The sequence below is a fragment of the Lytechinus pictus genome, chromosome 6, assembly GCF_037042905.1.
Source record: "Lytechinus pictus isolate F3 Inbred chromosome 6, Lp3.0, whole genome shotgun sequence".
NCBI lineage: Eukaryota > Metazoa > Echinodermata > Echinoidea > Temnopleuroida > Toxopneustidae > Lytechinus > Lytechinus pictus.
In genome coordinates, this window is record NC_087250.1 from 17,415,135 (window position 1) to 17,482,721 (window position 67,587).

Here is a 67,587-nt window from a genome sequence, read left to right on the forward strand (position 1 = left end):
TGTTTTGTTTATAGTGCCCACTGGTGTATAGTCAAACGAAAAAGAAACACAAATTGCTTGAAATTGATTTTGTGTATTTATTTTTTAACATTCTAAGAGACGAGTAGGTGGTTTACTTTTCACCAAGTAACCTCCATTAGACTTAATTAAATTAATCACTAAACAAATAACATGGAATAACCCCTCTTAAGGAGTATCAGAAAGGGAATAATGGTTCTGTATAGAAGCTTTAAAGTGCCATCTATAACTTGATGAAATGTGAGATATTGTATCAGGCCAAGTCGACTTAAAGCGACCTTCCATAAAAAAATCATGGGGAAATCAAGGCTAATCTCAGAACAGAGAAGGGATTCAAGTCTTTCACTCGGCTGCATGCCTAGGGGTATCATGTCTGGGAGGTCTAATATAGGGAAGCAATAGTTTGTAGACTAACCAACCAGAAGTAAACTGCGTATTTTCACTTTGAAACATGGAACTTCACAAAGGGTATTTATTTTGGTTTAGCAATCAAGAGACCTGCAAAGAGTCTAGGAACTGGGATTGTTGGAAACTAGAACTGCGACGACCCGTAGTAAATACGATCACAAGTTCGGTCTAATTTGTGCTGTCTGAACTTTTATCGCATTAGTCCGACGGGCTCTCATGACGGACGGATTATATTATAAATTCAAGTCAATTGGCGTTTTGCAAACTTCGTATTGATTCAATTTTCCCACGATTTGTCGATGGCTGGTCGCTTTAATATATCATGTTGACTTATTTACTTTGTAAGTTGACTTGATTATGTTGCCATTTTGACTTATACAAAGTTATGCCATTACAGTGAAATGAAATGTGTTGTCATGGAGACATAAGTAATCTTGCAACTTGGTCAACTTCTAAAAGTTAAATCTTGACATTACAGCATACCAAGATGACTTAACAAGGAACTACATCACCAAGTCGACTTGTATTTAGTTTAAAGTCAACTTGGCCAGAGGACCGTTTCATAGAACTGTTCGTAAGTTAAAAGCGACTTTAAGAACGACTGGTGAACATTTCCTACGTACTTATGGGTTTGCCATTGAGATAATATTGCACCTACTTGCCATAGAGAGAAAATAAATTTAAAAACTTGTGAATCCCTACTCACGACTCGACGGATTTTTTTATCAATGCAAGTGGAATATTTATGTGTAACTGTATGCTTTATATGATGTCGTGTAATAGAAACTGTGGTTTAAGAAAGATAATGTTTACGTCTTTCGAGACGTACAGCACGTCGAAATAGCCAGATCGCCCTGGCCTGCTCTAACCCAAGATTGAATCATATGTTTTTGAGATAAATAATAATAATAATAGCTGGACTTTTAACATGTTTAAAGCGCTTTGGGGGTGAGGATACAAAGAGCTGATGTTATTACCCCAGCTATAGTCGTTTGCTTACAGGCGCTCTGGCATTCGAGGAATTTCTTCCCATTCACCTCACCTGGGTTGAGTGCAGCACAATGTGGGTAAATTTCTTGCTGAAGAAAAACACACCATAGCTTGGAATCGAACCAATATCCCTCAGATTATTATTATTATTATTGACTTATTGAGATTAAAACACGCGAGTCATAATCACTATAGACCACGACGCGTCGTGGTCTAGTGATTATGACTCGCGACGCCCCCACAAAATCCTGTATGGAGTACCCGAGGGCAATACTTTCGCACGATACGTTTTTAATATCCCATCTTGTTATGGACTAACACATATCTCCTCTGGGGAATAAAATAGTTTTGGATGCTAAATAAGTCCGGACACGATGTATCTGTGAAAATAACCCTACAACTTCGAAAAGACAAGAGTTCGTATATATTTCAAAATCCACCGCCATACCAGATCCAGGATCTTGAAATATATGGGGCGCAAATTACAAATTATAGAGAAATGTGTACCCCGACTGGAATAGCAAACCAAGAAGATTGACGGTTGAATTTTAGGACTTGACCTTTTTTCCAAACTCCGTCTGAATCATTCGTGAAGTATAAGCAACATGTCATATAAGCACGACCAGTGGCGTACAGATGGGGTGCTTGCACCCCCCCCCCCCCCCCCGCCCTAATTTCTCACGACGATGAAAAAAAGAGCAAAGGAAAGAGAGAAGGGTAAATATGACATTAATTTCTGATTAATATATCAAAATCTATCACAAAATATTGTTTAAATAAAAATGTCGAAACTTTTGCCGATACGCCTTTCTCTGCTCCCCCCCCCCTCGATTTTTTTTGCTAATTATGCTCCTGAGCACAAGTGGATCTCCGACGCACTGGATAATTGGCTTCTGATTATAACTGAAAGCATTCGTGTTAAACTGTATTATGGTTTCAAATGAGTCGAGTGACCGCAATTGAGTACACTAATAAAAGGGTGAGGAGCGCAAGATGATGAGAGATATGGGGGAGAACGAGAAAGGGGGAGAAGGGAGATGCATGTCGTTAACCTGACCTACACAACGATATAGAGAGGGGTGTTCAGTTTGAACGAGGAGTTTGAAGTTATCTTAAAGGAAAACCGAAGGATAAGCGCGAAAATAAGTAACTCCCGTCCAATCAGTGCTTTCTTGGACACCAATAGTAAAAAATCTGATTAATTTTTGTCATCCGTTGCGCCCCTTTGAAAAAAAAAATTGTTTCGGCTACCTAACTAGAAATAAAAACCTAAATAGAACGATAATATTGGATATTATGCTGTCAATGATACAGAATGATTTAGCCAAATTTGACAATTTTAGAAAATCTGTGGGCTCAATGTCCCACCCCATACACACATAAATACTTTCTTTTTTGCTTTCTCGCTCTCTGCCTTATATTTTAGAAGACATGGGGTCAATAGCCCACAAAACACACAAAAACCACGGGCCACGGAACAGTTTTGAAAGGGCTGGGGCTGAACCGAAAGTGGGGGCTGACCATGCAAAAAAATCACAAACAGATTGGTCATTTTTACGTTTTTGTACATGGTTTTGGATAAATGGGAAGGCTGAGCCCCCCCTCCCCCCCCCCCCCTCGGTTTTACGGCCCCTGCGCGACACACACACACACACACACACTCTCTCTCTCTCTCTCCTCCCCCACTCTCTCTCTCTGTAACATGTATTTGCGAGCGAGTGTTCCCTTTTGTTGATTGGCTTGTTGTATGATATGCACTTAAATATGTCAATCTCCTTGACTCGCATTTGGTAGCCGTTTATTTATCGGAGTCCCCTTTACACCAGATGAAGTTCCCGCTACGTTGTAGTAATTTAAAAACAAACCTCAGACGTGGCGGCAACTTCGCTTGATATTCTAGAAAGATTTGAAATTTTCACGTGCGAGCTACGTCCGCACCACGTCGTAGTGAAGTTTATGTTGCGTACGTGTACGTTCTGACTACATCAAGCAGATATCGCGACTTGTTTTACCTTGTCTATTTGGACGTAGCACCAACTGATACCCTCTTTACAACAACGCTACATACATGCAGTTCTCGCTGCGTCAAAGAAATGGCATTGACGCAGAGAGAACTGCTACAGCGTACTGAGAGCGTATAGCGAGAACTGTTATTGACGTGACATAGTCTGCATGATCTCTGTAGACCCATTTTCTGTCACGTGGACTTTGAAACAATTGTCCGAAGTCCAACTAGCAAAAGCACCGTCTGAACAGTGCCTTAATTACTGCGATGATGCCCCTGCTCTTCATACATGCTCAAGGTTCCGCACTGACATACGTTTCCTCCTACTTTCTAAAATGCTAATCAACGATCAATCAGATTTGAAAAAATGTACCACTAGATATGTTTTCATCCACAACCTCGATCCATATTAAGGTGACAATGGTTCGGAGAACTAATGACAATGCTGGAGGATTTTTATGCTGGTTGACATCAATAATTTAGCGTTTGATCCAGTTTTTCCATTGCGGTTGCAGCATCATTAAGCGAGTGTTCATCATGTTTACTCTAAATTTTCTTTCACTTCTAGCGAGTAAATGACTGATGACACTTCTAATAAGCAATGGGGTGTCTTGATAAATCCTTCGTTGAATGCAGGCCACATCCATTTACAAGTGCGTTGATAGGAGAAAGAAGAAGCGTTATATCTGATTGACAAATTTCAGTCCAAAACGAACAATGGGTTATGCTGATTTGGTTGACACCAACCAAGCGTTTCACCCACTTTTCCTTTACAGTTGTAGCATGATGTGAGCGTCCGTCGTACCTGTTTCCTCTATTTCTACACTTCCCACCTGCAAAGCCGTCAATGAAACTTTTCAAAAGCCATTGAAATTTTGATCGTTCTAGAATTCAGACGGCATTGGTCATGTTGATACACAAGTGCGTTTGAGAGGGGAAATACGAATGTTATATTTCACTGTTCAAATTTTAGTCCACAAAGAACATAACGCATCGAATCCGATTCCTCACACCGAACTCGAGCAATGATGACCGCAATATCATCTACAGTTCTACCTTCTAACCAGTCATGGACATTGGAAGATATCAACTGGAGATCTTGGGACACCATTCTCCAATCAATATCATCATCCTTAGGCGCTCTAGGTAATCTAGCTGTCCTTCTAGTACTGTTTCCCCAACGCTCCTTCAGTCGTTCTACTGATACCTTGATAGGCAGTCTTGCCGTGGCTGATTTTCTTACTTCCTTGCTTCTTCTTCCGTTTCCAAGACCTAGAACAGTGTCGCTAAACTGGCTCGGTCTACTCTACTGTTGGACGTTGTATTCTAACGCGCTCATTTGGATTTGTATCACCGCTTCGATTTATATTCTCCTATTCATCTGCTTCGATAGATACATCGCTATTGCGTATCCATTAAAATACAACATCTATATCACCAAACGGCGCGTCCAGCTTGGGGTTGGTGTAATATGGTTGTGGTCTTTGATTAATCTATGGAATAACTATCACTTCAAGATTGACCCAACAAACCAGGAATGCATCGCACAATATCCTTCAGAGTTCACAAGGATATTCACCGGTTCCCTCAACTTCATCTTCTTGTATGCAATCCCGGTAATGACTATGCTGATAACGCAGATTCTGAGTGCCCGTGCGCTGCTTCGTCAGTCTCTCCGTTTCGCTGCTACCTCGCATTCGAAACCAACCTATCACCTGGCCGCTCGGCGTAGGGTACTGCGAATGATGACCATTGTCGTTGCCACATTCATCATCACCATTGGCCCAAATCAATTCGCCTACTTTTGCTACAACCTTGGAGTCATGCCAGAGTGGTTCTATATGGGTACACTCCATCGCTTTACGGTTGTTCTGGCATCTTTCAACTCGTGCCTCAACCCTTTCATCTATGCATGCCAAAATAAACGATTCCGCCAAGGTTTCAGGGATATATGGACCAAGTCTGATACGGCTAGTGCTCCTATTTTCGGTCTTATATGAGTGGACCTTACAAAAGGGACATTTTACTGAACGGTGACATATCATCCTGGTTCGTGATTAAGCCTAAAGGATCAGGGTTATTTTAACCCCTTCCCCCTTGAGACTAGTCTGGTTGAGCATCAATAGTTGCCTTCGGATTCTTTGACATTTTCTACCGCGACCTTAACGCAATCATTTGCTCCTATGCCATTTGCTCCTCTGCCAATTTCTCAAAAAATATAAAGTGATCGAGGGTATAAGGGCTATGAAAAGGTTTTTCGGTTCAAAATGACCGGAGTATGAGGTTTGGGTTAAGGGTCGCTTCGAATTTCGGGTTTATGTTCGGCTAAGTATGTGGAATTTCTGTAGGAACAATTGTCGCAGGAGAAAATGACGTGGAACCCTTGAATTGCTGTTCCACTAATTTCCCTGATATAAGGCGAGGGCTAGGGTTGTGATCAGGTTTTTTTTTGGTTCAGAATTAGGATTATGATGGAGGAAATCAAAGGGTAAGCTAGCAAGGTTTGAAAAAGTTTTTTCGTTCGGCTATATGTTTCCATTTTCGTAAGAGCAAATGCCGCGTTACTGGCCTGCACTGTTAGAAAATTTCTGCAGCAGAGTCTCGAGAACACCTGTAATCTTACTGCACTATGTAATCATTCGTGTAAAATCACAGAAAATTGGTATTTGGTGTATGTAACTTTACAAATTTATTGTGATAAAATTGTTTTCCCCTCTTTTTAAAACAGACCTGTTCTGTAAAATTGTTTTTAAAAATGTAGAAAATCGTTCCTGTTATAACAATTTACAAAATGATTTGGCAATTTGTTTCTGTAAAATATGTTTTTTTCTCGCCTGCATAGCAGAGCGAGACTATATAGGCGCCGCCTTTCCAACGGCGGCATTTGAAATGTCATCATATAACCCTAGTTCATGAAACTTGGACATAAGAGTGATCAATTATTACTGAACATCCTGCCCGAGTAACGAGTCACATGACCACGGTCAAAGGTCATTTAGGGTCAGTGAACTTAGATCATGTTTGGGAAATCAATATCGAAATCTTAACCGTTAAGTATTTGAAATGATGTCATAACTTTAAAGTATATAGACCTAGTTCGTAAAACTTAAACATAAGTGATGAGTGAGGTAATAGTGTATCACTGAAGACCCTGCCCAGGCTTAAAGTCAAATGACCAAGGTCAAAGGTCAATTAGGGTCAATGAACTTTGACCATGTTGGGGGTATTGGTGGAATTTTTATCATAACTTTGAAATTTTATGGATCTAGTTCATGAAACTTTGACATAAGAGTAACCATGTATCCCTGAATATCCTGTGTGCATTTCAGGTCACATGACCAAGATCAAAGATTAAGGTCAATGAACTTTGGCCGTATGGGGGTATTTGTTGAATTATTGGCATCATTACTTTGAAAGTTTATGCATCTACACATGAAACATAGACATAAGGGTTATCAAGTATGTTATGCACACGTCTTAGGTCACATGATTATAGTCAAAGGTCATGTTGGGTCAATGGACATAGTATTTTATTATCATGCGAGTGTTTCCTTCTGTAAATAATTATTAATAGCTGTTTTCAAAGTCAGCACTGTTGCTAAATTGAATCACGTAATGCAGGCGAGACAGCCACAGGCGTTCCACTTTTTTAATTTCTGTAAGATCTTCTGTTTTTTTTTCTAACAATGTGGTTGAAGTTGGCTGGCCTCAGAGCTTGCCACACTCCAACAATCTTGATTAGAATAGACAAGGGCACAGTTGGATTAAGTTTGGCAGGACTTGACTGACAGGTTCCATTACCTGAATTAGTTACCATGGAAACAGTCAACAGTAGTGCTGTTGTCGGGAACAAAAATCTGTGTCGACATGTCGCTTAAAATTAATCCCAACATCGACAATGTCGACACGAAAAAGGGACCATAATTTAGCCTAGGGTGTTGCTATATTGAATCGCGTAATGCAGGTGAGACAGCCAGAGGCACTCCACTTTTTTAATTTCTGTAAGATCTTCTGGGTTTTGTTTTCTAACAGTGTAGTTGAGGTTGGCTGACCTCAGACCTTGCCACACTCCATCTTGGTCAAATGATTAGAATAGACAAGGGCAGCTTGATAAAGTTTGGCAGTACTTGACTGACAGGTTTCATTACCTGATTTAGTTACCATACTAGACACAGTCAACAGAAAATATCAATTAATCGTACAGCCATCATCTTTAATTAAAGGATGCCTATTTGACATCGTCACTCCATCAAAGCAGCATTAGCAAGCAATTAAGTGATAACTTAGTAATGGTGTCTCTTGACTTGCATTTCTTTAATCCACTAGGTTCAATAAAACTTAAAGCCAACGCTACAGTTTAAGAAAGGATGTGATGACTGATGTAACTTAGGGGTAGATCAAGGAGTCATAGTTTTGTTTATAATGCGCACTATCAGTTGATTGATGTGTTTGGCAGAATGTCGTTGAATAACAAAACCGGGAGTTGTCACTGCTTGTTAGACATTATAGGACTCTCGTCCTCGGCAGGAAAATTGTAACAGACAAAAATAAAAAGTTATCACTCCCTATTAATTCATCAGAAGGGAGCAATATAGACACAAAATTTGACAAAAGGGGAGGGATACATGCCTCGTACCCCATCAACATTCGCTCATGATGGCTATTAATACAAATAAATTATCTTGTTTCTGGTAAGTAATATCTGCAAGGTCAAACAAAAAAGAGACACAAACTGCTTGAAATTGATTGTGCATTTATTTTTTAACATTCTTAGTAATTGCTGGTTTACTTTTCACCAAGTAACCTCCATTAGACTTAATTAAATTAATCATTAAACAAATAACATGGAATAGCCCCTCTTAACCCTAAGAAGACTGGGGGCTGATTCAGCCCCCCCCCCCTCGACATTTTTCGCGATAAATCCGCCACGCGAAAATTTTTTACCGCATCACTCGCTGACTTTTTACTTTCAAGTCTCGCGCAACTTTTGAGACCAAAATTGTGACCCCGGGTACGCGGTTCCGTAATTATACAACATTTCGTAAGTGCATGCAGACCCAAAATTGCTAAAAAACATGAATTTGTGTACAAATCCAATGCAAATAGTTTTTTTAGCCAAAATTCATAAAATGTATATTTTTCCTTTTACTGCTTAAAATCAATTAATTTTATCTTGTTTATGGTCAAAATAAAGTCTCGAACAATTTCCATTGAAAAAACAAAAAGTTGAAAAACAAAGAAATACATAAGAAATTTAGAAAACAATAAAATACATAAAAAAATAAATGTGATGTTGACATTCTTTTTAAATAAATTTAATCAGATGCCTATAAAGAGTATGTGAAACAAAAATTAGCATTTTGGGGGCATTATTTTGTTAATTAAAGCAAACTTATGATTTTACACATAAATTAACATAATTATTGAGCAATGAGATTTTTCGCTGAATTTGATATTATAGTTTTGTAGATAATGCCATGGGTAACGCGTGTGTCAATTTTCGTCGCGATCGCGCGATCGACGGCCGAGATCATAAGGGGGGGGCTGATCCAGTCTTCTTAGGCGTCGAAATAGCCCAGTCTATTTAGGGTTAAGGAGTATCAGAAAGGGAATAATGGTTCTGTATAGAAGCTTTAAAGTGCCATCTATATCTTGATGAGATGGGGAGATATTGTATCAGGCCAAGTCGACTTTAAATACATCATGTTGACTTATTTACTTTGTAAGTTGACTTGATTATGTTGCCATTTTGACTTATACAAAGTTATGCCATTACAGTGAAATGAAATGTGTTGTTATGGAGACATAAGTAATCTTGCAACTTGGTCAACTTCTAAAAGTTAAATCTTGACATTACAGCATACCAAGATGACTTAACAAGGAACTACATCACCAAGTCGACTTGTAATTAGTTTAAAGTCAACTTGGCCAGGGGGCGTTTCATAAAGCTTTTTATAATTTAATAGCGACTTTAAGAACGACTGGTGAACAATCCTTACGTACTAAATAATCACCAATGAACATTTAATGGTGAATATCATTTACCACTAGTTGATCACCGGTTGATCTTAAAGTCACTCTTAACTTTAATAGCTTTATGAAACAGCCCCAGATATTACTGCCATGTGAACTTATAAAGTTAATAAGACAATGTGATAAGGATAATAATTTGACCTGGTGGGTGTTTCATAAAGCTGTTCGTAAGTTAAGAGCGACTTTAAGAACGACTAGTGATCCCTTTTTTGTGGTAAATGGTTTATTCATTGGCGATGGTTTAGTGCGTAAGAAAGGTTCACCAGTCGTTTTTAAAGGGATGGTCCGGGCTGAAAATATTTATATCTTAATACATAGAGTAGAATTCACTGAGCAAAATGCCAAAAATTTCATCAAAATCGGATAACAAATAATAAAGTTATTGAAGTTTAAAGTATAGCAATATTTTGTGAAAACAGTCGTCATGAATATTCATTAGTTGGGCTGATGATGTCAAATCCCCACTTTCCGTTTTCTTATGTTATTACACAAAATAATAATTTTTTCAATATTTAATACTTGTGTGAATAATATGTCTCCCTTCTAATGAAATAAGTTGCAGCAATGAATATCTAATGCACGAAATCAGTTGTCGATCCAATTTTTTAGTTCTTGGAGGAAAAAATTTGAATAAACCTAATTTCATATAATAAAATACAAAAGAACAAGTGGAGATGTGACATCATCAGTCCACCTAATGAATATTCATGACGACTGTTATCACAAAATATTGCTAAACTTTGTTATTTGTTATCCGATTTTGATGACATTTTTGGTATTTTGCTCAGTGAATTCTACTCTATTTATTAAGCTATAAACACTTTCAGCCCGGACCTTCCCTTTAAAGTCGCTCTTAACTTACGAACAGCTGTATGAAACGGCCCCCTGGCAAGATGTAATATCTTGTCAAGTGGATGTCACTCCAGGCGCTCGTGATTGTCTATTAAGGATTTGGCCAAATGCTAACCTAGCATGCACTATATTCATAGAAGCAATTATTTGAAGAAAAATATGGGAAAATTGCAGTTTAGCTCAAGCGACATGACTATATTCAGTTGGCACAGTCTATAGAGACAGCTGAATGAAGTAACTGAGAGTGGTCCAATAAAACCCATTATCAATGTCAGATTCTGAAATTCTGTGACAGACTTTGCCTCAGCCTATCAGGCAGAGGTGGCGGAACATCAGGCTCGGACAAAGAAAGCGGAGGGGAACCTTTTGTCTGCCAAACAATAGGTGCCCCTCCACTTTCATTGTATGAGCCTGACGTTCCGCCGCCTCTGCTGTCAGAGTTCATGCAATTAGGAGCAGGGATTGAATCATGGTCCGCCTTGTCCTAGGCCTCTCAGCTTGACACGATATTTTGGGGAGAGCGTAACAATGCCTAACTTGAAAATAAACTAGGGTTTATCCTAGACTACAGCTTTTGAAAATTCAAAATCATGAATAACACAGGGTTTATCTATTAAGACGACACCTTACATGTATGAACATTCATAAACATGAATAGCAAGTTTATATAAAGTTCAGAATAACATACCAGTAGGATTTATCCATCAAGTGTCCACCTTATAAATATTCATAGACATGAATAGCAAGGTTATATAATGTTCAGAAAAACATCGGGTTTATCTATCAAGACGAAGCCTTATGAACATTCATAAACATGAATAACAAGGCTATAAATGGTTGAGAATAACGGTTTATCTATCACGACGACACCTTATGAATATTCATAGGCATGAATAGTAAGGTTATATAAAGTTCAGAACATAGTGTTTATCTACCAAGACGAAACCTTATGAACATTCATAACGTGAACAAGGCTATAAATGGACGAGAATAACATACCAGTAGGGTTTATCCATCAAGACTCTACCTTATGAATATTCATAGGCATGAATACCAAGGTTATATAAAGTTCAGAATAACATAGGGTTTATCCATCAAGACCACCTTTATATCAATATTCATAAACATTTATGGCAAGGCTATAATCTATTATTACCGAATACAAGACATTTTAGCAACTTAATAAAAGTCATATTTTGCATGTTCGTTTCAATCCGAGACCAAAGCAGTAAACATTTGCCATGATGCCCTCTTCCTGGTTTTGCCAATTGGAATACTGTACAAAAATTGAGGGCAACATTTGGCATATTTCTGACAGAGCACTTGCGCAGTAGTAGCCGATTTTGATCGCTAATTTCAGTATTTGCAAAATCTGGTTGGAACTAAGTTGTGAACCAACACATTGTAGATAATGCACGGCGCAACCAGTGCATACACATTCCCAGCTGATCAAATCAAAGCGCAAGATTTTTACTCGTCAAGTTTAGTGCGTGCCATGCATGATGCGCGACTGCACGGCAATGATTTACGTCATACTTGCTTAGCAAGGATTACTTCGCCAAGTTCATGAATAACAAGACATCAAAAGTTGTGATAAGCAAACAGGCATATAAATTGTTCCAAATAATAGCTTGAATTACACATTATACAGCCGTAGGTAATAACAATATTGACTTGCTCTTCTTTCGGGAAACATCAAATATATCGCCCTTAAAGTACCATACTGCCCTTGTCTAAAGACTCGAGCCAATATGATTCTGTTGCAGGCAACATATTTGATGTTCCCCTTATTGCCAGTCAATATTATATAAACCTCAAGAGCATCTTGTCAATTGTGAAAGAAGTGCCTGAAATGATGAAAGACTGACCAAAATCCTCATTGGACAAAGATAAAAATCATTTTGTATTTCTTGATTTACTTGATTTACTATCATGGACTTGAGTGATTTTATATACATACGTTTAGGTTATACCGAGGTTTGTTTACCTGACTGCTAAGAAAGCATAACTGCCTGTGAGCAAGCAACCAGGGGACCAACGGCTTAAGGTCCTCTCTGAGGGACCTGGCAATGAGGATACATGCCTTACCAAAGGGCACTAGCGCACGCCACCACTTGGGAATCGAACCCGGATCACCGGAATCCGAAACCCCCGCTCTACCGACTGAGCTATCGCGCCTCCCCTTTTTACACTCATATCAGGGGAGAATTACATGAAAAGTTTAGTCAGTGATTTTCACAGACGACTTTGCTCTCAGCCAATCAAAAGAAAGGATTTCCAGTAGCTTATAACAATCGTCAGTAGAAATGACTTGACCATTTGTTCCATGGAATTTTCCTCAGATCTTGGCCTTGAGAAAGATGATCATTGGCATGGGCCTATATTCTGAAGTTGGGTTTAACTTAAACTCAGGTTTAAAGTTGTGGTTCAAGTATGGATAGCCAATTGTTACATAAATCACTAATGGTAGACATATCATTTTTCAGCTCATTTAGCTCTCAAATCATTCATAATTGTCTAGGAAGTATAAATAGATGGTTGTCTTCACCATCGATGTATCAGGAAAGAGCACAGTAAACATAAGAAACATACAACTTAATAAAAAATTTGACACTTTTGGCTCCACAGAGCACAGAGTTAGACCATGGTCTAAGTTAAACCTGACTTCAGGAAATTGGCCAAAGAGTCTGAAATGTGGTACGTTTTTTGCTCGAAAGGTTCAGGCAAAGTGTGAAACAAATTTATTCACCACTAGAATATACAGCCGTGGAGCTCTTTTTTTAGGCTACAATAATAAAAAAAAAATGAATTATTTCCAGATAAACTCTAACAATTCGCTGGGCAGTTATATCATCTCCAGACAGACTTACTGTGCAATTTCATGAAGTATGCACCTCCTATGCCCTAAATGTGGGACTATCCTGCCAAGATCGGTTTTCTAGTTGTCCTTTGTCTCTGTTCTGTAACGTATATGGAGAGTTGTAAATTTCTCAAATTTTATTAAATTATCATGGCTTGAGATGAGAAGTTCATGAACTTATGTTGCAAAGAAGCAAAATGAGGGTTAGACATACACAATATTTTTTAATGAATTTCATGGAATTGCTCTACTTTTAAAGATTTGCTGGCTACAGGTGGCTAATCCACATATTAAGATTACAGGTAAACCGGAATTCAAAAAAGGGCCATTGTCTTTAAGACCAATAACAGCACCTTCATCTCATGAACACATATTAATTCATTTCAATACCGTATGCAACAAACACATGTCAACCTATCTCTCTGGAGACATAATCTGATATAAACCACAAGTAATAAATAAACAAAAAGCTATGTCAAACGTTGAACGATGACTGCATTCATTAGTTTGGCTCCCTCTATTGTTTGGCTATTGTCAGAGAGTGTGTTGTTTGGAAATGTGGTCAGAAGAACGAAGGCTTGCCCACTGTACTGCGGTCTCGATCTGAAAATTAGACTCAAGTTAAGGATATCACAAACATGAATACTCTCATTGATAATAATAATAGCTGGATTTTTAAAGCGCTTTTTGCCTGAGGATACAAAGCGCTGCTATTATTACCCGAGCTTTAGCTCGAGCTACCATCACCAGCGCTCAGTGCATGCAAGCAATTACTCCTGCCGGGTACCCATTCACCTCACCAGGGTCGAGTGCAGTGTGGATAAATTTCTTGCTGAAGGAAAACACGCCATGGCTAGGATTTGAACCCACGACCCTCTGTTTCAAAGGCGAGAGTCAGAACCACTAGACCAGGACGACGCACCCACCCATATTAATGTTAGATTGCATATGTTTATAAGAGCACTTGGGAGGGTCCGTATACATGTAATTCTGGGCCCCGTCTTACAAAGATATGATTGATCCGATCAACCTCAGCTATATATGGAAATCCACCATTGTCATAATTTCTACTCCAGGAAATTTGCACCATGTCCTTTTGTAAATACAGAGAAGCACACTGAATTTCAAGAAAACGAACGTATACATGTACATCATATCTGAAAAATATTACTTTGAACAAACATTACAGTTTAGATGGTGATGTTGCTGGCTTTCCATAATTGTGGTTGATAGAATCGATCGCAACTCTTTGTAAGAGGGGGCCCAGGGACCTACATTGTGTTACATTTTATCACAATTTCAGATGTTTGTACATGCTCATTTGACCAACATATTGCTTTGGAAATTAATTTTTTCTTAGATTAATTCCTGGTATAATTTTGATATTTGATAAGTAACTGATACAATGCCATATTTTGTTTATAATCATTACCATGATCTGCTTTTGTATTCATGTACGCTGGATTTTCAGTATTCATACTCTTTTTAAAAATAAATAGATCCCATACTACTACAACTATTATTCAAGGGAAGTCTACCAAAAATAAACTTGCTTTGAAGATAAAAAAAAATTGACCAAACATTATGAATAAAATTTGATAATCAGATGTAAAATAAGAGTGTGGTGACATTTCGAAGCATGGCTGATTCTCACAAATTACATGTAGATGTAGTTGATGGTGAAATTATCTTTGATGTTTGTCTTCACTAGCGAAGACAAACACAACTTCAAGAATTCCTGTGGATTCGAAGATGGCTAAATAAACCAATCTTCGCCCGGTAAAGACTGTTGCAGTGCGGGCAAGCAAGAGACGGCAGAGGGGCAGGAAAAATACAAAATGAAATGCAAATTGAAATGCTATGCAAATGACAGAGATGAGAATATCACACTTTCTTTATTTCTCTTGTATTTTATCAATATGTCAATTTTTGCAGATTTCACAATATGGGTCCAGAATCGTACTACAACAATGACAATACCACATGTTTCGGGTCATATCAAACTCTGTTTCACATTTAATACAATGAGGAAACAATTTGAATATTCCATATTTCATATAATGAAATACAATATAGAGGGCTCTCTGATGTTCGATTATATCCAAATCAGTTTTTCAGGGGGACAGTTTTTCCCTTTATAGCGCATTTTCTAGTATTTTGCTCATATGCATCAACATTTGTCCTGAACATAAATAAGATCATTGTCGCTAGAGGGTATTCATTTGTCTCGCAATCTACTATGGTCAACAAGGAAATTCGTGATCACTCTCGCAAAAGTGTTCACTGGCTTTCTAGGAAATTCGTGATCACTCTCGCAAAAAGTGTTCACTAGCTTACAAGTTCACGAGCTTTCGAGTGCCGCTGCAACTCTTTATCAAGTGACGTATTCTTTTTCGTCACTTGATAAAGAGTTGCAGCGGCACTCGAAAGCTCGTGAACTTGTAAGCTAGTGAACACTTTTTGCGAGAGTGATCACGAATTTCCTAGAAAGCCAGTGAACACTTTTGCGAGAGTGATCACGAATTTCCTTGTTGACCATAGTAGATTGCGAGACAAATGAATACCCTCTAGCGATTATTTCAATCCGCAATAATGAACCTATTTAGTATTAAGATCATTGTCTCTTACATACTTTATTCATAGCATACCAATGCCATATTGTGAACCAAACCTAAAGGCCCGGTGCCACTGCACTTACGGATGCATAGAGGATGTAAACCAGAAAAGAATCTTGCCGTCCGTAAGGTTCCAAAGCGTCATGTATCCATTGTGTACTCTTTGTATGTGTTTCATATGCTCTATATCCATCGAGTATTTGTCCACTGTGATTTCATTGTTCGCCCATTTTGTCCATTGGCTGGAGCGGATGAAAACGGAAAGAGCCACCCCGAAATTTTGCTTGTCTGCTGTATCCGTTATGAATACGCTTTGTATCTGTCGGCCAGTGGGACCAGGCCTTTAGCTAGTTATACAATACATATTTAAAAGGATACCCTATGATAAAATTCCTGATGTCCTCTATTGTGTGGCTGTGGTTGAATTTTCCTGTCAACCTGAGGAAGGAAAAACAAAGAAATATTATCAGTTACATAGGGAAATAAAATAAAGAAATCAACCAATAGGGTAGAGGAAAAGCAGTTTAATTGAAATCTAAAATTAAAGTATTTTATACAAAATCAAGTTAAATTTAAAGGCAAAAATAAAAAAATTAAATTCATGACAAATATGGTTCACATAATACAATGATGACTATACTAAAAAAAAATAAGTAACAACACATAAATTGTGGATAGATGATTTCTAGTTAAATTGACCGGACCAGTTTCTCTGACACATGTTTTGAGTACTAGAACACATCTACTGTCCATTCCCACATTATGGACCATATGGAAGTGTACAGCATTCTGCTAGAGTCACCAAGGGGGGCAGATCAAATAGTTCTAATTTGGGAATATGTGTTTTCATGCAGTTCATAGCTCTTGGGAGTTTCAGGAACAGTAGATGTCTGTGATTTACACAGACTAATTTGCTGTTAGCCAATCAGATGGAAGGATTCCCGGTAGCTTGTAACATCTGTCTGTGAAAATCACTGACAAAAACTCCATGAAACATTCGCCCAATGGGTGAGTTCAAGTCCGGTGTTGGCCTTGGTGTTGAAATTTGGATTGATTCCCCTAGCTCCAAAATCTATTCTGAGTTTGTAAAACTGATCCAGATCACATTATTGACATCTCAACAACTAGTGAGTGACTTTTCAGGACCATCTTCATTTTCTGTTTGGCCTTATAATAGTGTAAAAATTGACCTAACACCAACACCAAAAGGTCAACACTTAAATTGAAATCACCCAATGTCTTACCTGGATCCATCGGCTAATCTCAGCTGCAGTGTTGTTGTAGGTTGGCTGGGATCTACATCTATTGATGCAGCTGGGGATGCTGAAGATGATTCTGATGGAGTCCCTGAGGGCTGCGTACTTGCACCTCCTGTGGTCATGGTGGGTGTTGGACTGATAGAGAAAAGCAATATTACATTACTTATATGTATAGCAGTTACTTTGAGGGTTACACTGCAAATACGTCGGTGCTAATTTAACACCAGTCCGGTATCTATATCGGTCCACACCAGAGAAGCGTTGAAACAACACCATTTAAGAATCAAACCAATATTGGTTACACTAATTGGTGTTGCTTAAATGCCAAATTGGTGTTAGCCTAATGCCAAACCGGTGTTGTTTCAACACCTCTCTAGTGTTGACCGATATAGATACCAGGCTGGTGTTAAATTAACACCGGTGCATTGCAGGTTATGGTTCAATATATATAGTTCTTGTAAGTATGTAACCTTGCAAACACACTTACCAGCCTATCCTGACACAATGTCTAGTGAAAGCTTGGTAATTTCCTTAATTTGAGAGCAACAAAGACCTAAAACTCTGTAAACCTTTGAAACACCCTAGCCAACCTAACCTGACACGATTTCTAGTGAAAAACCTATAACTCTTGTAAACCTTTGAAACACCCTTGCCAACCTTACCTAAAACAATATCTAGTAAAAGCTTCGTAATTTCCTTGATTTGAGAGCAATAAAGACCTTAAACTCTTCCAAATATGTAACCTTCAGAAGAACTCCTCATCAACCAAACCTGACACCATGTCCAGTGAAAGCTTGACCCTTTCCTTGATTTGAGAGCAAAAAAGACCTAAATCTCTTTTAAATATGTAACCTTGAAAAACACCCTCACCTGCCCAACATGACACCACGTCCAGTGAAAGCCTTGACTGTCTTCTTGGGTTGAGTGAACTCCTCGTTCCGATGATCTTCTAAATCCAAACTGACCTCTCCTCCTTTGCCAAGTTGAAGTAACTCATTTGGAATCTCTCTGAGAAAAAAGGTAAAAGATAGGCTCATATTTGTTGCAAAGGTGTGCTCTTAAGCTAAAACCATATATGTTCTCTTTGAGAGATAAAGGAGTAAGATATGATATCTGTGTACAACAAGAGTGTCACTAAGGCAAGCACATAATACACCCACCCGTAACACGGAAAATTGAGATATTGGTCAAGCAAGAAAAGTGGAAGGTGGCAACTTCACCTTTGACCTTCTGACTTCAAAATCGATAGAATTCCTGAGATCTATGCAAGTAGAATACACACCAAATAAAATGAGTCTAGGTTAAGTTAAACTAAAGTTATCACGTTTTACTGCAGAAGGGTAAGATGAAAACATGTCACTGTGACCTTGACCTTTGGCCTTTTGACATAAAAATCGATAGGCTTCCTGGGATCCATGCTAGTATCATACACACCACAAAGTTGTAATACTAGACTTCTCACTTTGAAAGAACAGGGCGAATTTGATGAGTTCAATAGAAAGTAACTACAGACTTTTGTAACTTGTGAAAATTTATCTTTCTATAACCAGAATGGTATTATTTAATGAAATGCTTCTCTCTTTCCTCTGTTCTCATAAATATTGATTTCCCACAGGGTTAAGGAATGACATAGGTTTATTACTTTTCAGTTTCTATACCAATAAGAAATGAGTACTGGACACACTGAACATATACTATCCCTAAATAAGTTACGTATTGCTATTTTGGATTTAAAAGTCACAAAAGACAAAATAAGGAAATTTCTCCAAATTACGACGACTGGAATGAGGGAAATTTTTACCCTTTCATGATAGTTTTCAGGAAGGCATCGTTCTCTGGTACTTCATATCTTCTGAGATCTCCATCATTTATGCTGAACCCCGTCTTCCACATTTTAAGTACAACGTGAGTCTAAGAAGAAACAAAATAGACAAAGGAGAACACATCTTATTATCTCCTACATAAATCAAATAATGCATGCTGATTGGTTTAAATAGCATCATGTGACCAAACATATTCTCACTATTTTGTGATGATGATGAAATGGCTACTGAAGAAACTTGCTATTCCATGACGTCAATGATGGAATAGTGCACTATTCCATCATTGACGTCACAGATCGCGCAATCTCTCGGGCGCAGGCACAAATGCGCGTTCCGCTGAGCATGTAGCTTCAGGAAAAGTAGGTCAGCGCACTGAGCACGTTATCTATATTTTGGTTCAGATTTAAAAAAGATGAACTACGTGTACAAAAACTAGATTATCAAGATCTGTTGTTCTAACTTATTAAATGTAAGATATTAAACAAATATACCAGGCCTTTGTTTCGAAAGTATAGAGGGAATTATTCATCCTCTATTGTACTGGCAAAATTACTATTTCTCGATGGGTGCTTAACCCCTCAGGAAAAATAGTAATGCCAGTCAAATAGTTCCTACTATACTCAAAGCCTGGTATATTTGTATACTATCAACCATATTAAACATCTCAGTAATATCATTTTTCTATTTCATTTACCTACTTTGAAACCAAATAAAAGAGCAGTCTATGTTTGTTACTGCCCGCTTCCAAAAGTCAATGGCATACTGGATAGAAACTATCAGGCATTCCACATCAATTGATATAGGAGTAGGACAATAGTTTTTACTATAGTCCTGCTAGAGACTATTGGTATTAATGATCTTTTCTTTGGGCAGTAGGCAGGGTTGTAATAAAAAACGTTTTTTATTAAAAAAAACAAATAAAACGTTTTTTATTGTTTTAGAACGTTTTAAATCGTTTTAAAACGTTTTTTTTTCCAACGAACGATGTAATTTTCCTGTAAATCAATTAAATTATACACTTAATACAATATGATTTAAGCTCTTGATGTTTTAATTACATTTTTGGAGTATTAAGAGATGGCTACAATTTTTGTTACTGAATTTTCAACAGAAAAGTTCATATTTTTCCCAAAATTACTAAATCAAGGAAATTGAATGCCAAAAAATTAAGTTGACATTTTATAAGTTTATTCCTCATACATGTAGTCTCGGTTTTTTTTTAGTCTTATCAATCTATAGGGGTGAGAAGAAGTTGCACTATGTAAGAAAACAACATAATCTATAGACTATAGGCTTTCAAAGCTTAATTTCATTTATTCAATATGCTTTATTTCATTTGTATCAATTATACAAATTTTAAGTAATAATAATGATAATAATAGTCCGCTTTTTAAACAGTGCTTAATACATTGGAACGACGTGTCTAAGCGCTTTACAGATATATTATTAACCCAGTCATCGGATTCAATCAGTCATTCCCGCACACAATGTATGCACATCCTCCACTCCCTGGGTAGTATTCCAGTCAGTCGCTAGTGAGGCGCACACAGTACTGGACAAGCTACAATGACTTTCACATCCTACCGGGTACCCTCAAGTGCATGAAATATAAGTTTGGGTTTAAATCTATAAATATTAGGCCCTTGAACTGCTTATTTCTTTAATTGAGGAATTTTAATCAAATTGTTTTTTTCAATGTTTGTTTTAACTGTTTTTTAAATAAATTTCTTATGTACAGTTTTGTGGTTACTTTTGGGTTTTTTTATCGTTTTTAATGGAAATTATTGGCAATTATTTTCCAATCATTAACAAAAAGTACAAATATTGATACAGATAAAATGTTGGCGAAAAATTTGCATTGGCTTTACTTGTGTAATATCATGGAGCTATCAATGTGTTGATAGCTCCATGGTAATATCATAACCGCATATCCATGCATGTATCCAAAAAATAGTCTTGAACAATATGGCGTGGCCCTGCTGTTCTTATGGATTTATCATAGAAATTTTTAAGGGGGCCATTACAGTCCCCTGGGATTGTTAGGGTTAAAGGTCAAATCCACCCCAGAAAAATGCTGATTTGAATCAGTAGAGAAAATTCAAACAAGCATAATGCTGAAAATTTCATCGAAATCGGATGTAAAATAAGAAAGTTATGACATTTTAAAGTTTCGCTTATTTTTCACAAAACATTTATAACAACTCAGTGATGTGCAAATGAGGGAGTTGATGATGTCCCTCACTCACTATTTCTTTTGTTTTTTTAATTGTTTGAACAATAAAATATTTCAATTTATACAGATTTGATAATAATGACCAACTTAACTGAACCAAAAAATGTTAAAACAATGGTAGTTCCACTCATGTTCAGGGAGGAAAAAAAATATATTTCACATGACAATGAGAAAATAACGACATACAAAATAAATAGTGAGTGATGTCATCAGTCCCCTCATTTGCATACCAACCAGGATGCGCATATAACTGTTTTGCGAAATTAAGCGAAACTTTAAAATGTCATCACTTTATTATTTTACATCCGATTTTGATGAAATTTTCAGCATAATACCCTTTTCTTGGGGTGGACTTGTCCTTTAAGGTTTGCTAGCTGATTATCTTATTCTGAATTAAACTACTTTTCTTCATCTTTACAAAGCGCAAAGTTTCACCTACTTTCGTGTGTACCTCAAGGTTACAATGTCAGTTATACTGTCTATTTGCAAAATATTATTGTGCTTGTGCAACACTTCCATTTCATTCAAGTACTACTATTACATATTTGAGCTTATTTTAAATAGTGTTTCTTTCACTGTCTAAAAGTGAGCACAACACTCAAATGCTTGTTAAAATGAGAATATATAGATTGATCTACATAATTGAACAGGAGGAAAGGAACATGACAAAGCGATGGAAAAGGGGAGAATAAGGGGGGAAAGAGAGAGGAGAAAAAGAGTGGTGGTGAGAAAGAGATTTAGTTAGAAGAAAATAATATACCACTTGAGAAAAAAAGTATAAAAAATATATTCATGTAAAATCACATCCATGCATATTTATAACACACAAGTCTATGAGGTGTTTTTTTCTTAAAATACAAGTACATGTATGTTATATCTCCTTGAAGGTGGAAACCTTTTTTAATAATCAGTCTTTTAGACGCATAATTAATCATACATTTTTTTTTAATGTTTGATTTGCCAGATGACTAGAATATGAGGTTTAACGTAATATAGTAACATTAACAAAGGATTAATAAGAAATTGCTCTTTTTCAATTTTATACAAGTTAGGATAAGATATTTATGCATATTACTTTTATCTCTTGTCCAGGCAAAAAATCAATTTTGATTTTCAGGGGTTACTTTTCACCACCTACTAAATGGATCTGCAACATTGGATAATGAGCTGAGGAATACAAATTAAAGGAGAATGAAACTCTTGGAGCAAGTTAGCTTTTGTGAAAGCAGAAAAATCAAAGAATAAGATCAACAAAAGTTTGAGTAAAATAGGACTAGCAATAAAAGAGTTATGAGCATTTGAATGTCGAGATCACTAATGCTATGGAGATCCTCCCATTGGCAATGCGACCAAGATGTATGATGTCACAGATGAACAACTCTCCCCTTTTGGACACTGAAAATATACCCCAAAACATCTCTTTTTGCTCATTCTAATCATATGACAAACGATTCATCAATGATATAATGTTGTGAAACGTCTGTACTTGTCATCTCATAAAGAGAACACCTCACCTTGTGATATACTCTATAAAAGTGAGAATATAAGTGAAATAACTAAGTACTAAAGTAATGAGGGAGTTGTACGTGTGTGATATCATAGATCTTGGTCGCATTGCCGATGGGAGGATCTACATGGCACTAGTGATCTCAATATTCAAATGCTCATAACTTTCTTATTATTCATTCAATCTTCCTCAAACTTTCAACAATATGTTTCTTTGATTTTTCTCTTTGATATGGATTCAGCTGGTTTCAAGGGTTTCATTCTCCTTTAAAAAATACATACTGACCTCTCGTGGTGTGGCACCGGGCATCGTACCGGAGGTACCAGGTACCGGTACTACCGGTTCCTCTGCGGATTCCCCTAGTCTGTAGCCGGCACCTTTGAAGGCACGTGAGGCGTTTCTTGGCTGGGACGCCGAAGGGCCTCCGCCCGCTGCCACTTCCTCAGCACCGTGACTGAAATCAAATAATTATCGTAATGAGATTATAAGGTTTGCGTGGTGGAAATAATAAATGCGGAGGAGGTTTACAGTACAACGTGTGGTGAGTCCTAGGAGAACTGCGAAAAGTGGAAAGAGGTGGAAAATGGAGAGGCAAAAAAGTGGAAGGTTGGAAGTTAGAGTATTCTTTTCTGACATGAGTGCAATCCTTAGAAGGACTGTAAACCAGAAATTTGAGAGGCTTGAGTAGTTGGAAAGATTAAAGGCTGGGTTGAGTCGGCGAGTGAAGTTGCAGAACAGGAGGAAAAACTCAACTTTTGGGGAGGTTGATTGTATTCTTTCGTTTGATTGAAGTCTCCCGAGGACGGACAGTCAACATGCCCAATACATGTATACTGATCTTTCTACTGCTCTACAATTCACTTGCCAGAGTAAAAACAACAAAAGATTTTCTGTTTTGATTTGAGGGTAATGGAAAATCACTAACCCTGATAAAGGTCAAACAGGGCCCTGTCTTACAAAGAGTTGCGATTGATCCGATCACTATGGATGGCCAGCAACGTCAACATCTACATAATGCATGTTTGTTCTCAATATTTTCTAACTACATGTATGATGTATATTGCATTCATTGCTTTCTTGAAAACTCACTGTGCTTCTCTTTGTTTACAAAGGACATCGGGCAAATTTCCTGTAGAAGAAATTATGACTCTGATGGATTTCCATAGAGTTACGGTTGATTGGATCAGTCATAACTCTTTGTAAGACGGGGCCCAGAAATACTTACTCTTTAGCATGTTTGAAGATGTTTTTGACCAGACTGTCCGCTTCCACCTTCTTCTTCTTTGGACCTACAACCTGCTGACCACTGCAGAGAATGGAATGAATTATTTAGAACAAGATGCATAGAGAAACATGATCTTGAGCTCAATGCACAAAGAGCTTTTAAAACTGCAAGTGACAAAATAATAACAATAATACTAATACTTACTATATGCATATTATACCTCAATTGGTATCAAAGCCAGGCTTTCGGTACTATGCTTTCGTAGTGGAAGGACGCATTGGAGCGGAGCTCTGACCACCCATTGCCTAATACATACTAATTGATTTCAGCACCAACTAGCTATGCTATCACATACTCAACGCCCTAACACCCGGCAGGCCTCGGCCAAGCACACGGCCAGTGGCCCATTGGAAAAAGATACCTCCCCTACAACTGCCATGCCATCGAATGCCGATCTTCAACGGGATATTTCAAATTTCTCGAACAAGACTTTAGAAAAGCTTGACAGCATTACTAGAGAAATTCAATCTATGAATCGACGTTTGAACGATGTAGAAGCTACCGTGGAATTGAACTCCGCTAAAATCATCGAGGTCGAGAATGCTATTCCTATCAAAATCGCCCCTCTACTAGATGAAATTTCGAGTTTGAAGGAAAAGCTATTGCTGGCCGAAATCTACAACCGAAAATCAAACTTATTGTTTTATGGTGTTGAAGAAGTAGACCAGGAAAACATCTACAACACTCTACATAAGATTTTTACTTTTCTTGGCATCGACGAAGAGAAGGCCAATGAGATTCAACTCGTAAACGCCCACAGACTACCCCGTCGCAACCCGAATGGAACCCCAGGTACCCGTCCATCAGGCCGACCAGCCCCCGCCCCGATCATCGCAAAGTTTGTACGGATGCCCGACCGGGACCTGATCCTCTCCACCTTCGAGAACCTGAAGCGACCTACTCCACAGCCCGCCCCGCAGCCGCAAGGATCAGCCTCAGCTATGCTGCCACGCCCCCCTCGCATAACGGTGAGGACGGACCTACCACCCACCTTGAAGGCTCGCCGCGGTTACCTCGCCGAGGTTGCCTACAAGCTACGTAAAGAGAAAAACCTGTCAACTAGAATTAAACTACTAGGAGTGAAAATCGTCCTCCAGTGGAAAGAAAAAGGCACAGCAACGTGGAAACCCTACGAAGAGTAATACTTGGTCGTTCGTTACATCATGGTTATGTGATATTATCAATCTTCAAGAGGAAATACAAAATTTCAATGTTAACGAGAAATACGTATTTTGAGATTACCTACAAGATGGAATGGAGAAAACCTGTCAACTATTTTTTATCTACAAAACATCAAAGTCGTACAGAGAAAGGACAAAGGGACATCAACATGTGATCCTGCGAAAATACAGCTACCCCGTCATCATTTTGAGGTGATGTCTACTTTTATTTTGAATTATACTTACCATGAATTAATACTGAATCACTATGCTCTCATAAAAGGATAAATTAACCATATTTTCATTTTTGCCTCCTGTTACATTTTATCCGAATGTCGTTAACATAATGCGAGAATGTAAATTTCATATGAGCTTCGACACTAAGTCTGCTTTAGTATACATTATTTTGATTCAGGCTAACTTTTGTCCAACCAATTATCGTACATTTTGCTCACGAGCCTATACTGTTGATATCGGGGCAGATCAGGCTTGTTTTCTCTCTTTCTTTATTACAATTTTTTGTTTAACCAAGTATAAATGAGGTGGTTTATATGGTAAAAGTGAAGTTATCTGTTTTCTCAGAATTGTTATTGATGCTACCTGTTAATAATAAAATCAAAATTTGCTAGCAGCCTTTATGACTTTTCCCCCATATTCATTTAAGAATGGAACCTTATACCAAATCAAGTTCGTTTGAAGCCTGGACATTTATACATTGAATAAATGGATATACTTATTGTTATTGCTGTGTTTTAAATTCTGTGATACCCTGATCCAGGGAAGCAATCCATTAATTATAATCGATCAAGGAAAATCAAAACAAACCAGAGAAACGAATGCAAATTACAGCATAGATAATTCAAAATATACTGAATGATTTTGATTTTATTTTTCTCTTTCGGAATGTACTTAACAACTACACCTTCCAGACTGTGCAATGGTGATTGCCGATCATAATTATCAATATTAAGATAAAGATTGCTTAACATCGGTTGCAATAGGTGTTGATCTTCATTTTGCTAAAACATGTTTTATGTAAATTTTACCTAAAAAGAAAAAGAAGAAACTGTCTTCATAATATGTCTTGTATTTTATATGACTAAAGTTTTCAAAACTATTATCATACACAATTCTCTTGTTTAACCAGTTGGTCTTTTCCGTAGATCAATCTTTGAATTAAAAACTTTTTTTTTTTGTATATGAAACCTGATGAAGGAATTACTCCAATCTCCTATTTTACATATTTTTCCCGCCACTTTTCCATTTAATTATACTGCAAACCCATCATTTTGTGTGTCACATCATAATCTCTTTAACCAATTAAGAAGTGTCCCAATTGGATTACGAATTCATTATTTGACTTGTCAAATATGTTAAACGGTTCGTCAGACAAGATTACTACTGAATTGACTTATTGTTACACCGAAAAGTGTTAAGCTTCTTGTACACACATTGTAGTATTTAATTCGCATGGCAGCATCCACATAAGGAGTGGCTTTTTATGCACCAATGGTCATTTCCCGCCTTCCACGCTGTCCATTGATATTATTGGTCGAGCGAGTATGAGAGTACATTCCAAACCAAACTGCATTGACCTATGTTAATTCACCCCCCCCTCTCTCTCTCCTATTCAATGGCATGTTATTATTATTTCGTATACAGCAGCGATCTGTTTACAAATATCTGCATAACTATACAAATCGACTTTTCTTAACACGCCTATTCTACATATCATAATGCTTCGACGCTATTTTGTATGTTTTGTAAAAAAAAAAATCAACATCCAATTTTATATTTCACATACAGACTGGAATTGGTCACGAACATCCTCTCTGTCGATCCAAAAAGAGAGGGAAGAAAGAGAGAGCGGGAGGGAGAGAATATGGTTCACCTAAATCATGTCATTTATAGTTGATTATGCTTATACATAATGTATAGAATGTATATTAATTCCAGTGGCGTTCTCTCAGGTACATGGAGAAACCATTATTTTTTTTGTCTCGTACTTGACATTTAATAAATTTACTTGCATATTATGCAGTTGTTTTTCCCGCCACTTTTCAGTTTCATTCCTATACGCTTACCTCTTTATGTGGCAACGGCTTAATCCAATTAAGTACAGTCCTAAATTCCGACACAATTTCATTCTTTGACTTTCCAAAATATTTATACATTTTGTTAAAAGATTATTTACTGGGCTTCTCATGTGTTCACCTTATACTTATAAAATATTTTAAACGGTTCGTCAACAAAGATTACTATTGAATTGACATATTGTTACACTGTTAAAGATTTTGCTTATTGTACACGCATTGTTGGAGTTAAATTTGCATGCCACATCCACAGGTTTCACCCAATAAGGCGTGGCCCTTTGGCGTGGCCTTTATGCACCGATGGTCATTTCCCGCCTTTCACGTTGTTCATTAATATTATTGGTCGATTGAGCATGAGAGAACATTATGCACTGACCATAATAAGCAATCTGCTTTGGCCTATGCAACCCCCCCCCCCTCCCTCTCTCTCAGCCTATTTAATGACATCTCATTACGTAATTAATACATTATTTGGTAAAGAAGCAATAATCTGCACTTAGTTCAAAATCAGTATCCCTTTATCTTTTATCAACAGACCTGAATTGATTAATGCAAATGTTGTTTAACGATCATTCTTTGAGCCAATTGTAAAGGGAGGGAGAGAGAGAGGGGGTCCACCCTCTCACACTATCATGACTATAGAGTGTATATTGATGTCAGTGACATTCTCTTCAGGTACATGAAGTAACCATTATATTTAATCTCGTCCTTGACATGTATTTAAATTACTTCTCTATAGAGATTTTTTCCCGCCAATTTTATGATTCATTCCAAAAGGCAATACCCTTTGTTTGGCAACGGCTTAATCTTATTCAAATAAGCAGAGTCCTAACTTAATAATACGATTCATTCCTTAACTTTTCCAAATATTTTAAACAACTTGTCAAGTAAGAAAGCGATTATATAGCTTCTTTTATTCACTTCATTCGTTTGCCCATATCCACAGGTCTCGCCAAACAGGGCGTGGATTTTATGCACCACTGGTCATTTCCCGCCTATAACATTGTTCATGAATTTTATTGGTCGATGAATAGCATGAGTGAACCAAACGCTCCTGCTCTGCACCAATCAGTATTACCACCCCCCTCCCCTTCTCTCTCTCTCTCTCCACAGCGGCAAGTCATGACATACAATATATATTTCTTTTTATAAAGCAGCAACAACCTGTATACAAAATTCTATCTATAGTTTTTGTACATTCACGTGTATAAGAATGCATACTTCAACGTAGATATCCGGCTGTTTTGTTCATAAAATTTACTTTTGGACGGTCATTGATCAAAACAACAGCCTTTAAATCGTTTGTAAAAAGAAGAATAGGGAAGAGAGAGAGAGGGGGGGGGACACAATTTGCCTTTAAGTAAATCATTCCTGATTGTGTTGATTATGCTTGGTTATGCTTAATACACAAGAATGTATACTAGTTTTTGGTCTTGTCTTTTCAGCCACATGATGGATCCATTATATTGTGTTGGTCTTGTATTTTGAAATCACTAGTGTTTTTTCCCGCCACTTTTTCAATCAATCACTATGCCATATACGCCCATTCTTTTGGCCCCAACTGCTTAATCTCTTTGTACAACTTAGAAAAGGCCCTAATTAGTTCCCATCTTATTCTTTGACTACTCAAATATTTTAATCGGTTTGTCAGAAAAGAGATCCATTACTATATTATTAAACTGTGAATAGTGGGCTTGTAGTGCATTCTTGAACTCTCTATATACTTCCAAATTAATTCAAAGCTCATTTCCAGTCTCCCTCTTTTATTTATTCCTCACGGCAACAGATTTCTAGGAGAAAAAAAAATACTCCCTTTGATGTAGACCATTCTCGGTATTTTCCAGACTGAAAAGTGTGTAATGCGGTTTCAATGTATTGATTCAATGTAGATTATGTAAGAATCTTTTTGTTACATGCTTAGAAATCTATAGTATTGACTCAATCTTGTTGATTCATTGTTCTTTTTTGTAAATATTGTCTTCTTCCAATCCCCTCGTAGTAAACTCTAAGTTTTTATTTGCTGAAATTGTTTTATCCATTGTATTTTTAGGGTGGTCGAGCTCTGCTCTGCTGCCCAGCCATCATTGACCAAGATGGGTCTTACTTTTTTTGCATTCATATATTATGTTTTTATTGTTGATACAGTAGCACCACTTTCACACATGAATACACCTGTACACACACACCCACGCACATGCACCACTTGCACAATTGCAGTTGACCTCTCTCCAAACCTCCGGTACTTTACATTTTTACGTCCCCCTGTTTGAGTCACATACTTTTACTCCAGATATTTTCATTGAGAACCCGCAAGATAGCAAATATTACACTCCCCAAGAATTCAACAACGAATTTAATTTTACTCCAGATAATCTATCCCTTTTACATGCAAACATAAGAAGTCTAAATAGCAACTTTGAATATTTAGTTAACCTCTTACACTCATTAAATAACTTTCAGTTTTCAGTCATCGGTTTAAGCGAAACATGGCTACATGAAAATTCTCCTGACATGTTTAATATACCTAATTATAAATTAATAAGGGCGGACCGTAAGGGAAGAAGAGGAGGAGGAGTTGCTTTTTACATTTCACAAAATCTCAAATTTAAGATTCGATCTGATGTTAAATTATTGCATGCAGAGTCATTGTTTATAGAGATTGAAAATTCTAATTCCAAAAATATCATCATAGGATTAATTTATAGACCCCCTGATACAAATATCGATCGTTTTCACGATGAACTAGAATATTTTCTTCATGAAATAGGGAATGAAAACAAACATTTTTTTTTGCTCGGTGATTTTAATATTAACTTCTTGCCCTCATCTGACATTAATAATTCATCCAATTTCATGAAATTGATATATTCGTTTGGCTTTATTTCTATCATTAATAAACCCACAAGGATTAACTTGAATTCATCAACTCAGATTGATAACATATTTTCGAATGTTCATAATAACAAAGCCACAGGAGGGATTTTATGTTCTGAAGTTTCGGACCACCTGCCTATTTTCTTAACTTGTGAATGTAAATTTTCTTTCCCCAAATCAAACAAAGAATATACTTATCGTAAAGAATCTAAACAAAATATAGAATTACTGAAGCAAGACCTAGTTTTGGAAGAATGGGATGATGTTTATAATGAAGTAAATCCCAATATTGCATACAATAACTTCAATAATACATTAAAACATTATTATGAAAAGAATATCCCTATAGGTAAAGTAAAAAACCAACGTAACAAACCCAAAAATCCTTGGATAACTAAAGGTTTACTGAAGTCCATACAGACACGTAATCGCCTATATAAATATCACTTACGCAATCCAACTGATGATTCTTTAAAAGAATATAAAATATATCGTAATAAACTAACAAAATTAATTCGAATATCCCGAAAATTGCACTTTGCTAATAAAATTAACGATGCCAATGGAAATACAAATACGACTTGGAAAATTATCAAAGAAGTGTTGGGTACAAAAACACACCCCCCACCTAATGATAAAATCACTCTCAATGGATCTGAAATACTTGATCCCACTAATTATGCAAACTCATTTAATTCTTTCTTTACCAATATTGGGCCCGAGCTTGCAAACAAAATTAATAGTCCCAACGCACATTTTACAGATTACCTCTCAGATCCAAATCAAGAATCTCTTTTTTTAGCCCCAACAAACCCCTCCGAAATAATCACTATTGTTCGTTCCCTTCATAATTCTAGATCCTCTGGTTGCGATGGCATTAACATGTCTCTTCTTAAGCAAATAATTCACCCTCTTGCCAGCCCTTTGACTCACATATTTAATAACTCCCTATCTCAAGGTGTTTTTCCAGACTTATTCAAAATAGCAAAAGTAAATCCGATTTTTAAAAAAGACAACCCTCACGAAATAAGTAATTACCGTCCCATTTCCTTACTTCCAACAATATCTAAAATTCTAGAAAAAATAGTTTACACAAGACTTTATAAATTCATAAACAAATATAACATTCTAAATTGTAATCAATATGGTTTTAGAAAAAAATATTCAACAGACTTAGCATTACTTCAAATTTATGACAAAATAACAAATGCCATAGCGAACAAAGAACACGTAATTGGCATTTTTTGCGATCTTAGTAAAGCGTTTGACACCCTCAACCATGAAATTTTACTATCCAAACTCAACCATTATGGAATACGAGGTCAATGTCTCTCATTTTTTAAAGACTACTTAAATAATCGAAGGCAATATGTCAATTTTAACAGTTACGACTCTGATTCTCTTTTAGTTCGATGTGGTGTCCCTCAAGGTTCCATTTTAGGCCCACTTTTATTTTTACTCTACATTAACGACATTATTACAACCTCCTCTATTTTATCCTTCGTTTTATTTGCCGACGACACAAATATATTTTATTCTCATAGAGACCTTAATTCATTAACCAATATCGTAAATCGTGAAATTGATAAAGTATCAAACTGGTTCAAAGCCAATAAACTATCCCTTAATACAAAAAAGACACATTTTATGTATTTCAGACACCATTCCCATAACATTAACACACCGATTGACATTAACATTGACGGCACCCCCCTAGAACAGAAAAAACAATCTAAATTTTTAGGTGTAATTATGGACGAATCTTTGACTTGGAATCAACACATACACCATGTTACGATGTCCGTTTCTAAAAGTATTGGGATAATTTCCAAGTTAAAATTCACTCTTCCTGACAAAACTTTATTCTTGTTATACAATTCATTAGTCCTCCCTTATATAACATATTGTAATATCGTCTGGGCAAATTGTGGTTCTTTCAAACTAAACTCTGTCTTTAAACTACAAAAAAGAGCAATCCGTATGTGCACACGGTCACATTACTTGGCTCATTCTGACCCATTGTTTCATAAACTTAAAACCTTAAAAATCTTTGATATCAATACGATCCAAGTAGCCATCTTTATGTTCAAATATTTTAATAATCAACTTCCTCCATCCTTTAATGATATGTTTAGGTTTAACAGGTCTGTTCATTCCTACCCAACCCGCACATCAGGAAACCTTCATCTCACCAACCCTAAATTATTAATAACTCACAAATCAATTCGACATTATGGTCCTGATATTTGGAACAATTTTTCAAACAACGTTAAGTCATGTTCAACAATATACTCACTTAAAGCCACTATTAAAAGAAAAATCATCGAATCATATGCATCCCCCTCTTCAAGTTAATTATTCAACTGCCCTTTACTTCACCCGCACCTGCACCTGCATTGCACCCACTTGATCAATGAAGAAAGACATTTATGTACCATTTACGAGGCCGCCATCATTTTCAAGCTTAACCGCTCACGATGGCGGTCTCCTGCATTCGTTTAAACTGTTATTTTCTTTTCATTGAATATTGCTTATTGTTAATATTTATTTTTCATTGCTTTACTATGACTATTGCTTAATTGTTTTGTAAAACTTGATTGTACCACCCAGATGTTATGTTGCATATTTGTAGCCTGAGTGCAGAAATAAAATTGAATCAATCAAAATCAATATTAATACCTCGGCAGTACTTGGCTAAACCGCCAAATACATGTAGGCACTAAAGCAATCAAGTAATTAGTCCTAGCAGGGTACCCATTTGCCATTTACCTCACCTGAGTCAAGTGCAGCACAATGTGGATCAATTTATTGCTGAAGGAAATTACGCCATGGAAGGGATTCAAACCTACAACCCTCTGTTTCAAAGTCCAGAGACTAATCCACTGGGCCACAATGCTCCAAGATCAAACAGACCTTTGGTTTTCGCAGTTCATATAGTGCACAATGCAGAGTGTGAGGTAAAGAGACAAGATTCACTATGTGCCGTGGCTAACTCTACCGAAGCAGACAGAGAGTTTGCCATCTAGTCTTCATTGTAGACATGGTATAATAAGCCTGTTCACGGTTGTAAACTGCGCACGAGCAAAAAAAGGTCATTTGAGATAAACCATGAAGGTGGCTTTCAAATTCACTGACATAGGCATTTGTGATTTGATGATCATTCATGTATTCCTTTCAAAATATATATTCATTTTATCACATCCAAGCTGAAGAGTAATAAATAGAGCCTTCATAATCACTGGTATTTGACAGTAGCCTAAACAATAGTAAAATGTGCCAAAGGCAGACAATAAAACAGATTTCCAAACTTTATCCCTGATGTACTATTCTCGTCACCTGGTCTATACAATGCCTTTTGTTCTTAGAATTTGAATACTCTACCGGTAAAGCTTACGCAACATCTAGATTTGAAAATGATAGTGCTTATCCTAATGAAAAATCACAAAGGTCATTTGAGAAAAGTTGATCATGAGCTAACCGTGAACTGGCTTATTGGTTTAAGTGTCAAATATGAGTCTGTAATTGCAGACTAGGTCCTTAGTCCTTACAGCTCTGATTTTTAAAATTCAATGTTAACCATTGCCTCCGACAAAAACAAGCTATTTTACCTGCCATGATCCGCTCCCCCTGCATAAAATGCTTGTCCTTCCTCATCGCTATCATTATCAGCTTTCCTAGACGTGTAATCCCCCAGGGTTGCGACCCGGCTGCTGCCTCCCCCTCTGGAGGAAAAAAAAAGTTATAATCAAGTGTGAAGCAAATAGAGCAACATTGCCATTGCGGTAACTTAACGATTGTGGTAACTTTGATGGAAGTCTTGATTTTGATGAGCTAATAAGCCAAGTTACTATGGTAGTCAAGTTAGAATCATTATGTAGTGTTAATTAAATGGGCCAATGGGCAACATTTCAAAAAGATTTGCAATAGTTCATCTTCATACTAAAACTGATTGGTTGATAGTAGATTAATCAACTAATAAGCACATGCAAAGGTTATGTTGACTGGCCATTGTGATTGGCGATCGAGCACAAAACATTTGTGTAACAGGGCTCTTGAGTGTTCCACAAAATAAAATGCTATGGGGCTTAAAGGTCAGATCATATCCTGTAACTACTCTCGGCCGTTCATTTCAGTAGCTTTCTACCAGGAGTTAGTATCTTGCTGTGCAGTCTCAAGTAATCGGTTTGTTTCAACACTGTAATATTGAAAGCCAGCATCTAAATGGATGATTTGTTCAGTAATTTGAGCATTAATTTGGAAATCTAAGGGGTTTTTAAGAACAGGAATGATAAAACCTAAAACGGAGGAATCTGTGGATTGTTAAGTACATAATTCAAAAGACCAGTTGCCCGTTTCAGTAAGAGTTACAACTGTTGTAACTTTGCCATTATGGCAACTACCATGGCAACAGGGCTCAGCAGCCAATCAAAATCAAGTTTACCATGGTAGCTGCCATAATTGCAAAGTTACAATAGTTGCAATTCTTTATGAAACGAGCCCCATACCTGGCTTTCGGGGCAGATGATCCTTTAGCTGTGCTTCCTCCCTGTGGCTGAGCAGCTGGAGGTGGTTCAACCCTTGGAGGTTCAGGCTGTCTTTCAGAGGGAGGGTCGGCACTTGGTGGATTAGTTACCATGTCATCTGAGTTATCATAAAAACTCTCTAGAGCCACCTGTAAGAGGGCCACAAGGGGGAAGGTTACATGAAGAATCTTCTAAGTGATTTTCACTGGCAAATGTGCTCTAAACCAATCAGATTAAAGTATTTCAGTAGCTTATAACAATTGTACATGTAATTCATTCTAAAAAAAGGGGCACCAAGGAAATTATGTTATTTCCTAAGGGCTCCTAGGTAATTTTCAAAAGGACATTGTTAACAATTGTTTAATACATGTATCTATGAAAAGATAGACTACACATGCTTTAAATATGCAAAAACAAAACTAAAATTTGAAGGTAAGAAGGAATTATCAATCTTAAAACTAAAAATTAAGCATGAATTATACATTCTAGTTTTTCTTTTAAAAGGCCTGAAAACCAACTAATGAAGTAGTTAGTGAATGAATAAATTTCATATCAGGCATTCATATTTTGACATTACTTTACAAATGAGGTGAATTGAGGGTTATTGAAGTCATTAGAGTCAATTCGTATTACTCTTATTACCCGTAATTGTTGTCTAAGCCCCATGGGGGAAGTGAAACAGATGCCATGAGTGCCCTCATAAGCAAGGACAATCTCAACTTATCAAGACATACTAAGTAATTTGCTTGATTTATGAGGATAGATCATTGATTTCTTGGACAATTCTCATTTTCAGACCAGCACCTCTACATCTACTGAAGATATACAATGATAACTTCACAACATTCAATGCTTGAAATGGTTTTTTTTTCTTTTTAAATAGTTTTCAGGAAATATCAAAATTGACAGTCAGAGGTTTCACCGCCATCTCGACTATTGCTTAAAAAAGGACAAGCCCACCCCAACAAAGTGTCATATCAAGTCCCTAAATCACATTTCAAGGTCAACGTCAATGAATGTGCCCACCACTTTTTTGAATATCGCCATGCCCATCGGCATCGGGAACGGCTATATTTTGGCTTCGATCTCGACGTCGTTTGAACTCTCATTCTCAATCTCAGTCAGATAACGCGAACATGCGGCATATCTTTTGATCACTAAATTCAGTCCATATCACAATTACGGCGAAGCGATTACTAAGTTAGACTAACTTAGTAAGGTCAGAATTCAAAAAAATAAAGATCAGAGCCAAAAAAAAGGCAAAACAATTCTCGATCGCAAAATTTTAAAAGCAAAGTCAAAGGCAAGCAGAGCATTAATTAATTTGACCTTATCATGATCAGTATGAGTATGACTTGACCGAGTCAGAGAGACTTTCACTTGCCATGATCTGTGAACAATTTTTTTTTCTGGTGGGGAGCCAAAATTTGCAGGAAGTCGGCCAGTGCAGTGCGGTGCGAAAGTCTGCATTAGCCTTAGGCTTAGCCTTAGCGCCGCTGCATTATCGCCCCCATGGCCCATGTCGACTGCTGCCGAGACGGCTCGCGTCGGCTGGCAGAGCTGCAGAGCGGACGTGGACTGTCAACGCAAGGCTAGGATGATATAGAAATGCTTCAAGTTAACAATTTACACTTTACCTCCAACTTCCATCCCGATGATTCGAGAAAGAACGAGGCTCTATCTCTATCTGCTCCAGTTACGCCAATAAACTGAGTCAGAACTTCATCTTTCTCTGCTGCACTGGTGGCTGCCATTTTGATGATTTATCTCTTTTTCTTGTATGCTGCCCTCACAGTCACACGAGAGAAAACAGGTACCGGTACGGTACCGAGAAAACAGCTCGAATAAAAAACTCCGAAAATTTCATCAAAAGCTTATAACAAATAACAAATTTATCGAATTTTGAAATTTAGTCATGTCCTCTGAAAAATGAGGCTGGTAATGTCATTTTTCCCTTTTTTCAATTATAAGATCTCCCTCATGAAATTAATTATTTGTCTTTCACATAAAATCAATAGCCAATCAAGTCCCTATCATTTTTGGAGGACAAAAAGTTAACAAATATAATTTCATTTCATAAGACACAAAAGAATAGGCCTAAGTGATTTCATCAGCCTGGTCATTATTCGCGAAGACTTAAATAGAACTGTTTCACCGACAAAACTTTAAATATAACATAAATTTGCTATTCATTGTGATTGTTTTTTTTTTCTAGCTCTCTTCATCTGATTTTCAAATCATATTACTCTCAGCCGGTAGAGTTCCCTTTTAACTGTAAACAAAATGAGCAAAGATATTTTTTTTTACAATTTAAACAAAGATTATGGATGGCTATGACTTTAGGTAGGATACTAAATGATGTGAACTATTTTTTTATAAATATACCCGATACTCTCAAAATATAAGTCATGTTGCAGGTAATCTTTGTTCCTACAAAGCAAAACTGAAGTTGCCAACTCATTTTAGATATCGCACTTGCACTCACATTTCTTTCTTTCTTTTTCTTTCTTTCTCTCTCTCTCTCCCCCCCCCCCTCACTTGACCCCCCTCTCTTTCATCTTTCTCTCACACCCAGGCATCCTTTTTAACCCTTTCTGACCCTTTCTGCACCCCCATGCACCCTCTCTCTCTCTCCCCCTCTCTTTCTTCTTTTTCTCTTTCTCCTCCCCTCTCCCTCTCTCCCATGCATGTTCACTTCCTCACAAATACAGATGTACATCACAATAGTGTAAACATTGTTTTTACAAAGTCAAGAGAAATAATAATCTTATTTTCATTTCACAAATCATCACTGTGTTTTCACCACAAAAAGTATGTATGCAAAACCTTACAGCAAATAGAAAAGTGTTAGTTTCTTTTTTAAACTATCATTCATCAGAGAGGACTGGGACCCTGTTTCACAAGAGTATAATTCTGTAACAAATTTTCTCTCGCCCAATCAAACTGCACTATTTGAACAGTAAAATGTATTGTGATACTGGGTTTACGAAGCAGGATCCAGCTCAATCACAAATATTCATCAATATAAAATCTTAAAAATAAATAGAAAACAAATGCATATTGATAGAATTTTTAAATTAGGGACTGAAGGGTGGTCTTAATTCCTTCTTTTAAATGGTAGTCAAGTATTCACTAATATCACAAAACCCTAAAAGCTCGACATATAAATGCTGGTAAGTGGTAATCATTTCATTTACCAATGCAATGATAGTTCACCTTGGATAAACAATGGATTAGAAGAGTTTTCTTAAGCCAGGTCTAAGTATACAGCTTCTCAATTAGCGACTTATGAATCACGTGGCACATCAGGCCTTACAAAGTGGCCCATGCAAGCCGATATTAAAACTATAAATAGATAAAATGATTCATTTTGTCATAAACATAAACTCAGTTTGGGCCAATTAATACGGCTCATGTTCAAAGCTTTGGGGGAAGGGGTGCAAAAAAATATAGTTTTCCTGTGATTTAAAACCAAGTTTCCAATTCTAACAACAGAACCTAGAATGGTGATTTTGATTTTCAATCCCGGACAAAAATACTATCTGCCTAAAATGAATATAAAATGATTTATTTCACCTGCACCTGCATTGCACCCACTTGATCAATGAAGAAAGAAATTTATGTACCATTTTTACGAGGCCGCCATCATTTTCAAGCTTAACCGCTCACGATGGCGGTCTCCTGCATTCGTTTAACCCTATCTTAACTGGGCTATTTCAGACCAGTATATACTGGGGGGGGGGGGGGTCAATTTGACCCCCCCTCAGATCTCGGTCGCTGATCGCGCGATCGCCGCGAAAATTTGCACGCGCATAGAGCCGGATGTAAACTACAAGACTGTATGGTAGAATTTTTAAAAAATTCATTCTTTATGTTTTTAATTAATTAATTATGCAAATAATCCTATGAAATTTGCCCTAAATTTTGTTTTTTGTGTATGTTTTTGCCTTTAACTCAATTTATATAGCTAGTAGAATGCTAATTTTTGGTTGGAGTACCAATTATTACATATCTAACAAATATCTACAAAACAATTGCAAAAATATAATTAATTTCTTATGTATTTAATTGTTTTTTAAATTCTTATGTAGATCTCTGTTTTTTCAAACCTTTGTTTTTTATTGTTTTTTCCAATGAACTTTGTCGGGGACCCTTCTGCGATCATAGATAGCATAAATAAATCCATTTAAACCAACAAAAGTAAAAATAATCCTACATCTATGATTTTTGGTTGAAAAACACAATTTGCATTGACTTTGTACACGGAATCACGTTTTTGAGCAATTTTGGGTCTGACATGCACTTACAAAATGTTGCATAATTTCAGAACCGCGTCAGAATTTTGGTCTCAAAAGATGCGCAAGACTTCATAGTAAAAAGGCAGTGAGCGGCGCAATCAAAAAACTTTGCGCGACGGCGTAGTGATGAAATTTGTCAAGGTGGGGGTCAAATTGACCCCCCCCCCCAGTTTAATAATGGTTAAACTGTTATTTTCTTTTAATTGAATATTGCTTCTTGTTGATATACATTTTTCATTGCTTTATTATGACAATTGCTTCATTGTTTTGTAAAACTTAAATGTATCACCTAGATGTTATGTTGCATATTTATCTTGAATGCAGAAATAAAATAAAATCAATCAATCAATAAAAATTATAACACCATATAGATATGCTCTATTAATCAACACATGACAAATTATATATATATATATATGTGTGTGTATTATGCAATTTCATATAATAATTGTGAATGTTTTGTAACAGTGTATAACAACAAATTAGGCAAAAATACCTGAGAATTGGGCATGTTTCATAAGGCTTGCTTTCATTGACAGTACTGTCAACCAATCAGAGAGTATCATTTCAGTAGCTTACAACAGAATCTAATACTTTACAATTGATGACATTTGTTATGAAACCAGGGCCCCGTCTTACAATGAGTTACAATTGATCCGATCAACTGCAACTATTGAGAGCCAGCAATGTCAACATATAAACATAGATATGTTGTATGGTAGGGAGTCCTAAAGCTACGCGGGTCCTAAAGCTATGCACCACTCCATTGCGCACACAATTTCAATGGCAAAATAAATGCGCACTCTAGCTCTGTGTGTGAAGCTGTGACTGCAGAGTGACGAACGATCCCTATTCAATTTTTCTCCAGAGGCTGCAATAAAACCTTGAATGCAGAGAAAACCAACAAATTTTTGGAATTTTGGAATAATATTCAATTTAATTTCATATATTCCTATAATACGGACAAATTTTAGAAATTGAGGCACAGGAAATACTTTTTCTTTGCACGATAAATCAAGTGCGTAGCTCTAGGACCCCTTCCAAATCAGGCGGCGAAGTCAAGAGGTGTTCGGAAAACACATCAGGATTTTCGTATCAGTGAGTTTTGTGATATTTTCTTCTTGGTTTAGGATCTTTAGAATATTTATTACAAATGAGTGAAATATAATCTGTTAAAGTTTTAAATATTGGCATAGTTTTTATGGTTTGAAAAAAAAGTGCATAGCTTTAAGTCCCCCCATCATACATTCATTGTTTTCTTGACAATTCTGTATGCTTCTCTTCTTAACATAGGACATTGTGTAAATTCCCTGAGGCTGTAGAAAAAATTATTACATTGATAGATTTCCATACAGTTGAGGTTGATCGCATCAATTGTAGCTCTTTGTAAGACGGGACCCAGGTCCTGAAGTAATGGCAGGTAGATATATGACCACTGAACTATTATTGCACCTCTCCGCAAAATTTACATCATACGTCCGTTGCAGAAAGAACTGCGTTGAAATGCTTCCAATAAAATCAAATCAGGTTCCAAAGAGATGCAATCAAGTGCAACTTCAAAATTCAATCACAACTTGATTCTCAACCAATAAGAGCGTATTTTAGACTTGCATTTGATTCTCTGACTTGCATTTAAACGCAAATCTTTCTGCAACAGGGCCCTTATCGCATAAAAATTAAGATGTATTTGCTTTCTGAAGATGTGTTTGATTGCAACTGTTCTGTTAAACTTTGCTCAATGGTTCTTGACTTTGACCTTGACCCTTGACATTGTGACACAGGTTGCCATAGAGATAACTGATAACTGATTGGTCTCCTTGGGAACTGATGACCTGTGTTGAAATCTGTATGGAGAGAGAGAGGGGGGAAGAGAAACCTTGTTACAATTAGGCTGCAAGCACAGACTCATATTTCACACTTTAACCAATTATACCATGTCTGGAGTGAAGACTAGATACCAAACTCTGTGGCCCGAATTCACGAAGGTGGTTTTTAAAACCATCAGTTGAACCCATGGTTTATGCAGATTTCCTTATAGATTACGCTTATTTACCGCGTATATTAAAAAATGTCACATGCTGATCGATGCATGCTTTTGTCACAGTACGCCAAGTTGACGCCTGTTGCCGTGGTTATCCACGCTATTTTATTCATGAGTCCACTGCTTTGAATTAATGAGTCTACTCTTCAACAGTGGACTCATGAATAAAATAGCATACTTAACCATGGCAACAGGCGTCAATTTGGCGCACTGTGACAAAACGCGCATCAGCATTGGAATTTTTTAATATACGCTGTAAATAAGCCTACCGTTAATTTATACAGGAAATCTGCATAAACCATTGGTTCAACCTATATGGTTTAACAACCACCTTTGTGAAATCGGGCCTATGTCTGTATAGACCCAGCCACAGTACTTACATAGTGAATCTAGTCTTACTACTTCAGACTCTGCATTATGTACTATGTAAATTGCGAAAACCAAGGGTCTGTCTCTGCAGACTAGTTACAGGTAGCCCGAGCATAGTCTGTAGGCACAGACCCTTATTTTTCGCAATTCGCATATTATTTGACACAGACAGAGTCTTTGGAGTCTAGTCTTTACTCTAGACCTGTTATTGGTTAAAGTGTCAAATATGAGTTTGTGTTTGCAGACTACCCAAATCCCAAACATGGCGTTTATTCTTTTGTTTCACCTCATCCATACCATAAGAAAAATTTGAGATTTGAACAGCAAAATTATTGTTTAGAGAGGAGGGGGCACATCCGCTTCACATGAATAGTATATCACCACACAGTGGGGTGCTGTGGCCGAGTGGTCTTAGGCATCTGACTGGACACATGAAGGTCCAGGGTTCAATCCCCGGTCACGGCATCTATCCCCTCAAGCAACGGAACAAGGTATTTAATAAACTGTGCTTGTTTTATCTTACATAATAAATGAGGCACATGTAGCATACCTCCTCCTTCCCCTCCCCCCTACTCTTTACTTTGGTATAATTCAAATCAGACAAATTTGATATGTGCCTATCTCCTATTTTATGTTTGTTTCTGTATATATTTCCATACTGTATTCATTTCATGTTGCCCTCTATCATGTTCATATGAACAGGTAACCTGGGCTTATTTTTTTCTCCTTATTTATCAATAAATGTTGTTTAATAAAATGATAATTGGAGATGCTATAAGCATTCTTGGTGACCATGGTTGCACTTTAAAATACCCTGTACACATGTTCATATCTATGCCCATGGTCCAGACAAAATAATTCATGTCACATAGATGACAACAGAGGAGTGTTTCATGAAGAATCCTCCCAGTAATTTTGACTGACAAATTCCAGAAGGGCCAATCAGATGCTAAGATATCAGTAGCTTATAACAGTTATCAGTAAAAATCATGTTTCATGAAACATCCCCATGGTTACCAACTGCAGTCAGCCAGACTTTCTTAATTTAACACATAAAAAAGTTACAGAGGTTTCATAAGCTCAAGTTAATATTAATTTGTTCCTCAAATTCTCACTACCCCAAATAGCGATTTCGCCGAGATCCGGGAAAATCCCTGTAACACGCATTGCATTATGGGATAGCTTTTTCGGTATTACAACTTCCTGTTCGGAAGTCCAATGCACTGTTTTGCCATTCAGATCAACAGTGCCGTCATGCACTACAACACAACGTCGCTTTCGCTCGGAAAGTTCGTGATCACAACCCTCTCTTTCACGATACAGTTTAACGGCCTTTTCTGCTAAAGTCACTAATTCTGCCCGACGCTTTCCATTGCAAGGTATTCCTCTGTCAGTTAAGATTTTTTTAAGTTCCGAAACTGATTTTTTATCCATTTTGTGGTCGACTAAAAATTGAACGGAATGAATGCTGTATATATTTAGCGTCTAGTCGAATACGATCGTGGTGTCAGGCCGGTCGCTAAATGCAAAGTTTTAAGATATTCATTTTTTGTTTAATTTTTTATAACCAAATAAAAACAGGAATAAAAATTATTTTCACGTGAAATATATTTTTTTTTTTTATTTATAATTCAAATGGAATAAAAACTGACCAAATTAAATAAAAAGTATTATAATCTGTACATATTACGCTGATTGGCATCGATTTCAGCGTGGTGGAAAACTCAGAATCGCGAACCCCGCGCGAGCATGACTCTTAACCGGAAGTGGTGATGACGACCCGACGGAGTGAAAATTATCTCGTCTCGCGCATTATGAGATTTTTGTTCCTATTTGGGGTAGCGAGAATTGGCAATAACCATTTATTTCACATTCAATTTCATACGTGTGGACAAACCAACTGTTCAAATGTATGATAATAGTAAGAATTCCAAAGAAAAGTTGCCAATTTGCATCTTTGATCAGTGATTTTTGCTGTTTCCATTATGTTGCCAACTTTGAGCATGTAATGATTTACTGTACATAATTCAACATACCTGCCCAGGAGCAGCAGAAGAGTGAATGTTTGATATTCCCTGGTGGCCAGGAGGTATGGCGGTAGCACTGGTTGTAGATGAAGGCTAAAGAAAAAATTATTAGAGTAGATCTTTGTAATTATAATAATTAAAATATTTGAATCTTTAATTGCACACTGCACATTTTAGATTGCATGTACCTAGCCTAGGTACTTATCATATTCTACAGTGCGTATAAAAAAAAAGTTTACACTTAGAAAAAACCCTGTAAAATTATACATATGTAATATCCTGAAGATTTTTCCACATTTACACATTGGTACAGATCCATTTAAGCAAATGACGATGTAACTGTCAAAAAATATTTCCGTTTGAGTGAGCACCACTAACTTTTGAAAAGTTAGTGAAAAATGATTTGCGCAGAACTTTGAAATAGTTATGCGAATAAAAGTAGACCTTAATCATGAAGAACACGTGGAATTTAGCTAGTAAAATTGATTTGAAGATATATTTACCCTTTTTTAACTTGTTTGCATACCCAAAACACTTCGAAGAGTGCATTGCACCCCACCCCACTCCCCCACACACCGAGGCCATTGTGACAATATTTGCTTTACACTGAGCTGTGATTTACATGAAATGGCTTAATTTAGGCTTGATTTTCATTTTGTTAATCATTGTCAAGCTTGGGAAAAGTGTGGAGAACAAGTATTGAATGAAAAATGAAATATAAACCCACTTTAAATGATAAAGACTTAGTAAAAAAATGCTGGAGATGTCTGATATAAACTTTTGTTCAGATTCAGTAATGTCCTCAGATCCAGCTGGCACAAAAAGGGTAGTAAAGGTTGTGCTTACTAAGTGTTGAAATTTCAATTTGGGTGGCAAAAGTGTTACAAAATGCTTGAATGAATCCGTTTTATTTCAGTTGACTAAAAATGCAAGGGAAATGTAAGAGAAATATTTCACAGGGTAAGTTTGATTTCGCCCTTTCCCTTTAACAAACCGTGAAAACGATAATTTCTGCCCAAACAGATTTCTGCGAGCTTTACAGAAATGGACAGTGCTCACTCAAGTGTAACATTCTGTCAAAACTTTTACTTTCATTGGATAGATGAGACCCAAACCCAAGATTGTATGTGAAAATATTATCCACACGTTGTATATTTTTTAATTCCCACACCTTTTTCAAAGTGTAAACTTTTTTTGATACGCACTGTATATTGTCCATACACTTATTCATGGATGCAAACTGAAATGTAAATTCATGCACAAATCGTTTCTGTTACGTCCCAATTATTATTTACTATAAGCTTTAATCGACTACCATGTGTGACCAATCCACTGTATGATCTCAAACCAAAGAAAGGAATTACACTCATTCTGTTAATGCCAAATTTGAAACCAAAATATATTTGATTATTTTGATATATCGTCGGCGTTCATCCGAACTGTCATCTCAAGTCAAATTTGGTTTTAAAAAATCGATTTTGAGATTTTTGCAGAAAATGAAAGTACAAGTCCTATTCTATTCATAACAAAATTTATAGGCAGCAATTTATTTTAGTTTCTGAGATATGAGGGGATTTTCACGGCGATGACATACAAAAAATGTGCAAATCCCATTGAAAATGTGTACTGTAGCAGAGCGATACGATGTTTTGACTGACTGCGATTTCAATGCGCGCGGTCAGCCAAACCGTTGTACGCAGCCATCGACACTGCATCGACTTTGCACGTGAAAAGCGATAAAACCTTTTGACTAACCACACGCATTGAAATCGCGGTCAGGGTTGTTGTATCCCCTATGGCGTTTTTGTACAGGGGAAATCTATACCGCTCAAACCGAAATTACAAGCATGGAGCTCTTTTTCGGTATTTTCTCTGATCCTTGGTTTTGTGTTAAATAAGGATACCAATGTCAAGCAATTGTCTTGGTCTTTTGAACCATGTATTTTTCTAGCAATGAATATTTTGTAAGGCTGGGGAACTAAGTGTGAAAATTATAGTAAACTTTGAAGTCGATTTCTCTGAAATGGGTTTGCACTGTCGTATGTGTGATACGACAATTTGGAAGACTGCCAAGGATATATTCCTGATAAAAGAGTTTCCTTTTTTTGTGGGATACTCTGTATAATTCATTCTCACATATAAACCAACATTTCCTTACCTGAGCAGGCCTCTGAGATGAATAGCTTCTAGTCACAATAATGGATGACACGGAAGGCACTTGTCCGGAAGGAGCGTGGCTGATATCAACGTAGGAAGCAACCTGAGATAAAATACATGGGTAGAAAATAAACTTAGTGGAACGATTGCTCTGGCAACAAATGCTCTGCTGTGAATTCCACATACTAAATGGAATCGCCAACTTCAACCCTGGATTTAACACTATTCCCTATCCTAAACCAACCCTGAACCTAAAATAAAAACCTATATTGCAACCCTGACCCTATGGCCTGTATTCTGAAGTCAGGTCTAACTTAAACTCAGGTTTAAAGTTGTGGTTAAAGTATGGATAGCCAATTGTTACATAAATCACTAAAAGTAGAGATATCATAATGCAGCTCATTTGGCTCTAAAATCATTCATAATTGTCTGGGAAGTATAGGTGATTGCCTTAACCATTGATGAATCAGGAAAGAGCACAGTAAACATAAGAAACATATAATTTAAAAAAAAATTGACACTTTTGGCTTCCCATAATTTTAGCACAGAGTTAGACCATGGTCTAAGTTAAACCTGACTTCAGAATACGGAACTATATCTTAAATGAAATAAAGCCCTGAGTAATTGTCGCATGAGCAATGTCATGTCACTGGTAGAACATGATGGTGCAGTGGTTTTGACTTGTGCCTTGTAAATAACAGGTCATGTGTTTGTACCCAAACACAGCCTAGCGTCCATTGGTGCCACTCCACAGATGGCACTATCCATCCAGGTGTTAAATGGGTACCAAGTAGGATGTGAAAGTCTATATGTAATAATTGATCCAAGTAATTGAGTCAAAAGGCGGTACTCCACCTGCCCGAATTTGCTTAATCTCGAGATTTTAGCCCGATCGGCCCTCTTCACGATTAATCTCGAGATTCAAGAAACTATAATCGATGTATCTGCAGATACACATTATTGCCATGATATCGCTGTAGGAATTGTATGATGTATCTGCAGATACATCATTTTGCCATAAACGTAGGACTAATGTGGACAGTTGAATATTTTGGCTATATGCTGTATCTACATAAAAACAGTTATTTTGATGAAAAACAAAAGTTAAATGTTATGAAAATTGTTAAGGAAGATGAATTCAATGACATTCTTATAAATCTAACTAAATTCAACATTGGGAAATTTTCTTTTGAAGAAAGACAAAAGCTGTAACTTCAAAGTGATTTTTTTCTAAGAATGTGCATTTTGCAGATACATCGTTTTGCCGTGTAATGGCCGAGAGGATATTTGTTTTGATCTAGCAATCAAGAGACCTGCTAAGAGTCTATAGGAATTGGGGTTGTTGAAAACTGCGACAACGCAAAGTAAATAACGATCACCAGTTCGGTCAAATCCCCAGGCTTCGTCAATGGTAGGCCCCTTTAAAGGGCTTTTCCTCTTCTTCTGGGCACCATTAATATACAAGGACATCACTATTATTTTAAATACCAATTGGAACCTTTATTTGAACTGGCGGTGGTACACTGATAGCAGAGAGAGTGAGAAGGTAACATAGGGGGAGAAAGAGTGTAGGGAGGGACAGAGAGAAAGAAAGAGGGGGGAGCAAGGGAGCAGTGAGAGAGAAAGTGAGTGAGATGAAGACAGGTGACAAAGTGGTGACACCAAGGTCAAAGTTCACATACCTCTGCAGCGCCATCAGCAGTTAAACCATCGTTAGAACTGGATACAGATGTCTTTTCATGTAAGTGTGTCCTTCGATGGATGTTGAGGGCGCCACTTCGTTTGGCAGCATACGGACAAAGATCACATGTAAATGGTCTCTCACCTGTAGATAAGGTAGTGTAACAGTAAATTTTGCTAGGTTTATTTATTTAATCTGTACTCTTACATTTGGCTTTCCATACTTTATTGTTTACATTCAACTTGTTTATTTCCATTCCAACTCATCTCATCCTTCTTTCCATCCTCACAATCCACATACATTGTCATAATCTCATCTTTCATTCCATCTCCACAATACATCTCACATAGCAACACAGGTTCATTACATTTCATTCCTTCATTCAGTTTCCCCTCAGTCATGCTTCCTGGTTTTCCATTAGCTTTCCACTCCACATGGTCCTATTGTTTAATTCTCATTAGGATTCAGTTTAACTCATGATCACCCTTCTCTATTCTCTGATTGGTTCTTATTTTTAAATAGGGTTAGTTCATTTTATAGTTCATACCATTTTCCTTGTATTTGATTGGTTGATTTCTATGATTATCCAATGTGGGTACATTGGCAGAACTTCCCAGAAGATTAGATTGGAAAGTAAAGTCAGTGCTGATCTGGACTTCATCGTGTTAAGTTCTAATTTATTCTGTGTTCACCCTATCTTCAGTTTAATAATTTTAGTTTAATTAAAGATAGGAGAGCTTGGGAGATTGAATTTACAGGAGAGCATAGGAGACTGAGTGTACAAACGGTCATGTTACAACTGGTGGCAGCGGTGGGATTTCATGATTGTAATGCAATTTTGACTGCACTGTATTTACCCTCCAGGAATGTGTTAATACTGCATTTCAAGATTTTATTTCTTTAAACCAGAAAAAAAAAAGAAAAAAAAAAGATCTTGGCAAATTTTGAATGCAAAAGGAGTTTTCTAGAGTTTTCCTTGAATGATATATGCATTAATGTCCTCTGAGATAATATCTATATGAAAGTGGCAAAACAATTGGTTAAAAAAATATCTTCAAATCAAAGGAAAGAAGATTGTTTGGCAATACTTTTGATTGTAATGTAGATTTCATGAAAATTTACTCTGTCACTCTCGGAAAAAAAAATGCAATGATATTGATATTGAAGATTGGATTGTTTCGTACCAGAAGAATTCAAATCTTGATCTAGAAACTTAGAAAGTATTCAGTTGCAGAATTTATAGTACATATTTATGTGAATATTCTTGAAAATATTATTTTTGCAACTAGCCATACTATTGATTAACTTGATTTTACACACAAAAAAAAGCAAATAACTATTTTTGTTGTATATCAAATATGGATACTTGATTTTGGAAATATAATGAAACAAAAAGAAGAAGATTTTATCTCTATTCCATCAAACACGAAACAGTATGTTTGGAAAATGGAATGGAAATCGATTTTGTTAAGACAATTTGAATCTTAAAGAAAAAAAAGCAAGGACAAAATGTTCACGACATAAAACTTAGATTGGTTGCAAAGTTGGTAATTTGTTTGTTGATGCATGATCCATTTTCGCTTACGGCAGTTTGTTGTATATTTTTTTTTCCTTTTGGACAAGCATAGCTTTTTAAGGATATTGGTTTTCAATATTAAAAAAAAAAAGAATATATGTAAAGAAAAAAATGTGATATTTTATTTAAATTCACAAATATCGCAAGAAATAAATTAAGTTTGGAAAAAAAAATGAAGAAAACTAATTGTATATTCGAAAATACTCATGCAACAACAATATGCTGTCTATACATGTATACTATTTGTGCTTTTGCAACTAACAGTCAGATGGCCATTGGTAATAGTTAATACTGATTTGAATAATTCTTATTTCTCTTCGAAAGAAATATTGAAGTCCAAATATAATTTATTTTTTTTCATTCTTTGAAATCGTCTGTTTAGGGACGACCGCTATAAAAGAAAGTATTAATTACATAGATTGGGTTTGGACATTTGGCAGTTCTGCCGATTGTTGCAAAAGTAATGGCTTATTGATATTACTGTGAAGAGTTGAAATTCAAGGTTCCTTCATTATTTTTTTATCCTCTTGATTTTTTGGCCTGTTAAAAAAAAATTCATGCTAGAAAGATAAAAGTTCAGAAAGAAAACATGAATCGAAACTTAAAAAACTTTGAGTGTATATTGAAAAATGAGGACATTTTTAATGAAGAGGGAATCTTATGTAACAGTAAATTTTGCTAGGTTTATTTAATCTGTACTCTTACATTTGGCTTTCCATACTTTATTGTTTACATTCAACTTGTTTATTTCCATTCCAACTCATCTCATCCTTCTTTCCATCCTCACAATCCACATACATTGTCATAATCTCATCTTTCATTCCATCTCCACAATACATCTCACATAGCAACACAGGTTCATTACATTTCATTCTTTCATTCAGTTTCCCCTCAGTTATGCTTCCTGGTTTTCCATTAGCTTTCCACTCCACATGGTCCTATTGTTTAATTCTCATTAGGATTCAGTTTAACTCATGATCACCCTTCTCTATTCTCTGATTGGTTCTTATTTTTAATAGGGTTAGTTCATTTTATAGTTCATACCATTTTCCTTGTATTTGATTGGTTGATTTCTATGATTATCCAATGTGGGTACATTGGCAGAACTTCCCAGAAGATTAGATTGGAAAGTAAAGTCAGTGCTGATCTGGACTTCATCGTGTTAAGTTCTAATTTATTCTGTGTTCACCCTATCTTCAGTTTAATAATTTTAGTTTAATTAAAGATAGGAGAGCTTGGGAGATTGAATTTACAGGAGAGCATAGGAGACTGTGTGTACAAACGGTCATGTTACAGTAGGATTGAGAAATCATGTTTTTAAAATATGTCACAGCTGGGGCCCGTTGCAGAAAGAGTTGCGATTAAATGGAAGCCCTGTATTCGGGACTTTCGCTTAATATTTTGACCTGCGTTTAAGCAACTCTATCTGCAACAGGCCCCTGGATATCTTTTTTTTAAAGGCAAGGACTTCAGAAAACCATGGGAAAATTATAAGAAATTACCAAAGGCTTGTGTCTTCTTGTCTTTTCCATCTGTAATACAGCTTTGGCAAATGTCTTAAACAAGGGATCAGGCATCCACCCCCCTTGTATTTTTTTTAAGTTGTGAAAAAAAAAGAAAAAATGGTTAAAGAAAATGGAAGAAAGTAGCTACATGCAGAGAGTAAAATTGAGAGGTCTGAAGTTGTATTATCGTTTATTCAACTGAGAAAAGATATGACATCACACGAGTCGCCCCCCCCCCCTCTCCCCCCCCCCCCCCCTCCCCCATCAACACATCCTGGCACTGCCCCTGCTTACAACACTATACCTGTATTATTCATATTGTTTCACATACCCTTACAGCATTTCCTATCCACACAAGAAAACACTGGGAGCAGCGAAAAGAGTTTCTTACCTGTATGTTTTCGCATGTGTATCCTGAGGCCTTTCTTGTCTACACAAGAGAACTGGCATTGGGAGCAGCGAAAAGGACGGATGGTAGAGTGGACAGCCATCACATGGCGCTTCAATGGATTTTAAAAAAAATAGAAAAAGAAACAATTAATTTGATTAATTGATTAACAACTGATGAATAATGAAATACACACTTTATAACACAAAGCTCAGTCAGTATAGAGTTCATTGCCACCAGCTAAAAACTTAAAAATAAAAAAGTATTGAATATTTTGCTATTTTCGATTCTATCAAACAATTATCATTTGTGATACCTTCTAAACTAGTTTCTATTTAATATGGATTTGTTTAATCCTTATTTTAATAACTAGGGGGGTCAATTTGATCCCCCCTCAACAAATTTTGTTACTACGCCGTTGTGCGATTTTTTTTTTTACTGTGCTGCTCGCTGACTTTTTACTTTCATGTCTCGCGCATCTTTTGAGACCAAATTTGTAATTGCGACGCCCAGATACGCAGTTCCAAAATAACCCAACAATGCATATCAGACCCAAAATTGCTCAAAAACGTGATTCCGTAAACAAAGACAAAGTCAATGCAAATCAACCAAAAATCATAAATGTATGATTATTTTTACTTTTGTTGGTTTAAATGAATTTATTTTTATGCTGCTTATGATCGCAAAAGGGTCCCCGACAAAGTTCATCTGAAAAAAACGATAAAAAACAAAGGTTCGAAAAAACAAGGAAATACATTATAAGTATTTTAAAACAAGAAAATACATAAGAAATTAATTACTTTTTTGGCATTTTTTTTTGGTATTTGTGAAAAATGTAAGAATTGATACTCTCACCAAATATTAGCATTCTACTAGCTATATAAAGTGAGTTATGATTTAAGGCAAATTTCATATTTGCATAATTAATTAATAAAGAAATATAAACAATTAATTTTTTGAAAATTTTACTAACAGTCTTGTAGTTTAAAATCTGGCTCTACGCATGTGCAAATTTTCGTGGCAAATGCACAATCAGCGGCCGAGATCTAAAGGGGGGTCAAATTGAGCCCCCCCCCCCCATATATCCTTGTCTGAAATAGCCCAGTTAAAATAGTGATGTGTTTGCAGTCAACCAAAACCTCAAACAGTGTTGTGTAGCAGCCAACTTTCATTTCATGTCACTTTGTCTATAGTAATAATTGCATAATAAGATTAAGAAAATTAATGTGGCCTGACTGAATATTAGACAAAATGGTAAATAAGCTATAATAAAGTGATAATTAGACCAAATGACTGGAGATGATCCTGGGGTCGTGTTACAAAAAGGTGCTGGGCTCCGTAACATAAAGGTTTGCAATCAATCCCTAAATACCAATGACCAATCAAGATCATCGTTGCATGCACGCTCTATTTGAAATACTGACCGGGAACCAGTCAGTGTGGTTCTTTCATATTTGCAATTCATCACAAACCTTTGTGTTACGGAGCCCTGGGCCCCGTCTTACAAAGTGTTACAATTGATCCAATCAATCAAAAGTCTATGGAAATCCATCAGTGTTGCAATTTTTTCTACAGGAAATTTGCAAAATGTCCTTTGAAACAAAGGCAAACACACCAAATTGTAAACAAATCAATGAATTTATGAAAATTCATCATATCTTGAAATATTTTTGAACAAACATGTATTTTTAGATGTGGGCGTTGCTGGCTTTCCATAGTTGAGTTTGATCAGATCAATCGCAATTCTTTGTAAGATGGGGCCCTGGAGTACAATTAATTCAAGTCTACTTTACCTTGAGTGTGCTTCCATCAGCAGAGGCGTAGTCACAATGACTACATTTATACGGCTTCTCACCAGTATGCTTCCGAAGATGAACCAGGAAGTTATCCCTCTTCTTGGTCACATACCCACAATGCTCACAGATAATAGGGTCTACAGAGTTCTTGTGCATCGGTGACTGCTCATGCTGGCGAAGCTTAGATGCAGAGACAAAACTCTTCTTGCATGGCTTACATAAGAACTCTGATGTTTCCTTGTTGTGCTTCTTGATATGAGTTTTAAGTCTTGTGGTTGATCGCGTTGTGTAGTCACAGATGTCGCACGTTTGGAACTTAATCTCTGTGTGCTTGCGTTCCATGTGGATTTTCATCCCGCCGCGAGTTGCAAGAGCATCGCCACAAATCTCACAGAGGAAGCTCTTTTGCTTCTGGTGTTTCTTGACGACATGCCGCTCCAGCTCGTTTGCCGTCTTGTACCGGGCATGGCACTCCTTGCAGGCGAATATCTTAGAACCGACATAGTTCTTGCGCAAGAAAGGAGATTCAATCCCTAGGGATTCTCCAGTGGGGATGATAGCCTCACTTTTATGGCTTTTCTTAAAGTGGATTGTCATTGGTGGACGATTGCCACCAGTGTGCTGTACTACCGTGATGGTAGTGGCTTCAGGGTTAGTCTGTGAAGCTCTTTGAGCTATCGCCTGGAAGTCTACACCAAACTGCTTAGAACCATCCAGCGTCAACAAGGGTGTCGGTTGGGCCCCTTCCTGCATCTGTCCTTGATCTTTGTCCAATGATGACGTTTCCATGTTTTCCTCTGTGGAAGTTCCAGGTAATGAATCAAAGTTAGTGTCTATACTCTCGTTGTCCTGAGGGTCCTTCGCTTCCCTTGAACAGCCCACATTTTCCATCTCGGACACTGCTGCAGCATCTGATTGATGACCTTGAGGCTGAGGCAAATCTTGCGTAGGGTCCATGCTGGATCCAGAATCCGATTCCTTGATGACATCTTCATCTAATGGCTGTGTCTTGTCAGCACTTGGCTCATCTAATACCCTACCTTGTCGTTTCTCTTTACTTTTCTCCTTTGCCTTGCTGCTTTTTACATTAGCTGCAGCAAGCATAGATAAATAGGCTCTGTTGAAATCAAATTTCAAGCTAGATTCTGAAATAGAAGAATCATTCTCCTTTCCTTTATGAGTGGTGTTTGATTCCTTCAAACACTCTTTGTCAGGTATTCCTTTGGTCAACTTTTCCTTATCACCTAAAGATTTTGTTGGTGAAGCTTGTGTGATAACCTGTTGCCTCACATCACCTGTTGTCTGATCAGCCGTCTCCATTGGAGATTGTTCCCTTCGGCATAATTTGCTTTCAGCAATCAGAAACTGGTAGAATTTACCAAGATTCACTTTAGAATCAGACCGACCAACATCTTCTGCACTTTGATCCTGATCGATGGCTGTTGGTTGCTGCACGCCACAGTCATCGCTCCTTTGCGAACCAGATAAATGCTTCAATACAAACTGGTCTTTCGGAAAAGATTTCAAACACTGCAAGTTCTGTATTTCATTCAATACAGTTTTGAACGGTGTCTCGGAGTTGCGTTGCTCGAGAGGCCCTTCAGGAATTCTGGTTTGCTCCCCTTCCTCGCCAGTCCCTCTGATGTGGATGTTCTTTACATGGTCGCCAATCTCCCCACTGTCTGCTGAGTAGAAGTTGCATATTTTGCAGCGATGTATTGCAGCCAGAAACAACGTCGTTTCAACATGACTCCCAAAGATGGACTGATTGTTTGTGCTTGCCATGCTCTTCACAAAATGTGACACACTCGACAGCTGCACACCTACAACAGAACAAACAAAAATGTATGAGGTGAGAGTGAAAACTTGAAAATTTACAGTTCTAATGTTCTATCAAGTCGTCATTCATAATCAGACCTTTCAATGAGCGTGTTTTTCTTTTCATTGGTCTTTTCATTGACTGTACCTCTTATATATTTATTTCCTTGTAAATGTGGCAGCAGATAATGCAGATTAATGAATCATAAAAAGACAAACATATTCATTATTGGGAAAAAAATAAACACTTTAATTGTGGGTATCACTATCAACAAAAATATATACCCCCAAAATATGATACAGAAGAGAGAAAAATAAATCAAAAAGAAACTTATTCATGTACAAGTATAAGAATATACAATGTATGGTAGTGGATCGTATTACCGAACACTTTTCATGAATTCAATCATATAAAACACATTATTCTCATAAAATTCACCAAACTTTTAACATATAAATACTCAATTACCTACAAAATATAAATATGTGAAAATTTTGCCGAAATCGTTTTTCCTTTTTACGATATTAGCTTCTAATCAGACCCCTCTTCGCACGTGAAATATTTTGGTCACTTGAAAAAAGGTATCGTATTACCGAACGTGTGTTTTCTATGGGAAAAGTTGAGGAAACAACAAAAACACTTATGAATATGAGCTATTTTGACCATATTTTATTATTGTTCGAATATTAAGACTTTGAAAATGTGTTCTTGACCATTTTTCATCAATTTCTATTCAAGTTCTCTTTGGAAGGATGTTGCAAAATTTTGAGCGTATGAATTTATGTTCTGATGCGTACGATGTGCACGTTCGGTAATACAAGGCCGGTCGGTAATACAATCACTCACTATACATGTATATAGTGAGTATCATATTATTAGGAGACACTGGCAGATCCGGGGGGGGGGGCAAAGCCAGCCCGTGCCCCCCCCCCTTTAGAGAGGCACAATTAAAATTTGTAATGTAAAAATGCTGTTAAAACAGAAAGTGTGCCCAACCCCCCTTTTGAAACTGAAGACCTTTTTATTTATTTTTATTTTTTTGCTTGTCAAATTTTTCTCGGGAAAATATGCCCCCCGTTTTGGAAAATCCTGGATCTGCCCCTGTTAGGAGATATATGAAATAATAGAAATGACAATGATTTTAATATGATTCATCATTGATGAGGTGACAACTTAAACAAAAATGGAAAAAGATTAGAAAACCTGCACAGATGAAAGAAAAGAAAAACATGTAAAAAGATGAATTATTCAACTGTCTAAAGATGAATGGACATGATGGATTAATAAATATGAAGAAATTATTTCCATTAAATTTACGGTATATGAAACCATTTGCATTGTTTGCTTAAAGTTGAATTAAGAAGACGATTCCAAATATTGAGATATTTACATTAATAGCAACCTTACAACCCCCCAAACACTAATAGGTGATTCGACCCCCCATTTTCTTTTTTCAAAATAGTGAATTTGAACGATTTATCCCTACCCATTTTCCCTGAGTTCGCTCCTGCAATGCCTACCGAGACGGGTGTTCTTTGAGTGTGACGTCACCGGGGGGTATTCGGTAAACAAGGCAGTGCCGTTTTGTGTACTATGCACGTACTCCTTCATATGGAATAACTGCAGTTGAAGTTGTATCTGCGAGCCATAGAACTTGCAAAGAGGAAATGATTAAAATATTTGTGGCCGTACTATTATTCCAAATATGTGAATTCCCTCAGAATGATACCATAGACCCTAAAGGAATAATTTCAAGGTGAATAATATGAAATTTGATCGAGATCTTCTCACCAGTCGATAACGTAGCAGACGTGTTATTATGACATATTTATCCGCGTGTGACGCGGCTCTTGCAAAAAAACACAGTTGGTTGCGGAATTGCTTTGTGCCGACCGGCCGCCCGCTCAGGCGCAGCTAGCTGTCGAGCTACCGTACCGTTCTTGTTGTCTTCAACCATAGAGATGTATACTAATTACTATATATCTTTCTGTCTTCAACTCACTTCCGAATTGCGTTTGTATGTGTGACGGTGACCCCTAGCGTAATTAAATATAGAAAACAACTCAGAAGGCCGAGAAAGAATACTATACGTTTGGTTCAAGATTGTTCTGTGGAATGAGCTATGAGTGGAAATGATCCAGAGGATATAAAAGTGGAGTCAAAGACAAAAGAAAAGAAGAAAAAAACGCCAGGGGATCGCTGCACGGCCATGAACTAAGTCGACATACCGTACCAGTACACTCAATGCCTGGGTGTTGTGTGTATTAGTATTATGCGTTCAGCGCGCGCTGAGCTAGCCGCCGGAATTACTTTCCAGCTACTCACTTGATTGAACATCGTGATAAAATAAATGAGAAATAGTGAAAATATCATTCAATAACTCACTGTTTGCTATCTTACATCATGATTGAAGAGTTCATGGTGGTTATTCATACTGTTTTTTATACAGGGAAAGTAAAGATTTGTACATATCAGTCCTATTTGTTTGATTTGAGTTGCTTTGAAAAAAAAAAGTAAAATATCTTTCTCTCTCTGCATAGCATTTCTGTATGACATTCAGGCACCTCTTATACTAAATTCCCCCCGGTGACGTCACACTCCGAGTGACTTTTCTGTACACTCGTCTCTCGGGCTCTGACAGGTGGCTAATTTCATAGACTTTCAAAGCAAAATATCGAGAAGGCAGAGGATTATTGTGACATGCTATGTGTTTGAACAACTTATATATACTATATATTGTATGTAGAACCTATATTTATGGAAACTCACCCCCTTCTTAATTCAACTTTAACGTAAAAAGCACTCTGGCTTTGGCTTGGCTTTAGCGTGCCCATGCCACTTCTAACATTAGAAGTTCTACTTTTAACGTAAGTTACTTTTTAGTTCTATTCTATTTACAGCGACACTAACAGTAACAGTTTTTTCTGTCTTCTGATAAAAAATTGATTCTTGAACTGCATGACGAATTAGATCCTGGGCAAATTCAAAGTGCAACACTGTTGCCAACAGCCAACACCCCTGTTATTTGTTAGTGTTACACTAATTTTTGTCGATTAGTCGACCCAATGTCATGTGCCGATATAACCCAGGGAGCTCCGGCCCGCACAGCGGGCCGGAGCCCAGGGGCTTACCGTGTATTCAACCATACTCACGGGACCAGGCGCGTAGCCAGGGGCGGGCGGTGGGGGCAGTCGCCCCCCCCAAAACGTCCCCAAAAAGAAAAAAAAAGAAGAGAAAAAGAGAGGAGAAAAGGAAAAGCGAAGGGAAGAAAGGGAAAAGGGTAGCTTTGTGGGTTTTTTCTTTTTATTTTATTTTTTTTCTCAAAAGAGAAACTCCTTCACTCTTGCTCTAAATTTCTATTTTTGCTTCCGCGCTGCGCGCGGTTAAATGACAATATTGCAGTTCTCCATTGTTTCCCCCACCCTTTCTCTAACCTTGTTTTTCCACCTCAGCTATATGTGTTTCTTGCCAGTTAAAGTTCAAATGTATACATTAGGGCATGGAATTAGAGTAAGGTTAGGCCGAAATATGAAGTTACCTTTTTTTTTATTTATCGCGCAACTTCTGGTCGGGTCGGCTCCGGGCAGGTAAAATCTTTATATCAATTTCTGCCGTCACCTCCATATAGGCAAATTCTCCCGCTTTTCATCTCATCACTAAACAACCATAATTTTGGGGCAAACAGGTTCCTAATTTAAAAAGAGGAAGGTATAAATTTCGTGTCGTATTAAATAAAAAAGTACAATATTTTTTTATCAAATTCTATTAAACTTCATGTCATTTCCCTGCACATTCATCTCCTGTTTTGCGCCCTCAGATTGAAATTTTGAATGACAATTAAGTTTCTTTATCATTCAAAATGAAGCGCTTCAGGATAAGTCAAAGAAATTAGGCATCCTTTTTTATATAATTTCAATAAATCACAGAAGTTTCAACTTTTTGCGCACTATTTTCCTTGTAATGAAGTTCAATAATCTTAGATAATCAATTGAATTAGAGCCAATGTGGTATTAGAGATATCTGCATTTGATGAAACGTCCGCCCTTTAAAATTTCAGAGTTTCATTGCTCTGCGCGGGGAGGAATATCGTCCTCCCGGCATATACACTTCTCCTCTGTTTTGCGAATTAAAGATATGCACTGTCGCTAATTGTTTGTAATCAAATCTGATCTTTCCAAGGGAAGTATTCCATATATCTTAGAGAATACCCTTTTCTTGGAACCCTTTTCTTTGAAAAAAATGATAAAACGCTTTAGCTTCCGCGCTTCGCGCGGGGTTATTATTACTTTAATTTCCTCCATTGTATTCCTTTTTTGTGCGTTCACAATCACTTTCGAAAACAAGGTTCAAAATCACAATATAGTCAACTGAATTGGAGCTGATATAGGTACTAGAGACAAGAGAGACGGCTCCTATTTTCATTTTAATTTATGAGACACCAAAAGCTTCGCGCTTCGCGCGGGAAGGGGAAACTCCCCCTCCCTGCACCCACCCCCTAGGGAGCGCGCTTCGCGCGCTCTGTAAGTGTTGGCACGCTTCGCGTGCATTTACCGCCCCCTCCAAAATGAAATCCTGGCTACGCGGTTGCACGGGACTAGCGTGATTTATGGTCTAAATATTTCTCCAAATGAATTGTGAAAACAGAAATTATGCACTTACCACGATTATATGGATGAAGGTCTAATGAGTGGCAGTTTCCTGACATCGAGGCACAGACTGGAACTTCAAAAAAACGAAAAGTTCTCTCCTTCTACCCCCGTCTCGATCGGCCATTTTTGTTATGAATCTTAATCTTATAATGTAATCTAATTTTAAAAATCAGCACGAACGTATCTATAAAATTTGATTTTAAACGCTTACCTCCAAATCTCAGCCAGTTACTCCGTCCGATCCTTAATACTGCGGTGGAAATTACGCAAACAACAATCGAAATGCGAATTTTTCCTATCGAACAGTCAAGATTCAAGTCGCCGGCGCATAATAGGAAATCGTACCAAAAAAATCAACAGGTTGCATGTCACGTATAATCGCTGATGGCGCTACATCATAAAATAACGGTGAACAGCGAAAAAAATGCGGAGCGCCTAGAACGCAACCAGCAGTACAGCTGATCTGACGTCAACGACGCAAACAAGCAAGTTTATTAAATAATTTCGCGCGCCCTCTCTGTGCGTATAGAGAGAACCAGCGAATCGGCCCCATGCCTGCTTCGACATCAAGAAAAATCATCGATATAAAGTACCAGAAAGACAGAGGAATTGAAATTGGCTTCATATCGTTTGGTAAGTTTCATATCCAAAGCTTATCTCACATTAAATAGGTATCTATTTCTAATTTTTACAATAGACGAATAAACGTATTGCAAGTGCCGTGCCAGTGGTTATCCTCACCCAAGGGTTCATTACATGCCGCCGCGCACAGAAAATTCAAGCCATAGAACTAGAACTTAGAAGTCGTGTGTTGTGGACCCAAGAAGTGAGATCCCAGCACACGCGACCCACTAGTACGGGCACTAGTTAGAAATCCACTGCCAAACGCGGTTCGTGGTGCGAGGTTAGTATACTAATACTAACCTCGCAATACGTGTGAGTGTGGTTATCCTGTGGCAGTGCACGGCGGTGGTAATGTACCCGTGGGTGGGCTCAGCTCAGCCGCGGCCTGACATCAGTGCAGTGCATGCAGTGTTGGAATTGCACGGGAGCGGAGTGGGAGGAGAATGGGGGAGGTGTCTGAGTCACAACAACAGGCAAAGCTCACCTTCACAAATTACAGACGACGAATATTTTCAGCTGCCTTTAACAGATCTTGATCTATCTCTGATCTCATTTCTTTTGGACGTCAGAAAACTGAGAAAAGAAGCAACCACCAGCTTCAGATTCGATGCGTGATATTCTGAGGACTGAGGCCTGGCTTGGTAAAAAAATAGGTGATTCCCCTTCCGATTTTTAACAGCATAAGCAGTTCGTCGCTCAGTCAACTGAAAATTCAAGATGGATGTCATATCATGACGTCATGATCATGGATAGGTCCATGTACTTGCATGATGCACAACCAAAGTATACCTAGTCTACAACTGTAGACCCACATCTGCAGTGTGTGTATCACAGCTGATTCAAGGAGTCTGCATAGCAGACTAGCCATAGGTCTACTAGAGCCTGCAGATCTGGGTCTACAACATGTTTGACCAATGTACACGAAACGTGTACACAAGGCGGAGCTTGCTGAAACCCTCCGTTGCCAGTAGATACCATGATTGACAGCAGATTTGTGGAAGTAGGGGCAAGAGAGGGATTAGGATCCAGCTGTTCTGACCATTTCTTATCTTGTGGAATTTAAACAAATAGGGTATACTCCTCTTTCACTTTTGGGGCTTGCTACATACACATAGGATCCATATACATGCATAGATACATATATGAATGTACTTGAGTAGTCAGGAGATGGAATGGTTTGGATGATAGGTCCATGATGATACCAAAGTCTGTAAAATAGCTCATGGTTATAATAGCATATAGGGCATGTTTTGAAACATTTTTTGTTACAGCAAGGAACGTGTATGGAACTAATACAGTATATGAATGTGTAGAAGATGCCCTGATCACCCCCGGGTCTTTTATAAGTGACATGGAATAAACCTTGTCTTTTTCTCTCTTTCTCTTCCTTTCTTTCCTTTTTTTCTTTTTTCCTCTTTTCATTCTCTTTTGTTTTCTTTCTTTTTTCTCTCTTCTTTTTCTCTTTATATCTTCCTTTCTTTCCTTTCCTTTCTTCCTTTTTCTTTCTTTCATTCATTCATTTTTTCCTTCCTTTTTTTTCATTTTTATCTCTTTCTCTCTCTCTCTCTTTCTTTCTTTCATTCTTTCCCTTCCTCCTCCTTTCTTATTTTTTCTAATTTTATTTTCATTTTTATTTCATTTGCTCTCTCATTCTTCTTCCTTTCCTCCAATGTCCTGTTTTTTTTAATGTTATTTATCATCCTACGTGTATCTTTATCATTTCTACAATATAATGGAACTGATTGATTAAAGGACAAGTCCACCCCAACAAAACTTGATTTGAATAAAAAGAGAAAAATTCAACAAGCATAACACTGAAAATTTCATCAAAATCGGATGTAAAATAAGAAAGTTATGACATTTAAAAGTTTCGCTTCATTTCACAAAACAGTTTGATATGCACATCTCGGTCGGTATGCAAATGAGGGAACTGATGACATCACTCACTCACTATTTCTTTTGTATTTTATTATATGAAATGTGAAATATTTTTATTTTCTTGTCATTGTCATGGTGAAATGAAGTTTCATTCCTCCCTGAACACGTTTAACATTTTATGCTTCAGGCAAAGAGGTCCTAATCATCAAATTCGTAAAAATTGAAATATTGTGTAATTCAAACAATAAAAAACAAAAGAAATATTGAGTGAGTGACATCATCGACTCTCTCATTTGGATGTAACTGGCTCGTTCATATAACTATTTTGTTAAAAATAAGCGAAACTTGGAAATGTCATAACTTTCTTATTTTACATCCGATTTTGATGAAATTTTCAGCATTGCCAGGTGCTTGTCTGATCTTTCTCTATTGATTCAAATCAACATTTTTCTGAGGTAGACTTGACCTTTAATGAACCAAACCGTTTTCTAAAGTACAAAATAAGAAATTATATGAAATTTTAGCGTGCAACATTAACCTTATGTACTACTCACATAAGATATGACTTGTTCTCCTTTCTTATACCCTCTTTATTTCTTCCCCTTCCTTTCATTCTTGTTATCTTTTCTTTCTCTTTCTCTTTGTCTCTTTTCTTCTTTTCCGTTCCTTCTTCTTACATTTTAATAAATTAAGTTTTGTTTGCCCTGCCATTAGCATTTAGTTTCACATTTTCTTTATAATTCTATTCTTTCGACTTCAATGTTTCCTTCTTCATTAAGCCTATTGTGAATGTTTTGATGTTTTGTTTTATGGCTAATATCAAATAAAGATAAATTATATATATTTCATTTACAGATGAGATTCAGACATCCCCATTGCACATGAAATACAGGGGCCGCGGAAGCGGGGGGGGGGGTGACCCCACTTTCAAAGCCGTGTACATAATCGTAAAAATGACCATATGATTGTGATTTTTTGCGTCATCAGCCCCCCCCCCCCTACTTTGAAAACCATTTCCACGGCCCCTGAAATATACACTGTTCATCATCACACCGGACACCTAACCAATATGCAACTTTCACATCTTTGGCATCGACATTGCATGTGTTGACAAAGCTAATTGTTTTCATATTCAGTTCATTCAGCAGGATTGACTGATTTAAATCACGTTGATTTTAATCGCGATTTAAATCGCGATTTAAATCACTGTGATCATTTTTTTCAAATCATTGATTTAAAGGTCATATCCACCCCAGAAAAAAAAGAGTTTAATTGAATAAACATAGAGAAAAATCAAACAAGAATAACGCTGGAAACTACATCAAAATCGGATGTAAAATAGTTTATGATAACATTTTAAAGTTTCGCTTATTTTTCACAAAACAGATGGGTGTTTTATAAAGCTGTTCGTAAGTTAAGAGCGACTTTAAGAACGATTTGAGATCCTTTCTTGTGGTAAATTGTATATACATTGGCGATGGTTTATCGCGTAAGAAGTGTTCACCAGTCGTTCTTTAAGTCGCTCTTAACTTGTGAACAGCTTTATGAAACGGCCCCGAGTTATAATGACAATTCAGTGATATGAAAATTAGAGAGTCGATGATGTCACTCACTCACTATTGCTTTTGCATTTTTACTGTTTGAATTATACAACATTTCAATTTTTACGAATTTAACAAATAGGACCCTCTTGTTTGAACTACTAAATGTTAAAACAATGTAATCCCACATGGTCAGGGAGGAATGATTTTTTTTCATAAAAATATTTCATATTTCACATAATAAAATACAACGAAAAAATGAGTGATGTCATCGCCATAATTTGCATACCGACAAGGATTTGCATATAACCACGGTTTTGTGAAATTAAGCAAAAATTTTAATCGTCATTACTTTCTTCTTTTAGATCGGATTTTGATGAAATTTTCAGCGTTATGCTTGTCTGATTTTCTCTTACTATTCAAAGCAGCTTTTTGTTGGGGTGCATGACTTTTCCTTTAAATCATTTCCATTGAAACATGTACAAATTATTTGGGATTTTTTATTGTTTGTGGCAGTTTTACTTTTTAAATTAAAAAGAGAAAGATTTTACCAACTTTATATATGAGAACAGGAATAAATCCTTCATATCTACTCAGAACAATTGAAATCAAATCAATGAAATCAAGTCAATCTTGCAAAACCAAAGAGGAACATGTAGCCTACATTATATGCGACCCCTACTCAACTTGTATGTATGAGTAGACTTTGTTAATAGTAAAACAAATTTCTTGTTTCTTTATGTCAAAATTCAAAAGTGTTTTAGAGGGCAGTTTTCAAGAAAGTAAAGGAACTCTGAACTTATTAGGCTGAATCTCAACATGATAGATTTTTGCCAGGATGGGTTATAACCATGGATCCTATACTAGAAAAAGCCTGTTCAGACATTCTGAGTAGGATTGTGCTTCATTCAGCCAGTTCACTGAAAAAGGTTCAGTAATTAAGTACATGTACATTTATTTTAAAATATGTATGAATGTTCTTGGCAAAGGGCACTAACATGACTAAATCATAACAACTATACATTTTAGTGCCCTTTGCCAAAATGATTTATGTTTGTACATTTTTAAGTGAATATTTTGAATTGAGTACAATAAAAGTAAAAATCGGCAACGTCCCTGCTTACCCAATACACCAATATTTTAACATTTCTATTCCTTTACATGTTCCTGTATTCAAATAAATAGGCCGACACAGTAGTATAAGGGAACCCGTTTTCTTATTTTAGCAAAACTGCTGCTAAAATACTAGTTTTCCAGTTTATTGTAAACGAAATCATTTAAATCAACTTGCAAGTTTGTCAAAACTTTGCAAGCCAATGCTTTGAAACAGTCAAATAGTTCCAACTATGGCTCAAAGAAGAACTTAAAGGAATTGTCCAGGCTGGAGAAATTATGATACATGTATCAATAAATAAAGTAAAATTCACAGAGTAAAATACTGAAATTTGATCAAAATCGGATAACAAATAACAAAGTTATTGAATTTTAAAGATTTCTTTTCGATTTTTCCGGTAAAACATTTCTAGGCATGTCTTCATGAATATCCGTTAGTTGGGCTTATGATGGCATATCTCCACTTGTTCTTTTGATTATGATTATGTGAAATTAGGTTTATTAAAAAGGAATTTACCAAGAACTAAAAACAATTGAATTGGCAACTAATTAAGTACATTAGTTATTTATTGCCGCAACTTATTTCATCATAATGGAGACACATTATTTACACATGTATAAAAAAAAAATGAAACAATTATGATTTCATGTTATAAGAAAAAGGAAAGAGGGGATGTGACATCATCAACCCACCAAATGAACATTCATGACGATGTAAATATAACTGTTTTCACAAAATACTGATAAACTTTAAAATACAATAACTTTGTTATTTGTCATCCAATTTTGGTGAAATTTTCATCATTTTACTCTATTTATTTAGATCTGAATATTTTCAGCCCGGTCCATTCCTTTAAGGTTGATACAAACAAAAATAAATGCAGTCGGTCAAAGCTTTGAAAGCCAATGCTTTGAAACAGTCGTTCCAACTGTGGCTCAAAGAACAACTTGGGGTTGAAACAAACAAAAGATAAATGCAGTTTTCTTTAACATGTATGATCTTCAATCCTTGACCTGAAAATAAAATTTAAAAAATATATCTCTTTGGAGAACTTGAATCTCTGAGTCATGGAATTCTTCCAAATAAACTGATCCTCATTAAATACCAAGAGCTTTGAAAATGAGCACCAACTTTGCATGTTTGCAGCATTAGCTGTACCAAGACAGTTATGTACTTTAGACACAGCAGAAAATGTCAGCTTCTTTATGGCTTTAATATTTTCTATAAATTATATTTTGACTGGATTTGATTATGAAATAGTTAAGAATAATTTTGGTGGTGAAATGCATAATTTTAAAATTGATGTCAGTGTGAAGGGTTATATTTTGGGTGTTTGCACTTTGTTAAAAAAAAAATTGTTAGAAAAAATCAGATTGAAATTTAAAAAAATCTGATTTAAATCAAATAGATCCGATTTAGGCTTATATAAAAAAATTGCCAACATTTTCATTCAGCATACTTTTGAGTTTGAAAGTACCTGATTATCAATCACATACATTATGGCTGGCATAAAAACACTTTTAATACAAAGGTGAACGAATGTTGCTGGGCATGACAACTTACACAAGGCTAATTAAGGCTAATTAATATCAAACTGAGCTAACATAACAGTAAAACAGGTTGAATACAGTAGCATGGAGAAGTGACTACAAATACAAGGTCCAATCAAGAAACTATGGTTAGAAATTAATTCCAAACAGGAACAAAATAAAACATAGCTATCCTGTTTGATTAAAAGTATGATAGTTTACAAACTTACAATCGTGAAATTTAAGATTTTCATTTTGTAAACTATCATATTTAATATGTAAGTTCTGAATTTTATGAGAATGGTGTTTTTTAGTTTGATATTTTGGGTTTTAAGTACCATATGATAAATGTTTTAAGGAATACTGGTTTAATTTACAAACTTAAGCTTAGTTTGCTTCATAAAAATCTGATAACTTTATACCATTCCATGATTTTCTCTTATTTAAAATATTGCAATACCAATGTAACCTCATATAAATTGGACTCAATATTCAAAAGAAATGTTTAAGAATAATTACCTATTCTAATAGCACCATCCGCACCTTTATTTAATAAGCGAGAACTCACAATATTTATCTATAAGTTCAAGAAGAGGTAGTTGTTACCCATGTAGTTTTCAGATATTTTTCAATGCAATAATCAAGTTCATAACCATAATACCCGTTCTTCCAATAAATTTCATTTATGGTCTATTAGGTCTATAGTCACGAAGCTGAGTTATGTAGGTCAATGGAATGAGATTCCCCAAATAATAACTAATTCACAATTTATATATTCTTTTAGAAAACAGTATTCAAATTTTCTAGTAAATTATTATTAATTCTCACACATGATATCAATGCATACTTGTAACGTATCTACCCCCCTCAACTCGTGTTTTTTCCCTCCTTTTTATATACACTATTAACTATAATGATATGATATTCTGTTTTGTATTAATGTTGTTTTGTTTTTACTATGTTTTGGCGAGCCTCACATGTTTCTTATTACCTTCATGGGAAGCCACGCAATTTATTTTTATTATCTAATCACATTATTTGATGTTTCCTTGTATTTTTATCCTATTTGCGAAATAAAGATTGAATTGAATTGAATATATATATATAGAGCTATGATAAAACCATCCACTATTTTGGGCCATGGAGCAAGGTTTTGGCCATACATGCAGCTGCTCAGTGGAATGTCATACGTAAACACTGTCTGATGGCCTGAGCGAGGGTATTACATAATAACCCTGCTCATGGCTCTGTGGTTGAAGTAGGGGATTATCTATACTCCTCAGTGGTCATAAAATTTGGTTTACAGACAGATGAAGTTATCCAATGAAAGCTCTCTGAAATTTTGGGTGGGTGGGACTTATTTTGACCGTGGGAACAAGATTTCCAAAGAAGAAGCAGACTCTGAAATGGCTCGCTTCGCTCGCCCTTTCAGGCTGGTTTGCTTCGCAAACCAGCTGCAGATCCCACTTCACGAGCCATTCAGAGTCTGCATAGCAGACTAAAGTATACCGGGAGAGAAGTCAGATCGGAGTTCAGGTTCAAACCCCAGCTGCTTATCAGGACAGACCAAAATAAAAAGAGTAAGAGTAGACGTTTTGTGAAAACAATGTTTGGCGTTCAAGAATACAAGGCCAATTAAGGGATCAGTGGCGTACCTAGGATTTTCCAGGATTTTCGTCAGGGGGGGCAAAAAGGTCTTTCAAGCTCGTCAGGGGGCAGGGATACATGCATGGGTGGTGGCTCGTCAGGGGGGCAGACTGCCCCTCTGCCCTCCCCCCCCCCCCCCCCCGTATGTACGCTAGTGCAAGGGATAGAGATCCCGGTAGAGATCTCGAGCTACGTGGCTGCACAGTGGTTGTCGGGCCCCTTACTCCAGACTGGAGATATTTATATCTTAATAAATAAAATAAAATTCACAGAGCAAAACGCTGAAAATTTCATCAAAATCAGATAACAAAGTTATTGAAGTTTAAAATCAAGCAATATTTTGTGAAAACAGTATATGCACGTCGCCATGAATATATTCATAAGGTGGGCTGATGATGTCGGTTCCCCAC

The 67,587-nt window shown here is 36.7% G+C and overlaps 2 protein-coding genes across 2 annotated transcripts; both read right to left on the reverse strand.

Moving 5' to 3' along the window:
- Window positions 1-8,157: 8,157 nt before the first annotated feature.
- LOC129263745 (NSFL1 cofactor p47-like) lies at window positions 8,158-36,337 on the reverse strand. The gene is made up of 11 exons (XM_054901653.2): window positions 36,176-36,337; window positions 34,521-34,687; window positions 33,624-33,737; window positions 23,829-23,909; window positions 22,889-23,057; window positions 18,842-18,951; window positions 17,911-18,048; window positions 17,026-17,175; window positions 16,160-16,219; window positions 10,785-13,769; window positions 8,158-9,744 (listed from the first exon to the last, which is right to left on the reverse strand). Exons 1-10 carry the CDS (start codon window positions 36,290-36,292, stop codon window positions 13,637-13,639), a joined length of 1,239 nt encoding a protein of 412 aa, XP_054757628.2. The 5' UTR covers window positions 36,293-36,337; the 3' UTR covers window positions 8,158-9,744; window positions 10,785-13,636.
- A 2,686-nt stretch (window positions 36,338-39,023) lies between these two features.
- LOC129263287 (zinc finger protein 3 homolog) lies at window positions 39,024-60,403 on the reverse strand. Its single transcript, XM_064101077.1, has 7 exons — window positions 59,953-60,403; window positions 52,374-54,199; window positions 50,584-50,692; window positions 47,113-47,255; window positions 45,432-45,533; window positions 43,283-43,366; window positions 39,024-40,680 (listed from the first exon to the last, which is right to left on the reverse strand). The coding sequence occupies exons 2-7, from the start codon at window positions 54,159-54,161 to the stop codon at window positions 40,561-40,563; spliced, it is 2,346 nt and encodes a 781-aa protein (XP_063957147.1). The 5' UTR covers window positions 54,162-54,199; window positions 59,953-60,403; the 3' UTR covers window positions 39,024-40,560.
- Window positions 60,404-67,587: the final 7,184 nt, after the last annotated feature.

Bases quoted from the DNA above. Each gene is read 5' to 3' on its own strand.
- LOC129263745 (XM_054901653.2), bottom strand. From the start codon at position 36,292: ATGGCAGCCACCAGTGCAGCAGAGAAAGATGAAGTTCTGACTCAGTTT. The intron at 33,738-34,520 runs GTATGGGGCTCG...TTTTTCCTCCAG, and splicing joins TCATCTGCCCCGAAAGCCAG to AGGGGGAGGCAGCAGCCGGG. The intron at 23,058-23,828 runs GTAAGTATTTCT...ATTTGATTTCAG, and splicing joins ATCTTCAAACATGCTAAAGA to TCACGGTGCTGAGGAAGTGG.
- LOC129263287 (XM_064101077.1), bottom strand. From the start codon at position 54,161: ATGGCAAGCACAAACAATCAGTCCATCTTTGGGAGTCATGTTGAAACG. The intron at 47,256-50,583 runs GTAAGAAACTCT...CCTTATCTACAG, and splicing joins ACACATGCGAAAACATACAG to GTGAGAGACCATTTACATGT. The intron at 45,534-47,112 runs GTATGTGAACTT...ATTTTATCTCAG, and splicing joins CTGCTGATGGCGCTGCAGAG to GTTGCTTCCTACGTTGATAT.